This window comes from Triticum urartu, chromosome 1A (assembly GCF_056163025.1).
Source record: "Triticum urartu cultivar PI428250 chromosome 1A, HENAU_Tu73, whole genome shotgun sequence".
In the NCBI taxonomy this organism is placed as follows: domain Eukaryota; kingdom Viridiplantae; phylum Streptophyta; class Magnoliopsida; order Poales; family Poaceae; genus Triticum; species Triticum urartu.
Genome location: NC_141873.1, coordinates 491,244,929 through 491,316,761, shown reverse-complemented (window position 1 = coordinate 491,316,761; position 71,833 = coordinate 491,244,929). Strand labels below are relative to the sequence as shown.

At 49.0% G+C, this 71,833-nt stretch overlaps 2 protein-coding genes across 3 annotated transcripts in view; both read left to right on the top strand.

The window, feature by feature from the left end:
- LOC125521376 (uncharacterized) overlaps positions 1-1,905 on the top strand; it is a 2,453-nt gene extending 548 nt beyond the window's left edge. Inside the window, exons 1-2 of one of the 2 annotated variants that reach the window (XM_087526511.1) lie at positions 1-1,443; positions 1,531-1,905. The exon at positions 1-1,443 is cut by the window's left edge and continues 548 nt beyond it. In XM_087526511.1, coding sequence (XP_087382637.1) covers positions 565-1,401 — 837 coding nt within the window. In that variant the 5' untranslated portion in view covers positions 1-564 and the 3' untranslated portion in view covers positions 1,402-1,443; positions 1,531-1,905. The other variant, XM_087526512.1, reaches the window with a different exon arrangement.
- A 59,759-nt stretch (positions 1,906-61,664) lies between these two features.
- LOC125521413 (putative methyltransferase PMT23) lies at positions 61,665-66,474 on the top strand. Its single transcript, XM_048686474.2, has 8 exons — positions 61,665-62,435; positions 62,816-62,965; positions 63,602-63,872; positions 64,002-64,112; positions 64,519-64,690; positions 64,945-65,196; positions 65,637-65,831; positions 65,918-66,474. Exons 1-8 carry the CDS (start codon positions 61,776-61,778, stop codon positions 66,102-66,104), a joined length of 1,998 nt encoding a protein of 665 aa, XP_048542431.2. The 5' UTR covers positions 61,665-61,775; the 3' UTR covers positions 66,105-66,474.
- The last annotated feature ends 5,359 nt before the right edge of the window (positions 66,475-71,833 follow it).

The window sequence follows — 71,833 nt, the reverse complement described above, 5'->3', positions numbered from 1 at the left end:
TCAACACACAGTTTTAGTTCAGGGACATTACAGACATTTTAGCACACAACTCATCCCATAAATCTCAGACCACAATCTTAGAAAAGAGCTCGACAGCTGATTTTGGGTGATTCTGCAGGGAACTGATTTTGGGGGAAGTTTCTCAAAAGCTGATTTTGGAGACTGCGCGGTGGCTATTTTGCGGCGGAGGAGGGGTATGCGCATTATTTTGTCTCTGCATAGTAGCGATTTGAATTTGATAAGTATAGGCATAAGAGGGGAGATTGGAGGCGGTGGAGATGCAAATCCTCTCGCGCTCGATTACTCGAAGCGTCAGCAGGGTTGCCTCTTCTCTGCCTCGCTGCTGGTTTCCAGCACTTGCGCGAGGAGATGCTCCACGAAATCAACATCTTGATCGTCTTTTCCTTGAGAAGAGTACACTGAATTGGCTGCGCCAGTTCTCCATACATGGCGTGAATGAGACGAAGACTAATAATGCAGCAGAGGACAGTGTCCAGACGTTAAACACTAGTTTAACTGAAGATACATGTTACATGCCGATAATTTCAGGGAGCAGCCACCGTGATGATATACAAGAGAGCGGCTTATTGGGAACATAATTACTTTTTTGATATCGCTGACCGTACAGAGACTCGGTTGGAGCCAGCGCGTGCATACGATATACCGCGTAACATGATGCAGATCTTTTCAATGAAGTTAGCTAAAGCTCCTATCAACAGTGGCTCAATACAGTTATATGGATATATAGCAGCACGTGATGAAGTTGATCTAAGACTCAATTATGTTTTCAATCGTAGCAGGGATGATCCCATCATCGTGCAGCAGGGTTCTCTAATTGAAATGAACGGCCCTAAGAGAGCCATCCTGTTGATATTTGATGTGCTACTTGAGTTTGACATGAGGATCAAGAATGGGGAGAATGAAGAGGATGATTTACAGCTGATTGATGGAATCTCAGAATTTGACGGTTTACGCATGTCGTGGAGACCGCACGAGGTTCGCATTGGTGGAAATTGTGGTGCAGTTGATACGTCTTTTGCACTTGTTCATAGTTCAGTTGAGGCCACAGTACAAGTTATCATATCAAAAGTGCAGACTGGCTTTGATTTATCTCTCAGTTCTACGATTGCTCTTCTGGAGATGAATAAAGAATTCCAGCTCTTCAGTGGAAATATTAGTGAGTCCTGTGGCTTAGAAAGCTTTGTGATTGCTGTCACATGGGATACGCTGATGAATTTGAAGTTCAAGGTTGATCACGAAGGCTGTAACAATAATATTGAACGCAATTGTTCCTTCAAAGCTAAGTTAAATGGACACACCAGCCATCAGCTAAATCTCGAGACTGCCTCAATTTTAGTTAAGGTGACTTGGGCTGTGTTGCCTGCATCGTTGAGCAATTAACAGTATTGTGTAGTCCTGCACTGAATGGATTTGTTTACTTGGGTAAATGTTGTTTGCAGTCATGAATTCTGGCATTAACTACTGTAGACCTGATGTCATTGCTTTCTAAGATCACTTTGAAACCTGCAGTTGTGCCGAAAGCTGGGTCAGTTTTCGTCCTCCAAGCTGGTTGCTGGAAGGTGACACTGATCGGTGACAAACTGTCACCAAAGGAGAAGTTGAAGGAAACCCAGTGTCTGCAGTGTGCGCAATCACCGATCAGTTAGAGTTTCGAGCCTGTTAGACTCTGTTTTCTGACAAATTTTGCCCACAGTTTTTCTTGTTTAGTCTTTGTTTCTGTTGATTAACGTCAGTCTATCCCTTCATTGCTTAGCACCTGGCAGTTCTTGTTGCTCCACATTGTAAGCCTCTCACACCTAGCAAAGACGCAACACTGAGAAATTCCTTGGTTAATTCGAACACGCTTGTTGTGCAAGCTGCATCCTTGTAGGATAGCAACTACCATACCATGATCAATCGCAGCTCCTTATCAGATCTCTTTTTGATCAATCATAGGTGACCAGTTGAGGTTTATGTTACTGGCCGGGTGAAAGTTTGGGTGTCGCGTTGCTAACGTGTTGCCTCGCTTGCTAGCTTAGCCAAGCAGGCATGTATTGCAGCGCCGAGGAAACCATAATCTGTGGGCTGTGGCGGAGCGGCGGCACCGGCGCGGGATGAAGCTGCTTGCCGCGGATCCCTTGCCGTGGGAAGGACTCCGGCGTGGAAGAAGACGCTGCGCTATTAGTTATACAGTAGATAGATGCAGGAGGTTTTGTGCGCTGTTATTAGACGCCCTCATTCGGTGCATGAATCGTCGCCGTCGTGTACCATTCCGTAGCAGTCTGTGACGCCCCTGCTGAACCAAGGGCCAGGCACGCCAATCATCTTCTCTGCGCAAACCAGCCTCAGTTCCACAAGTTGACATGAGGGCATGGTGTACAGAATGACTGAAGAAGGATGACACATCGGCCAGTGTAGGGAAAAAAGGTGATGTGCCGAGGCATCCTGGATGTGTGAATTCTATAGGTCATGCACACATGCCAGTTATCCATCCGTTCCTGGTGCCTCTTATGCCTACGCTTATCAGATTCAAATCGCTACTATGCAGAGACAAAAAGGAATGAACAATACCAATACATAGAAGTAAGATGAGGAACAGGGAGGATCGCTCCTTATAGACACTTGGGTACATGCGGTACAGCTAGTGACTTGAAGTCATCGGATCTTTGTTGGGTCAGTAGCTACGAATTCTTTGGTTATGAGCTTGGGTAAGAGCCCATGAGATCCTTACACAAATGATGAAGTTGTTTTGTGTTTGTCCTTGGCTAGATCAGTCTATTGGGTTGGGTCACAAGAGCTTTAAACAAATAATATTTTTAAAAGTTTTTTCAGGTATTGTTCTTTGGTCTCTACACATGTGGCTAGCCAACATAAAAGGGCTAAGATCATGTAGTCCTACTCAATCTGATCAATATAAAGGTTCTGGAAATAAAGGAAAAGGAAGTGGATCTAATGGACAAGACAAAGTGAGCTCAGTAGAACCAATTTTGCCTAGTTGTTACCATCTTCCGACTCAGACTCACACCCGGACAAATTTCTAGCATGTTAATTAGGTTATGCCTCATCTCGGCCTGATAAAACCAGTCATAGATTTACTTTCCTCCAGAATGTCTTATATGCAAAGATACGTTTGTACCTTAATTCTGCAGATCAAAAGAGTATGTTTGAAATTTTCTCCTTCTATGCATTGTTCAAACTTGAATTCCAACAGCTACCCTATAATCACCTTTCATAGAACCATAGTCCAATCCTAGCTACCACTAGTAGTTACATAGTACATGTGGTATTCTATCATGTATCGACTCAAAACATGGCTAACACCAACTGAACCGATAGGAACGGACACTCTTGAGTTTCAAGATCAAAGCATAGGAGCTACTGCAGGAAACTGAAACGGAAGGAAAACGGAAACAGACCCTAAATCTCGTCTCTAGAGTCGAAAATGGCCTGCACTTTCCGCCACTTCCTCGACTACAATAGTCTCAAATGTGTTTTATTGGGAACTAAATTACCATTTGATAGTTGTCTGATTGCATCAGGACCGGTCCTGAGATTTCAGGAGCCCGGGGCGAGTCTACAACTTTGGGGCCCTTAATACAAACATCATGACAAATCGGTATCGTATACAAGATGTTTCCAATAAATGTCGTTGTCATTAACGAATTAACTATGTTCTTAGGGCCTCTTACATTTTTATCGTCGATGTTGATGCTAAAATTTTCTTCTGCTTCAATTTAGAAGTTTTCTTAGTTGGTTTCTTTTCCTCCACAACAAGTATCCCCAACTCATCATTTTCTCTTCCATTTTTTCAATCTACTCCCTCTGTAAACAAATATAAAATATTCTAACTGTTTTCTTATTAGGAAGTAGCATACATTTTAATGTATTTATTCACTCAATTCAGTTCGTATTTATTTACGAAGGGAGTACTGGATAACATACATTGTAAACGACAGTAATATACAGCACAAATTGTTAGGAAAAAAATTGCATCGAAGGTTGAACGATGCATGCTATGCGTCATGTAAATTACGTAAATTAGCAATATACGTATAGGAAATAGGGATTGATTGTATGGCATACCTTGAATCATACAGATCGGTGTCGCCTCATGGCGAACGCTTGTCGAGTGCTCGGCGGCTCGGCTCGGCAATGGCACCGTGTTGACTGGAATCTGGCGGGACACTCTATGATGTGCGTGTGTGTTCAAGGCCCAAGGACAGGGTAGCGGAGTTCATCGGCGTATTGCCACAGTCAGGGCCATGGAGTTAGATCGTCCAGCGCCTGCCTGACGGCAACTCGCGATCGGGGCCCTGAACTACAGATCGTAGGAAAGAGCCAGAGACGCACGATTCAAAGAAAGAAATCGCTGATTAAGGAAAGAAAGAAACCGCTGATTGCCTGCGTTGGTTAGCTTTTTTTAGGGACACCTGCGTTGGTTAGCTGCATGCGTGGGCTGGGGTACATACGTTTTTAGGTGAGGATGGGCTACCTACGTAGCATACAGAATACCTGGCGCGGGGCCCCTGTATTTGGGGGGCCCAGGGCGGCCGCCCCCTCTGCCCCCCCTCAGGGCCGGCCCTGGATTGCATCAAATAGCTCAACTAAGTTGTTGTATAGATTTCTTTTAGAACGAAACCACGGGACGGGCTCGGCTTTAAAATAATAAAACTATAGAGTTTTACTAAATAGGTTTTGACAGATTAACAAATTTGAGAAGGTGTAAGTGGCATCATTATCCGTGACACTAGAAACACTTTTGGAATTAAGTCAGAGGACAACCACTTCCAAGGTACTTACTATCCCACTTTCATAATGCAATATTTGATTTATAGTTTGCTTGAGAGCATGTCTGTTACAATGTTTTCTCTTGTTCTGGAAGATTGCACTATTAATCTTCTCTTGGCTTTTCTTTTCTATGGCTAATCCGATACTTCCTTTTTCCCATTGATCGTGCTAAAAATTTGACTGTAACTCTTCATCCAACGATTCTATTCGAGTTCTCAAAGAAATACCATGAAATAAGTCAACTAAATAAAATTTGCATAAGGATGGTACTCTGGGAAACAGACGTGGAACACACTCTTGTTCTTTTTCCCTTAGGTTCGCACTTAAAATTTACATGACAAAAGTTTAAGCAGCCATGGCTTTTCAGATTCTTTCTCAAAAACATTGCATTTCACTCACTCAACCGAACTGCTTTCTCCATAGGATGGTTCGTAACGACATATGTTCTGTGTAGTCATTGATCCTATTAATTATGCACACCTGATGGGATTGCTTTGTAAGAAGCTCACATTGAAACCTGCAGTTGTACCGATAGCTGACAATTTTCATCCTCAAAGCTGATCGCTGGAAGGTTACACTTCGAAAAATTCTCACCCAAGGAGAAGTAGAAGGAAAACCAACCTCTACATCGTGCCCAATCACTGACCAGAGAGAGTTTCCAGCCAGTTAGACTGTGTTCTCTCATAAGTTTTATCCAAAGGAACCTCTACAGTTTTCGTGTTTAGTTGTGGTTATTCTTGATTGATGACAATCTATACCCGCTTGGCTTAGCACATAGCAGTTCTTCATGCTTAAGCTTGTAAACTTATAAATCCCAACAAAGGTGGAACACGCTTCTTGTGCAAGTTGTATCCTTGTAGGATAGTAATGTGGAGATGCTTTTTTGTTGTTTTGAGGTGTGCATGATGCACACGATGGTACGGATGGACAAATAGTCAATGTGGAGAGCCATGATGGTTGTGTGAATTGGATAGGTCAAGATACATTTATAGTTACCCACTGTTTCATGGTGCCTCTTATGCCTACACTTGTCAAATTCAGATTCCTAGTGTGTAGAGACCAAATAATGCACCTAATAGGAATGAACAATACCAATAAAGTAACATGCGGGATAGGAAGGATCGCTCCTTATAGAAGACTTGGGTATGTGTCATAGAATAGTGATCTGAAGTAATTGGATATCTGTTTGTCCTTAGTTATGAGCTTAGTCCTTTTGTAGGCAAGAGCCTATGAGATTTTAAAACAATTGATGAGGTTCTTTTTTTTGTGGGATAACAATTGATGAATTTCTTGTGCTTGTTTCTATCGGGTAGGTCAGATGTATTGTGAACTATAAAACAAATGATGAATTTACTGAGCTTGTTTGTCCTCGGCTAGATCAGTCCACCGGAGAGTTGTATTGTTCTTTGGTATCTACACATGTGGCTAGCCAACATAAAAAGGCCAAGATTACGTACTTGACAGGACAACATGAGCCAAGTAGAACCAATTTTGCCTAGTTGTAATCACAGGATTCTATACTTTTTATTTTATTTTTGCAACAGAGATTTTCTTGCAGAATTTTCTTGCAACAGAAGTATTGTTGCAAAAAAAATTAAAGATCAATTGCGGAATCTTCTGCAACAGGGGTCATTTTTCCGGAAAAAAATTCGCAACAAAGTTCATGTTGCAGAACTCTATTTTTGCAAACAGATATCGTAGCATGAAGGAGATAGTGCCGGCGGCCATGGCCGGCCAAGGTCGAGCTTCCGTTGGCGTCGGATGGCAGTCGCTCGTGTGGTGGTGCCACGATAGATCACGGCTACTGCCCGAGGTGCGTCTCTGGCCGTCGTGGTGGTGCTGCTCGCAGCTTCGGGTGATTCCGTCGCTCACTGTTGATGCAGAGCATCCCACGTTCATCCTCATGTACACTCTGACTACTCTCCAAGCCTCAAGAGGAAATATGACGAGACCTCGAACATACGCCATTGGACATAAGGTGAACTCGCTCCTCTCCGAACTTTCACTTTCTACATGTGAGACATGGCTACTACCTCCAACGTGTGTGTTATGCATGATCAGGTACTTAGAGGAAAGCCACGGAGCCACCACATCCAACGTACGAGCTAGCGATGACGCCAAGTACAAGGACCAAGAGAAGAAGCTGCCCGAAGTCTTCAGCCACCGGACGATCGGGCAACGCCGGACGTCCGACGCCTGGGCACTCATCCAGCAAGAAGGGCCAGCCAACGGAAGCTACAACGGCCGGACGACCGACAAGTACCGGACGTCCGACACACTCCAGCGACCGGACGTCCGACCGTCTCCGGAAATCCAGCGCCACCTCAATCGAGCCAAAACGCCGGACGTCCGACAAGTACCGGACGACCGGACCCTCGCGAGCCACCAGACGTGCGGTCCCTATCGGACGACCGGCGCCTGTCTGTGCACAAAGATCGGGCCCGAGGCCCATGTATCCCCCACTTACCCCTTCGTGTCCCCAGACTATATATACTCCTCCACCTCCTAGTTAGGGTTAGCAAAGTAGTAGCTCATTAGAGATAGAGCTTTGCTCATCCATCACGGATCTACTCCATAAGAGAGACCGCGGCCCCTCTTCGGAGATGATCCATCTTGGATTCAAGACCCCTCACGGGAAGATCCCTCGTGGATTCAAGACCTCCTTACGAAGAAGAACCGGTTACCCTATGTATTGTCCTTTGTTGGATTTGGATCGTGTATCTCTTTGTGTTTCAAGGATCTAGCACATGTGTGACTAAATCTTGTTGGTTTGAGTGATTCTCTCGTGTTTCCCCCGTGATTCCTCTCGTGATCTTCGTGTTCTTCGCAAGATCCGCTCCTTTCGTGAAAGATCGGCCACTTAGGGTTCCACCCTACATCATCTTGGTATCATGAGCCACGTTGATCACGATTTTGGAGTCTCCCCTCTTCGTTTCCTAGCCTAATGTTGTTGTGTTCTTCCCCAATTTTGAAAATCCCCACCAAAAATAGCCCTAATTTTTGATGATTTATTGGTTTGATGAAGTTTTGTTGGATTTGATCCATGGATTTGCTTTTTTTCAAGTGGATCTAGCATCTCCCCGAGTTTCCACATCTTTCATCCACGAAATCTCCTCAATTTTGACCCCAAAATCCTCAAATTTCACCCAAAATCACGTCCTGAAACTCGAATTTCGCGTTGACCTCGACCCACCGGACGACCGGCGTTTTACGGACGTCCGGAGCCCCAGGGACGACCGGACGTTCGCAACTTACCGGACGACCGGAACCCCCTAACCCGAGCCAAATTTACGGATTTCCGAGTCTGCCGGGACTATACCTGGCCATTCCTCGGGCCGGGCCAACCAAAGCCTGATACAAAAAACGCAGGCCCGAGCCCGGCCCGGCCCGGCCGTCGGGCCTAAAAATCGGGCCCAAGCCCGGCCCATCACACTAAAAGCCTGTCGGGCCTCAGGCCACGGGCCAGGCCTCTTCCTTAAATGGCGAAATCGACTGGCCCGGGCCCGGCCCGGCCCGGGCTTCGGGCTCAAAACCTAGGCCCGAGCCCGGCCCATGGACAAGGTTGGGCCGGGCCGGGTCGGGCTTTTTCGGGCCGGGTCGGGTCGGGCCGACCGGGCCGGGCTGCCCATGGCCAGGACTAGCCTGGACGTCCGGCCCCCGGACATCCGTCCTTTTACGGACGTCCGTAACCTGTAAAAACTGACTTCGTTGAAATTTTGTTTCGGCCATGACTAATTCATCCGAACTCCGATTTTGACGTTCTTTAGCTTGTTTTGAAGCTCTTGACATCCCCCTTCCCACAAAAATACCACCAACATCTTTTGACTTCATCAAATTTTGTGAACTTTGGCATCTTTGCCTAGGGCTTCCACCATCATCCGCTACACCACCACCGACTTCCGCAACCTAACCAATTTTGTTCCCCATTGCATATGTGGTTGCTTGAGTAGTGATTCGAGTCTCCTAAGGTGTTTCGGCTACTTAGGGACAGTTGCTTCTTCATCAACCACCACCACCACTTCCGCATAGGCTTGCCCATCATGCACTTCCGCCACCCGAACTTAACCCAATTTTGTTTGAGTTGTGAGTTTTGTCTCCTAAAGTGTCTCAACTACTTAGGGACAGTGACCTTCAACTCTGACTCACATAACCCAATAACCCTCCACTTCCGCATTGCCTACTCGCATAACCCATCATTACATTTCCGCAATCCATTTGAGCTTCCGCAACCACCACCACATTCCCGCTACCACCATTTGACATTTGACATTTGACATTTGACATTTGAGATTTTGAGTTCACGGTTTTTCCGTTTCCTAAGGTGTTTTGGCTACTTAGGGACGAGTCTCCATCATCTTGGTATCTCCATCAAGATCACCGCCGCTCATCATCGACAGTATCATCTTGGTATCGTGGTATCCCTCCATTGTATATTCCCTTGCCATTGCATTGATAACCCTTGGCCCATTTTGCGTCACTTGCCTATCGAGACTAGCCTTTGAGTATTGCCGGCAACGTTACTTGTGCACATTAGTGATCTTCACCTTCCATTGCATACATACCATATCATATTGGTATCATATCATCCCTTGTGCCACAAGTTTTTTCCCGCTTATATACAATTGCTATCTTGGTTTGTGCATTGTGCAAAAGTGGCCATACAAAAAAAGAATAAGCTTTTAAGAAAAAGAGAAAGAGCAAAGAAGCTTGTAAGCAATAGCCATAGCATCATACCACATTGCATATAAGATTGTCATATCCGATCATCTTGGATCATACCACTGGAACATACATACATAACATACTTGGGATAGAAAGTTGATACATTTTGCATCTTATAGGTTGTGCACAAGTGTCGTATCCGCCTATTGAGAAATCGTGCTAGCGTCTCTCTTGAGTTGTGCAACACGAGCGTTTTCCGTGGATTTCACATTTTGAGCTCATTCCTTGGTTGCACGACCCCATTTATCTATCGTATGTGTGTTTCCGTGTGCCATTCATTGCTATTGGTCTACTTGTTTCACTTGCAAATTTGTGAATCTCTTTCAACATTATTGACTCCTGCTAACATTTTGCATCAAATTTTTGTGCCACTATCCTCACCGAGCTCCACCATAAGCCTTATTTGTGTAGGTGTGAGAAACCAACAAGAATTGGTACCAATTGTGCTATTTCCTTGTTACATCATTGAGTGATCATTGATCCATATTCAACATCGATCAAGGTACATTTGATATAGTTCTTCTCCTTTCTCCACTCATATTTTCTCAAGTATTGTGATGGATAGGCAAGGCATTTCATCTCCGGTCTTCGACAACAACGACAGCGTGACCAACTACATCACCAAAGCGTCAATCTTCGATCTACAACGACAAATGCAAGGCGCACAATCAAGATTGCGAGAGCGCATCGAGAACCTCTTCATCGACATTCGTCACTCCGAAGCAAGTAAAAGGGCTACATCGACAACAAGCTTTCCGCACAAAAGGAGGAGCAATATGCAAGGATGGAGGAGATTCGGACCTTGTTGATCAACCGTTCTTCCCTTCATCATCCTCAAGGCGGCAACGTTCAAGTCACAAGTCTTCAGAGCGCAAAAATGATGCAAGCGCAAGTCGTCCACGTCCACATCTCCATGGCGACCACCATCACGTTCGTGATTCACATTGTCATGAAGGGCAAGTCACCTCCAAGCATCATGTGCACGACAACGGCGAACGCCATCGAGCTCAAGCACGACAACGACACCATCATCATGATGATGCTCCACGAGCGCAAATTCACAAGTCCCAACAAGCCCTACTTCACGCCAAGTCCAAACATCATGAGCACAAGAGAAGACCGCGAGACAAGCACCACCAAGATGGAGCTATGACTACCACCACCACTTCGGCATCTTCGCCAAGTGCTATCAAGGCATCTTCGCCTTTGGACGTACGTCATCTTCACCTACTTTCCATGAGTTCGCCTACATCGACATCTTCACCAACGAGGCGACCACCTACGAGCGAGGGTGACACTTCCATCTTTGAAAGCCCCCCAAGGAAGATGGCCAAGCATGGGACATTCCCTTTGGTCATGGAGACGAGCTACGAGGTGCCACATCATATGGGCCTCCTACAACAAGACAACGACAAGAAGGTCGAGCAAGGGCCATCCCCTTCGACCACGGCGACGAGCATGAACCTCTTCAACTTCATGAAGACGGCGCCCATATTGGACTCATACTCCGAGTCAAGCTACGCGACCGCACATGAGGCCCTATCTTTGGTCTTGGAGGAGAGTGATGATGTGCTATCTTCGGCCTTCATCCACAGCTACGACCACGACATGATTGAGCCTAGAGACATTTGCACCTACATCTCTCCGACCACCATATATGACATTGAGTGCATTTCCTATGAGAGGATGAGTGTGACCACCACTAGCCCCATACATGAGAGCATGCCACACATCCTATATGAGGTTGAGAGCCATTTGAGTGACTCCACCAACCATATGAGTGAGAGCATCATACCGGGAGTGAGTGAGCCACAACACTTAGGTGAGGTAGTTGACACAGCATGTGAGGCCACTATGATTTCTAACAACCTAACCTCTACTCCGAGTGTGTTTTCTTCTTTGGTGCTAGGTCTCCTACATGACGACATACCTATCCTCGACGAGTCCATACCTCCAATGGAGACGACGATGCCCATGGTGGAAGAAGATGCACCCCCACATGGTTCCATCAAGATGAAGATGACCACGACTTGGTCTTCGACACCTCACCTACAACACATGAGCGATGCTCCAAAGGTAACATGGGTGATGGTGCTTCTCTTGTCCCACTAGTGGACTATTTTACGAATGATTGCCTGCATGATGTTGACACACCTATTCCCTTGCTTCATGCTAGTGCGACTTCCTCATGTCATGACTTACCTATTTATGATGAATATGATGACGAGCATGTCGAGTTGCCTAGTTGTGATGTTATGCTCTCCATAGGATATCATGTGAAAATTCTTTTGGTCACACCATGTTTTACAATCCATTAACCTTGTCATATGCTATGAGTGAGATATCCCATATTGCATCATTTCAATCTCAACATAGTAGCTATGCATGCCCCATTAAAATAAATCCCATTTGCACTTATGGCATAGATGAAGAGATGATGGTCATTGGCTTTTGTTTTTCATGTGATGATATTGCCATGATTCCTTTACATGATTTGCGCAATTCATCTACTATGCCATGCCATGATCACATAGAACCAAATATGCTTTGTTTTGGATGTTGTCAATATTCTCCATGTGATGTTTCCATTAATTCTCGTGAGGAGACCCCCATAGTTTCCTCATACATATTAGGAGATTCTGATGCATTCCATACTTTGCATGATTCTCATAATTGCTTACACCATATGCATTCCACACATAACAATGCTCTAGATATTTCTCATGATGCATTACATCCTTTGAGTCTCCATTATGCCATACATAACAACAAACCTATCATGATGGATGACATGTTTCTATATCACACATCTCATTTATTTGAGCATTGGCTATTTTGTGCTAACCAACACTTGCACGTGCGCATCATGATGGATGATGTGTACATATACCACGCACACACAATTTTCCCTTTGTCTTTGTTTTCTATAGATACTCCCGTATACTCGTCAACCTCTCAATCCCAAGAGTTGACGAAAAGAGCTCTTGAGAGCAACGACGATTTGGGATCCCGTGGATTATCATTCCCACCATTCCCTTCGCGCAAGGACTACGCGCATCTCTTATACTTGGCTCTCACACAACTATGGGCACTTGTTACATTATGCCCATTGTATCTTGTTCACTTTGCATGTTATGCCTCTTTACATGATTTTGCTATGCAATTGTGACCCTTGCTTGCATTTACCCATGATTCACCATTATGCTACTCCTATGTGTATTTGCATGCTTGGTGGAGATCCTTGTTGCTATTGCCATGTTTATCATGTGCCTCATGCTATTGATGCTTGTTGTGTTGGGAGAGTCATGATGTCCCATTGCTATTTACATATGGCCTCTCGCCAATACATTGATGATATTTTGCTCATACATTGCCTTCATGCTTGTGATATGTCCTGTGCATTATTCATGACCACCATTTGCACACATGACATGCTTGACATGATTCCCTCTAGTATGTTGCATCTTCGCACTACTAGCTCACACCACTTGATTACTATGATTGCTTGCTTTGTTGCATCACCCATGTTCCTTCCTTACTCGCTTTCTTGGGTTGATGACATATATATTCATGCTTCTGACATGATACATCTTGTTCATTGTCGGTTGCCTCCAATTGTTGCATATATGATTATTGATCTTGGGGACTTGGACACTTTACTTGTGATGCATGCTTGCTTGATTGCGCATATTATATTTGGTTGTTCTCGCGTCATATGCCTCCATACTATGAAATGCTCCCTTGTCCTTTCTTATGATGAGCATGATGCATACACTTGTTGGGTATTTTACCATACGAATGATAGGTTTTGCATTTCCTCTAACCTCATTTGTTTTTCCGAGTATTTGTCATGTTCTTTCATTTTGAAGGATCCACAAGGCGGTGCCGTCATGAGACAATTTGGTTATGTGAAGGCATACACGATGTGCGACACCAACATTTTCGACATTCTCATAAAGGTGAACTCCTTCCCTTTGAGCCATCATCAATTACGCATATTGGATGGGTCACTCTTTCATTGTTGTTTCCTTCTTGTTGTCTACAGGATACATCTCGTGAACGGAGGAGCGACATGGGAGATTGGCTCTATGGACCTTCAAGTTGAGGAGCGCTCGGACTTATTGGATGCACCTTCGAACCTCCACTCATGCCACGACATTGAGCATTGGTACACCAACACCTCCATATTTGTTGATTGTGCTCACACATGTCATGCTCGATGGACATATCATACACATGACAAATTTGCATCTTATGCATGGATCGACTCACATTATGATTGCCTTGTTGCATCTTGTATTCCCATGCCATCCATGATATATGAGCTTGTGCATTTCCTTAGCAAATTTGTTGTGATCTTCCTTGATGGCATATTTATACATCATCATCAAATTGTCCACCATCAATTGCATGATAGCATAATAATATTGAGCATCCATTGCCATATTCATGCTATTGATAAACCGTCTCACTACGACATCATTTTGCACCGTGGTTGCATTGATCATATTCACAATACATTTGTGTGCACAATGAATGCTTTTGCTCCCATGAATGTGTCGGATGTGGGGTTCCGGCAAACCCTTAAGGTTCGAACACTGGGTGCGCGCGAAGTCTTCCCCTTGTACCGATCTACGCCCTAGCTCGCTAAGATCTCGCGGACGAACTCGACGAGCTCGCAACACAGAAAGACACATGATTTATACTGGTTCGGAAAACCGTTGTGGTGTAACACCCTACTCCAATGTGGTGGTGGTGGATTGCCTCTTGGGCTGATGATGAACCATACAAGGGGAAGAACAACCTCCTGAGGTTGAGGTGTTCTTGTGCGTGGCTAACTTGTGTGGATGAGAGAGCGATCTAAGATGCCGACCTCTCGCCCCTGATGGTGGCTAGTCCTACTTAGAGGCCCTGGTCCTCTTCCAAAATATTGAGCGGGAAGGGAGCCAACAACGGCGGGCTAATTTGAAGGGGGACAGCTAGTACAAGCCATCCTGACAAAAGGTGGTCTGCGCCTGCGAAAGGCTCTGGTGGTGATGCCATCTTGGGCTCCACGATGACCTCCGTCTTGCCGTCCTTCTGGTCTTGGTCTTGGTGCACCAAAATGGCAACCTTTTCCTGATGCCTCGGTACTCCTCGCCAGCGCTAGTTTCCTTAGCACCAAAGAGGAAACAAGGACGCTACGCATGCTGGCGCCCGCCTGGCGCCCGCCTGGTGTCGATCGTCATGGCTCACGTCACGAGAGCCTCGTGAGGTTCGCCTCGCCTTGATACCTCCGCTCCTCGTGAGCCTGCCTGACTAGGCCGCTCCAGAGGAGGTCTCATGTCATCCTCCTCGCTAGGCTTGGCCCCTCGCAAGGGTCTTGGATGCCTTGTTGATGAAGATGGGCCGTACGGCCTGCTGGCTCAGCCACGCCGCAGCCCGCAGGCAGGAAAGTCTGGAGACCCCCATTCCCAGGACGCCGACAGTAGCCCCCAGGCCCAAGGTGTGCTCGGGCTTGGCTTCACGGCGAAGCCAAGGGCCAAGCACGGAGCACTGCGGGCCCCCAAAGCCTGCGGCCTTGGTTGACACATGGCGGTTGACTGGTCGTGGGTGTCTCTGCTTCCCCACGCTGCCTCGGCGACTGCATGACTTGATGAGTCCCTGCGTCATGCAAGGGAAACCATCATTACCTGCGGTCGTGGGAGGTGTCGGTTGGCCTTCTCTTGCTATAAATGGGATGGGGGGCGGAGCCCCCATCTCCCATCTCTTCCTCGCTTGTTGCTTCTTCTTCCTCGCTCCACTGTTAGCACGAATGGCGCCTATCAGAAGGTTCTCTGCCGAAGAAAAGGGGAAAGCCTCCCGGGAAGTCCCGGAGCAACTCTCGCCGAAGAAGAGGTCGATCCACCGCCGTGAAGAAGCGGCAATGCAGGTGGTGGCGAGGCCTTGGTGCGAGCGGCCTCCTTTAGGGTATCCACTACCCCTGTATGCCCAAGCCGTCGGCTCAGGAGGGCGGGGCGACGAGCAGCGCCGCCGGCGCCGCGCTCGGGGTCGCCGCGCTGTGGCGACGCGCGCCATTGCCCCCGGAACCCACGCCGCGGACTCCTCGCGTGAGCTGGTGCTGTGGGCGCCGATGCCGCCAAGCTCTTGGATCTGCTTCCCGTGGTTCTTCTCTGACGTGATGCCGCCGAGGGGGCCTCTCAAGCTCTAGTTGCAGCACGTCGATTGCGGCGCTCCTGCGACCAAAGCGGAGATCGAAGCGGTCCCCTCCGGAAAGATCTTCATGACCCGCGGCTGGGGCGAGATCGCGCGGGTCTGCCGCACGTGGGGCGCCCTCGCGATCCATCTTGAGTACGACGGCGTCTCCACGCTCTTCTTCAAGGTCTTCGACGCTGAGGGCCGCTGCCTGGAGTGCTTCTCCGGAGAGGAGCGTGAGGCTGATGCGGGCTCCGCTCGCGACCAGTCCAGCAGCAGCAGCCCTTGGGAGTCCAGCAGCTCTCCTGAGCTCTACGAGACTCCGGAGACGAGCGACAACAGCTACGTGCCCCCGAGCTCTCGCCGCACTTGGAGCAGTGCTGCCGCGTCCGGCCGCCGCTGATCTGGATGGGGTTGGCGCCGGCCTCCCATGGCCCACTGTTGATGATGGCGTCTGCCACGGGGGGTGTAGATAGGATCCTCCTCAGTTTTAGCTTTTGTTTCCTCGAAGAATCATGAAGCGCCCCATGGGGGCATGTAAGGGTCTGTAATGTCTTTTGTGCTTTTCTTCCCTGTTATGAAGATTTGATGAACGCGCATCCCGTCAAGGCTCGGTCCCCCTTTCTTTCCTCGCAATAGCTTGTTGCTCTACGCTGACAGGTCCCGGTCCCCAGGAAGGCTACAGCCGTCGCTGGTATGCCAGGTCGTGTGCCGTGGTCAAGGCCAGGAGGTGTGCGGCCCGAGGTCCAGTAAGAGCCCCTGAGGCGCGATGCTCAGGAGGTCCCCCTTAGCGCTCAAGCGGCCATGGTTAGGGAAGAAAGGGAGTTGACGTGGCCCATGTGGCTGAAGACCAATACGAGGCCGCCGCCGCAGCTGTGCAGGGTCAGGTGGAGGCCTTGTTGGAGAAGTTCCGCGGCTTTGTCTCCGCTCCTCTGTCCGGCGATGTCGCCGATCCTGTTGCTGGTGGTGAAGGCGAAGACAACGCTGCTCGTGAGGTAGCGTCTTCCGCAGGTGATGGCGGCGTCCAAGGGTGACCTGCGGCTACTCTCCAGTTTCGTTCCTGCAACATGCATTAGGCCTCGGGGAGGCGTTTAGACTTTTCATTTGGTATCATGAGGACGATGTGTGAGGACAATATGTTTGTAATATTTGCTTCAAGATTTTGCGATTTCCTTCCTATTTGCTTTGCGTTCTACGTCGGCAGAGCCCGACCCCACGCATACCTCAACCGCCATTGGGCCGACCGGAAATCAGGACGGACCAAGGAGTGAGGGGCTACGTGACCAGTTAGGCTCCTGAGTCGCGATGCTCAGGAGTCCCCCTTGACACGCAAACAACTTATAGGAAGAGTTCACGAGGATAGTCTGATGCTTTACGTCGGCAGGGCCCGGCCCCGCGCATACCTCAACCGCCATTGGGCCGACCGGAGACCAGGACGGACCAAGGAGTGAGGGGCTACGTGACCAGTTAGGCTCCTGAGTCGTGATGCTCAGGAGTCCTCCTTGACGCGCAAACAATTTCCATACCTGCCCTCGCTGAGGCCTCGGGAGGGGCGCGCGACGCCCAGGTCCGGGAGACCTGGTTGGGTGGCGTGCGGTTGGGTGTGGCCCGAGCGCAACCCCCGTGCCCAGCCCCCTCGCGCGGCTCTCCCGAGGAGAGGCGTTGCGGTGAGGCCGGACGCTGAGCTGTGGGCTCCCTGAGGTTGGTACGACCGTGGGGCTGCCCTTAGTTGTTTATCACCAGCGCGGAGCATAGTGCTTCCACTTGTGCACGAGCATAGCCGCTCCTCGGCAGTGTCGACGGCCAACGCAGAGCATGGTGCTTCCACTTGTGCGTGGGATGGGGGGCCCTCTGGGAGGAGCCCCCGGGGCGTGTACATCCCCGCCCTGACACGTGGCTTGCACGGCAGGGCTGCGAGGTGTATCTGGGCACTCGTGAACCAGCACGGGACTCACGAGGCCCTACCTCAAGGCGGGTTGCGCCTGGTCTTGAGTCTTGGTGACTGTGTGTTCCTGCAAGGCGGTCAGGTGCAAGCACTCTACGTCCTCAGGCCCCGGCCCTCGAGCGAGCTCAGCCGCCGCTGGTATGCCAGGTCGCGATGCCGTGGTCAAGGCCAAGGGGTGAGGGCTGGAGAGACAGTAAGAGCTCCTGAGTCGCGATTGAAAGAACATGCGGTGCCCCCATGTTTGGTTTTGGTAATTGATGACAATCTCTATGGACTAATGGTTGCCTTGAGTTATATTTGAAAGTTTTGTCCATAGGCTTTTCTTGGAGTACATGTGTTGGTTTCAAGGAGAGTTTGTGTCGACCAAGGTGCTATTCAAGGAATTACCTAAAGATTGGTCTTGTGAGAGGTTGATCAAGACTAAGTTAAAGAGTGAATCAAGATGATCAACCCACAAAGCGTAGAAGATGTACCGAGAGGGATCAAGTGATCCCATGGTATGGTAAGCATTGTCAATTACGCTTTGTGTACTAACCCATGGTCTTCGTGAGGGTTCTTTGTGGGGTTAGGTTGCGGTGTGCACAGGGCCGGCCCTGAGGGGGGGCAGAGGGGGCGGCCGCCCCGAGCCCCCCAAATACAGGGGCCCCGCGCCAGGTATTCTGTATGCTATGTAGGTAGCCCATCCTCACCTAAAAACGTATGTACCCCAGCCACGCATGCAGCTAACCAACGCAGGTGTCCCTAAAAAAGCTAACCAACGCAGGCAATCAGCGGTTTCTTTCTTTCCTTAATCAGCGATTTCTTTCTTTGAATCGTGCGTCTCTGGCTCTTTCCTACGATCTGTAGTTCAGGGCCCCGATCGCGAGTTGCCGTCAGGCAGGCGCTGGACGATCTAACTCCATGGCCCTGACTGCGGCAATACGCCGATGAACTCTGCTACCCTGTCCTTGGGCCTTGAACACACACGCACATCATAGAGTGTCCCGCCAGATTCCAGTCAACACGGTGCCATTGCCGAGCCGAGCCGCCGAGCACTCGACAAGCGTTCGCCATGAGGCGACACCGATCTGTATGATTCAAGGTATGCCATACAATCAATCCCTATTTCCTATACGTATATTGCTAATTTACGTAATTTACATGATGCATAGCATGCATCGTTCAACCTTCGATGCAATTTTTTTCCTAACAATTTGTGCTATATATTACTGTCGTTTACAATGTATGTTATCCAGTACTCCCTTCGTAAATAAATACGAACTGAAATGAGTGAATAAATACATTAAAATGTATGCTACTTCCTAATAAGAAAACAGTTAGAATATTTTATATTTGTTTACAGAGGGAGTAGATTGAAAAAATGGAAGAGAAAATGATGAGTTGGGGATACTTGTTGTGGAGGAAAAGAAACCAACTAAGAAAACTTCTAAATTGAAGCGGAAGAAAATTTCGGCATCAACATCGACAATAAAAATGTAAGAGGCCCTAAGAACATAGTTAATTCGTTAATGACAACGACATTTATTGGAAACATCTTGTATACGATACTGATTTGTCATGATGTTTGTATTAAGGGCCCCAAAGTTGTAGACTCGCCCCGGGCCCCTGAAATCTCAGGACCGGCCCTGGGTGTGCAAGTTCAAGTGGAGCACCATGAAGAGATCAAATGCTTGAAGCTTGTTGTCTTTTGTGGTGACAATGGACCTGTGAAGATGTGCGGAAGAGTAGCTCGCCCATAGTAGAGTATGGGGGAGCAATCAACTAGTCTTCATCGATTCAACACAATCAAGAAAGGTTGCGGTGCAAGTTCAAGTGGAGCATCACGAAGAGATTAAATGCTTGAAGCTTGCCGTCCATTGTGGTGACAATGGACTTGTGAAGATGTGCGGAAGAAAGGCTCACCCATAGTGGAGTATGGGGGAGCAATCAACTAGTCTTCATCGAGCCAACACAATCAAGAAAGGTGGTCCAACTTGAGGGAGTCAAGATCATCATCATCTAGCTCAAGTGGACCATGTGCAAGGCAAAGGTTTGCCCTTGATAGGTTTTCTATTTTACCGGTCTCATGATGGTAATTGGGAGACCAGGTTATAGGATCGATTGCCGTACTATCAAGGGGGGCTCTCGATGAGTAGCTTGATCGTATCGTTCACTGAGAGCTCAAACCGTTGCATCCTTGCATCATCTTTCTTGGTTCTTATTTGGTTCTCTTTGAGAGTCTTAGAGCTTATGGTCATCTTGATGACAAGCTCGAGTTCATCGAAAACGGAGTTCACATGCTTCTTCTATGATGTTTTCGATGTTGGAGGTTTTGCCGGTTCTTCTCGGTTGGAGGTTTCACTCCTCTTTTTGTTAGGCATACCTCCCCTGCCTCTTCTTACTATAACCAGTCGCTGTTTTGATGCTACTTGTCGTCTTGTTTCCAACAAGCTTGAGTTTGCTCAATTCGGAGCTCATATGCAGAAGTTATGGCAGTTCTGGTTTTCTTGAGTGTGGTTTTTGTCAGGGTCCCAGCGGTAGTACCGTGGTACCCAGCGGTAGTACCGCTGAGGAGTCACAAGAGGCAGTACCACTCCGCAGCGGTAGTACCGGCGGTGACTCCGCAGCAGTACTACCGTTGGCTTACCAGGTCCCTACCGCGTCGATTCAAGGGGTCTTTTTCTGTGTCGGATTGCGCGGTACCTCGCTGCGGCGGTAGTGCGGCAGTACTGCTCCTTAGCGGCAGTACCGCCCTTCCTCCGCGGTAGTACCGCCCGGTTCCCTCTTTCCCTTTCCCCTTCGTTCTGCGCGGCAGTACCGCCAAAGGGAGCGGTAGTACCGCTTAACCCAGCGGTAGTATCGCTGTCTCCTGCGGTACTACCGCCCCAAGGTTCATGTTTTGTTGCTCCTTTTCCCTGTTTCTTCCACCTGAGCGGTAGTACCGCTCGTGAAGCGGTAGTACCGCTCGTGTGTGGGCTGAGCACATAACGGTTGGATTTTCCCCCCTCCTATAAAAGGGGGTCTTCTTCCCAATGAACCTTATCTTTTGAGCTCGTGTTCTTCCCCCATTGTTTACCTTCTTCGAGCTTGCTAACTCTCAATCCCTCCATGGATTCTTGCTAGTTTTTGAGGGAAAAGAGAGAGGAGATCTAGATCCACATTTCCACCAATCACTTTCTCCTCTATGTGAGGGGAACCCCTTGGATCTAGATCTTGGAGTTCTTGGTGTTCTCCTTCTTGTTCTTCCTCTCATTTTCCTCCCTAGCATTAGTTGCTTCGGTGGGATTTGAGAGAGAAGGACTTGGGCACTCCGTGTGCCCTTGCCATTGCATTTGGTGCATCGGTTTGAGTTCTCCACGGTGATACATGGAAGTGAAGGTTGAGAAGCTTTTTACTCTTGGGTGTTTGGGCACCCTAGAGCTTGTTCCTCTTGGGTGCCTTGGCGCCCTAGACGGTTGGTGTTGTTCGGAGCTCAATCATTGTGGTGAAAAGCTCCGGGAAAGCATCGGGGTCTCCAATTAGGTTGTGGAGATTGCCCCGAGCAATTTGACGGGTACCGGTGACCGCCCCCAAGGGTTGCCAAAGTGTACGGGTTCGGTGACCGCCCCCAAGGGTTGCCAAAGTGTACGGGTTCGGTGACCGCCCCCAAGGGTTGCCATTTGTACGGGTTCGGTGACCGCCCTCAAGGGTCCCTTAGTGGAATCACGGCATCTTGCATTGTGCGAGGGCGTGAGGAGATTACGGTGGCCCTAGTGGCTTCTTGGGGAGCATTGTGCCTCCACACCACTCCAAACGGAGATTAGCATCCGCAAGGGTGTGAACTTCGGGATACATCGTCGTCTCCGCATGCCTCGGTTATCTCTTTCCCGAGCCCCTTTACTTATGCACTTTACTTTGTGATAGCCATATTGTTTCTTGTCATATATCTTGCTATCACATAGTTGCTTATCTTGCTTAGCATAAGTTGTTGGTGCACATAGGTGAGCCTAGTCGTTTTAGGTTTTGTGCTTGGCAAATTAACCGCTAGGTTTATTCCGCATTTGTTCAAGCCTAAACCGTAATTATTTTAAAACGCCTATTCACCCCCCCCCCTCTAGGCGACATCGATGATCTTTCAGCGATGCTCAGGAGCCCGCCTTTTAACGCGCAAGCGAATTGCACGGGGTGAATGTATCCGCGGCGGATGGCAATCGAGCAGGCGATAACCGTAGGCAGGTTAAGCAGGGAAGGCAAATCAGCTTGGGTAAATGCAGGAAGATACATGCCACTGGGTCCGGCCCGAGCGGCTTGGGGATGATGCAGCCCGAGGGGCGCCCCCAGCAAGGTAAGCTAAAGACATAAGCAAATGGGATACATGCCGTAGGGACGGACCCACACTGCCTGGGAATGATGCAGCCCAAGGGGCGCTCCCAGCTTAACGAGCTTGGAAGATGTCACCTGGTTCTGTAGACGAAGCAGAGTTGGTGCAGCTGAAGGCGTGCGTCGAAGAAGCGACTCCTCATGAGTCACCGGAGCCCTGAGTCTCGGGAGGCTCTGGGGCTCAGGAGGCTCCCTGAAGATCGTCTCCATTCCCTCCAGGATGACGCGGTACCTGGCCTCTTGAGCCGCCAGGTCGCGCCGCATGGCGTGCTGATAGGCCAACGCCACGCTCGGCAAGCCGAGGGGCATGCGAACGTAGCTGTGTGGTGGGCCTCCGCAACGGCCCACACATGAAGGCCAGAAGAGCTCATGAGACACGGCCCTGTTGAGCCCTGGAATGTCGATGCAGACACGCAGCTCGGCACCCTCGCCTGGGTGGTGAGCCGCGCCCTGTGAGCGGCTATCGCCGTGCATGGCTCTTGCGTCTTGCAGTTCCTGTGTGGTCTTGGCGATGAACTCCTGAGTGGCGGGCACCCCTTGCCCGATGTTCTCCTGAGGAAAACATGCCGCGTAGCACGCCTCCAAGTGGTGCCCAAGCGCTTCCCTCGTGAGGTGGGCAAGGTCTGAGGCCCTCCAGAAGAGAGCCCTCAAGCCCTGCCCGAGGAGGGCTCCGGGCACGCCTTCCTATGCGATGGAGGGAGGCTCCCCTGGGACGGACGCTGATCCTGACGAGGCTCCTCCCGCGATGCCATCCTCCTGAGGCTCTGCACGGCGCGGCTTCTTCTTCTTGGGGATGGCCTCCGGAGGACCCTCACTTCTGTTGTCGGGGTCGTCGATTGCTGCAACTTGGAAGGCGCGCTCGAGGGAGCACACCACATCCCTTTCTTCACACGGGACCATGATGACCCCACCACTTCCAGGCATCTTGAGGACGTTGTAGCCGTGGTGGGTGACCGCCATGAACTTCGCCAGTGCCGGATACCCAAGGATGGCGTTGTACAATAGGCGGATGTGCGCGACGTCGAAGTCGATGAGCTTAGTGCGGTAGTTTTCGCGTGTGCCGAAGGTGACACGCAGGCGGACCTGCCCTATCGGTGTGGTGGAGCCGCCGGTCACTCTCGAGAAAGGTTTGGTAGGCTGGAGCTGCTCATATGACACTTGGAGGATATCGAAAGTGTCAACGGACCGGACATTGAGTCCTGCACCGCCGTTGATGAGAGTCTTGGTAACCTGCACATTGCTGATGACTGGGGAACACAACATCGAAAGGATGCCGGCGGTGGCCGCGCACTTGAGCTGATCTGCCGAGTTGAAAGTGATGGCGTATTGGGACCACTTGAGCGGGCGCGCGACCTCAAGCTTGGGGAGCACCGCGTTCACCTCGCGAGCGAATCGTTTGAAGATGCGCTGAGAGGCTGGGGCCTGGGCGCCGCCCAAGATGCAGGCGATTGCACGCGGCTCCTGGAAGCCCCCAGCCCCCTCGTCTTGATGATGGTCGTCGTTCCTTCTTGGTGGCGGCAGTGGGGGAAGACCGGTGTTTCCTTGGGGGCGATCCTCACGAGGCTGGTCCCTCCAGGGCCCCTCACGAGGATGGTCCTGCCAGCGGTCCTCACGAGCCCTATCGCGCTATTCCTCGCGCGGGCCGCGGTCGTCCCAGCGTCCGCCTCCTCGTCCTCCTCCACGGTCGTAGCCCCGGTCGCCGCGCTCGGGGCGTCGACCGTAGCATCCCTCGCGTAGGGCTCAGAGCTCTTGGCAGTCGCTGGTGTTGTGGGTGTTTAGGTTGTGGAAGGCGCAGAACGGTCGGTTGTTCCTGGATGACTCGGGCTGATCTCTGCCCCATTTGGTGTCGGGCTCCGCAGCTAGCACTACCGCTTCCTTGCGCTTCACGTCCTTGGCCTTGGCTTTCTTCTCCTTTGTGCCTGCGGCTGGCAGCTCAAAGAGGGAAAGGCGCCCCTCCTCAGCTCTTGCGCACTTGGTTGCCAGGTTGAACAGCTCCTGAGACATGCAGAGCTCCTCGTGGATGGCGAGCTCTTCCTTCATCTTGACATCACGGACGTCATCAAAGAACGCGGAGATGATGGCCTCATCCGTGACCTTGGGGATCTTGAGGCGGGTGTTGTTGAAGCGCTGGATGTACTTCTGGAGGGTCTCCCCTGGTTGTTGCTTGATGCGGCGCAGATCGGTCGCGGCCGGGGGGCGGTCGCGAGTGCCCTGGAAGTTGGCGACGAAGCGGTCGCGCATCTCATCATAGGAGGAGATCGAGCCATGCTGTAGGTTCAGGAGCCAGGTGCGGGCCCTGTTGGGGATATAACTATTTGAGTAAACCGGCTGTGAGGGGCCGGGCTATGTAAAGAAGACTCATCATGAAAGAAGCCCAAGACCCAGCATAAGGATGACGGTTCATAGGGCTTAAGGCCTGTAGTGACAAACCGCCATGATGGCATGACTTGTAACATAAGGTAAAGGTAACTAGTCACCGAGCCGGACACTGTTTATGAGCCGGCCGGGACTCTGTAGGCCGCAGGGCGTCAACCCGTGTATATAAGGGGATGACCCACCGGCGGCTTAAGGACACGAAACAACCAATCGAGAACCGGGCATAGCGTATCTCGCTCCCTGGCCATCGAAACCTCAAGCAATACCAAACCTAACTAGACGTAGGCCTTCCTTCACCGTAAGGGGCTGAACTAGTATAAACCTCGCGTGTCCTTTGTCCCGATTAACCCCTTTAAGCTTCCTAGTTGCGATGGCTCCACGATCAAGTCCTTGCAAGAGGACATCTACCGTGACAATTCCACGACAGTTGGCGCCCACCGTGGGGCCAGCGCACGGTGGATTTAAGTTCTTGAAGGGCAGCTTCGAAGGGCTCAAGAGATATGCAGTTGGCCGGATGACCAAGAGTCGCCGCGGCAAGATCTACGTCGACGACGAAGGCTGGGGCCCCGATGCCGGCTCAATTGAGTACGGATACCGGATCCCCTTAGGCGGAATTCACGTCTTCATCGGCCGGATCGGTGAGTCGGGCCCTAAGTCGGACAGCTGCACCGACGTCGTCGAGACGGCTCGGCGTGCGAAACCCGCCCGAGCTCAACCCGTCGTGAAGCGTGCCTTTGTGGGTTGCATCCACGAAGGTGAACTTCCTGAAGGATCTGAAGGTGATGGTGAGCCGGCCGTCCTCTCTGACGGCGATTCGTCCGCCGGCTCAATAGATTCGCTGTATCAGGTTCAAGATGGTGTGCTGGGGGGCTGTTCCGACGGCAGCACTATTCCGGACCCCTCAGAGTCGCCAAACTAGGCAGAAGTCTTCATGGCTGGTACTCAACCCGGCCAAAATTCTACGGCTTCAGCAGCGATAACGTCCGGGTTAGGAGCAGCCGGGGCAGGAGGCCCCGTGCGCTCACCGGCTCAGGTGCTGATGGATCTCATGGATAAGCTTACGGCTTTGTTAACTATTACAGTCATCCCTGCGAACCAATCTGAGCATGAGGCAGAGGTGGCACAGGTTCGTGATGAGATCGCCCGGGCCAAGGAAACCTTAGCAGCTGAAGACACTAGATTAGCAACAGAGCGGGCGGCTTTGGACGTACGGGCGCAGCAACTCCAGGCAGAGGCCTTGCAGCTCACACTGAGTTTAAACGCGTCTAATGAGGTAATGAGGAGGAGACATCAGAAAACTCAGTCCCGTTTACCTCAGAATTATGATCCTCGGAATCTCTTTGCTACACCCGGGGCCAGCCCAAGTAACCCGCCAAGTGCGAATCAGCTCATTACATCCGGAGCGGGAGGTCCAGTCCAGCCTCAGGGGATGGCACCTCCTCACAGCAATATGGCACCACCCAGTTATGTACCAATACCACAGGGTCACTTCTCCAACCCCATGGAGAATTTAATCGCAGCACCAGCACGTTTGGCGGCTCTCCCAGTAGATGGGGATAATCCGACAACGGTGGAAACCCGGAAGATCAGAGAACTTGTCCAAACAGCCCTGGCCCAGCAAGAAACCTACTCCTACAGCCGGGATAGGATTCACTCGACTCCTCCATCCTGGTTAGCTCCGCCTCGTCAAAACCGAAGCCCGAGTTACAGTAGACACATGGAGTCAGAGGCCTTGTCAAGTAACGCTCAGCGCCGGAACCAGCCCGGCGGGTATAACCCGGTTCAGGATCGGATACATCAGGAGGACGAGTGGGTGGCTCAGCTAGCGGCCCAGCTAGCGGCTCAACAGAACTCACCGGCTTACCCGACGGCTTCCGTTGAGGCGGGAGTGGCTACTAGAACCGGAGGAGTTCCTTGTCTGGTATCGGCTCTACGCAATGTACGTCTGCCCAAGGATTTCAAGGGACCTCGGAAGGTCCCGAATTATACGGCCGATTTACAGCCTGGGGCGTGGATTGAAAGTTACGAGATGTCTATGGAGCTGCTGGAGGTGAGTGATGAAGCGATGGCTAAATATTTCACCATGATGTTGGACGGAACGGCCCGTTCTTGGTTAAAGGGTTTGCCACCCAATTCCATTAGCTCATGGGAAGAGTTAAAGGCCCGTTTCATCCAGAACTTCAAGGATACTTGCAAGCAGTCCATGTCAATTGTGGATCTGACAAATTGTAAACAGGAAGAAGGTGAATCTACGACTCATTGGGTGCGTCGGGTCAAGGATATAATACATTCGTCTGACAAGATGGATGCCGGCTCAGCAGTTCTCATGCTGGAGAAGAATTGCCGCTTTGAGCCTCTGAGAAAGAAGCTGGGGCGCCTTAAGCGTGATTGCAACGATATGGGGACGCTGATGGAGGCTTTAGTCAAGTATGCCGATTCTGATAGTACCAAGGATCCCGCGTCTGATGAGGAGAAGACAGGGAAGGGAAAGAAGAACGGTAATGGAAAGGGTCAGCAGCATAACCCGGCGAGTCAAGGAGGAAATAAGCGTAAGGTGGATGGTAACCCGGAATTTGTGGCCAATGCACAGGGTAATAACCAGAAGCGCAAAGGGAAGCCACCCCGTTTTGGTGGGTCAGGTCCGTCTCTTGAGCAACTGCTCAATGAGCCCTGCCCGAAACACGGCACCCGGGAACGACCAGCGACTCATTTGTGGAAGGATTGCGCAATCATGAAAGCTTTTAAGAATTCTAATACATTTGATGGCAATCAAGGCCCAGGCGGCGGCTCAGGAGCCGACGGCTTTCATGGCCCGGGCGGTGGTTCAGGATCCGGTTTTCAGGGAAACCAGGGTGGTTATAATCAACAGCAGTCTGGTCAGGGAGGTCAGCAGCAGCAGCAGCAGGCGGGTTATCAGAGCCATCCAAAACAGTTAAACAATGGGCAGTATCACGTGTTCACCACAAGTTTGTGTAAACGTGATCAGAAAGTTCATAAGAGGGCTGTGAATTCTGTTGAACCGGCAGTCCCGCGTTACTTGAGGTGGTCGGTACAGCCTATTATCTGGAGCAGGGAGGATCACCCTCCCCGGGTTGATAATCCGGGTCAACTGACCCTAGTGGTGGCACCGCAGGTTGGTGGTTATAAATTTACTAAGGTGCTCATGGATGGAGGTAGCAGCATCAACATCCTTTATTACGAGACCTTTCGGCGCATGGGCTTAACTGACAAGAATTTAAAGACTTCCAACACCGTCTTCCATGGAGTGGTGCCCGATAAGTCGGCGTATCCTGTGGGTAAGATTGAGCTAGAGGTGGCCTTCGGAGACGAGCATGATTCTAGGGCAGAAAAATTAACTTTTGAAGTGGTCAAAATCAAGAGTCCATATCACGCTTTGTTCGGGCGGCCAGCCTATGCCAAGTTCATGGCACGGCCGTGCTATGTTTATCTACAGCTCAAGATGCCGGGTTACAAGGGTACCATCACTGTGCATGGAAGCCGAAAGGTGGCCCTGGAGTGTGAAGAAGGCGATGCGGCTTACGCCGAGTCTGTCTGTGTAGTAGAGGAGCTCAAATTTTATCAAGATAACGTTGACCCGGCAGATATGACTTCTCTCAAGAAGCCGACTACGGAGCATGACCCGGCCGTGAAGTTTAAATCGGCTGCAGAGACTAAACTCATTGATTTTACTCTGGGCGATTCATCTAAGCAATTTAGCATCAGTGCCAACTTGGATCCTAAATAGGAAAGCGCGCTCATCGAGTTCATCCGTGAGAACCGGGACATCTTTGCATGGAAACCTTCTGACATGCTGGGTGTACTGAGAGGACTCGCTGAGCACACTCTTAATATTGATCCAAAGTATAAGCCGGTCAGGCAGTTTCTGCGGCGATTCAATGAAGAGCGATGAAAAGCTATAGGAGAAGAGGTTGCCCGGCTCTTGGCGGCTGGGTTTATTGTCGTTGTTTTTCACCCGGAGTGGTTGGCTAACCCGGTGCTCATACTCAAGAAAAATGGCACCTGGCGGATGTGTGTGGATTACACGGATTTAAATAAGGCTTGTCCGGCTGATCCTTTTGCTCTCCCCCGTATTGATCAAATCATTGATGCTACAGCAGGTTGTGCGCGTTTGAGCTTTTTGGACGCTTATTCTGGTTATCATCAGATCAAGATGGCAGTTAAGGACCAGGAGAAGACGGCTTTCATCACCCCGTTTGGAGCCTTCTGCTATGTGTCTATGCCTTTTGGGCTCAAGAGTGCCCAGGCAACTTATCAACGGTGTGTACAGAATTGTCTCCACAATCAGATTGGGCGCAATGTTCATGCTTATGTGGATGACATAGTGGTGAAATCCAGAGAGGCGGAAACCTTGATATCTGATATCAGAGAGACCTTTGACAATCTCCGGGTCTACAAAATGATGCTTAACCCGGAGAAGTGTGTATTTGGTGTGCCCGCAGGCAAGCTTTTGGGATTCTTGGTCTCGAACAGGGGCATCGAGGCTAATCCGGAGAAGATTAAGGCAATCACTTCTTTGGCTAAACCGGCATGTGTTAATGATGTTTAGCGATTGGCGGGTCGTGTTGCCGCTTAAGCCGGTTTATAAGCTGGTTAGGTGAGAAGGCCCTACCGCTGTACCAATTGATGAAGAAGGCAGACACCTTTGTCTGGAGTGATGCTGCTAATACTGCTTTTGAGGATTTGAAGAGGCAGTTATCTGAGCCACCAGTTCTTGCGGCTCCCATTGAAAAGGAACCTTTGCTGTTATATGTGGCTGCTAACTCACGAGCCGTTAGTGTGGCAATTGTGGTAGAACGCAAGGAGGCTGGTAAGGAACATCCGGTTCAAACGGCCGATTTATTATGTCAGTGAAGTACTCATCGAGTCAAAACAAAGATATCCTCATTGGCAGAAGCTTGTTTACGGGGTGTTCATGGCAAGCCGGAAGCTGAAGCACTACTTCCAAGGTCACCCTATCACTGTGGTAAGTTTTGCCCCCTTGGGAGACATCATTCAGAACAGAGAGGCTACGGGATGGGACGCTAAATGGGCCATCGAGCTCAGGCCTCATGGTCTAAAGTACGTGCCGTGTACTGCCATTAAGTCTCAAGCTTTGGTGGATTTCATCAACGACTGGACAGAGCTACAGGCACCTGAGGAGAAGCCCAATAACACTTATTGGATTATTCACTTTGATGGGTCCAGACAGTTGGAAGGCTCGGGGGCTGGAGTTGTATTAACTTCCCCTCGAGGTGACAAATTTTGTTATGTGCTCCGGCTTATGTTTCCTTGCACTAACAATGCAGCTGAGTATGAGGCCCTGCTCCATGGTCTCCGGATGGCCAAAGAGATGAACTTGAGCCGGGTAAGATGCTTGGGAGACTCAGACCTTGTGGCTCAACAGGTGTCAGGCAAGTGGGACTCTAAAGATCCCCTCATGATGGCTTACCGTCGTGAAGTCGATGCTGTGGCTGGACATTTCAAGGGTTATGTAGTGGAACACATTGATCGAGGGAAGAATGAGGTGGCTGAAGCCTTAAGCCGGCTGGGGTCTCAGCGTAAGCCGGTGCTGCCTAACACCTTTCTTGATATTTTGCATAATCCTTCGGTTAAGTGACCTACAGAGGAAGATCTGGCAATACCAGACCCGGAGGCACAGCTGGTGGCGGCTCTCTGTGTTATCCCGGATTGGACAGTGCCTTATTTGGCTTACATGACCCGGGGAGAATTGCCTGAAGATGAGACCTTGGCACGACAAATCGTCCGGCGGTCCAAGTCCATGACAATTGTCAATGGCGAGTTACATCATTACAGCGTCACTGGAGCGATTCAATGTTGCGTGTCACCTACAGAGGTTCAGGAGATCCTTCGTGAGATTCATGAAGGTGACTGTGGTCATCACGCCGGCTCAAGATCTCTTGTGGCCAAAGCTTTCCGTCATGGGTTTTATTGGTTGACGGCTCATGCTGATGCGGAAGACCTTGTCAGTAAATGTGACGGATGTCAGAAATTCTCACGACGAGCCCATGTGCCGGCTCAAGAGTTAAGGATGATTCCAATTATCTGGCCATTTCCAGTCTAGGGGCTTGATATGGTTGGGCCTTTCAAAAGGTCTAAGGATAAAAAGACTCACCTCTTGGTGGCGGTTGACAAATTCACAAAGTGGGTGGAGGCGGAGCCAGTCAGTAAGTGTGATGCAGCCACAGCAGTCCAGTTTATGAAAAAGGTGATTTTTCGCTTTGGTTTTCCACACAGCATCATAACTGATAATGGTACTAACCTTTCCCAAGGAGCTATGGAAGAGTTCTGTCAACGAGAGTATATCCGGCTTGACGTTTCAGCTGTAGCTCACCCTCAATCAAATGGTCAAGCAGAACGAGCTAATCAAGAAATCTTGAAAGGTATCAAGCCCCGGCTTTTGGTCCCCTTACAGCGAACACCGGGTTGTTGGGTGGAGGAGTTACCTTCTGTACTTTGGAGCATCAATACTACACCTAACAGATCTACGGGTTACACGCCTTTCTTTATGGTGTATGGAGCAGAGGCGGTCCTGCGAAGTGACATCCGTCATGATTCACCCCGTGTGGCGGCTTATGTTGAGGAAGACAATGAAAAAGCTCGGCAAGATGCACTTGACCTGTTGGATGAAGAGCGAGACTTGGCAATAGCCCGCTCGGTGATTTACCAGCAAGACCTGCGCCGTTACCACAGCCGCCGGGTTAAGTCCAGGACCTTTCAGGAAGGCGACTTAGTTCTCCGACTCATCCAGGATCAATCTGACATGCATAAGCTATCCCCTCCTTGGGAAGGACCTTTTGTGGTCAGCAAGAATCTCAACAACGGGTCATACTACCTTATCGACGTTCAGGAACACAAAGACTCACGTAAGTCGGAGGAGGAGACCCATCGGCCGTGGAATATCGCTCATCTTCGGCCTTATTATACTTGAGCCTTCGGCTCTAATGTGTATATACTTATACTATGTATATTACATAAATCAATAAAGCAGGACCTCTGTCCTTTTTTGCCACTCCTAAAAAGGTTTATGTGTTTTCTTTGTTAGGTGGTGGAGATAACCAAGGAGAAGCGGATCATATCTGAATCCGGCTTTCCTTTGGTCCGGTTTATGATCATATCTGAATCTAGCCGTGATCACTTGGGGGCTTCTTGTTCAAACATAGGTCGTATTTGAACCAAAGAGAACATAGCTGTCGATACCCACTTGATCGGCATACTGCCAAACCCACTTGGGGGCTTCTTGATCATATTTGAATCATAGCTTAACCCCTTTTGGGTCTGACGTGGATCGTATTCGAATCAGCGTCATTAAACAACTCTTATGGTCACTTGGGGGCTTCCTGTTCAAACATAGGTCGTATTCGAACCAAAGAGAACATAGCTGTCGATACCCACTTGATCGGCATCGCCACAGCCACTGGGGGCTAACAGATCGTATCCGAATCTTAGCTCAACCCCTTTGGAACGGTTCACTGATCGTATTCGAATCAGAGACCCTTGAATTTTGTTCATCATATTTTACAAGTGTCAACATTGCATATCTTGTGACCTTCTTGAAAATACAATACATTACAACCTTCCAGGGTTAATATTGGTTACATCAGGTTGTTAAGTACCAGGTGAACTTGTATGTGCCAATTTTCAGGAGTTAAACTTACCCTCGGGGGTTGGTTTATATAAGCCGGAAAGGCAGCTGTAATCATCACAGGGCAATGCAAGGTATTTTTGCAAAAGACATAACAGATTCATACAAGCTACAAAGAGAATAGTGGCAGCGGCTTATGCAACTATCAAGGGCCATAAGCATGCACAAAGGCATAGCAAAACTCAAGGTATCTCTTACTTTGTTACAAGACTCCCCGAGTCTGAATGATGCGGCATTGTTTTCTACAATGACATAAGCAGGTGGTGCTTGACAAGTTATTCTTGGGGTTGACTTGAAGCCTCCGGGTTATCCTTCTCCGTCTCTCTGCCGGCTGTGTTGTCCTGGAAGGATGATGAGGCCCAGTCAATGCCACTCAAGGCTTCAAACTCAGCTTCATCATCTATTAAACCGGTTGGGTCGACTTCAGGAGCAAAGGTGTGCTTACGGGTTGGAGGGATCAAGCTGACATCGTCATAATGCGGCGTGGGGATTCTCCGATTCTCCTTGTCATAACCCGGCTCACACTTGGTGAGGTCAGTATCGTTCCCAATAAGCGTAGCCACCGGACGTATATCCTTCACGTAGGCGGTGAAGTCCTTATCATTAAACGCGGTGCCGTCTTCCTTTAAACTTGGATACCCAAGAGCAATATCAGCGGGGTCTAGTTCTGGAAGCCACGCCTTGGCCCGGCTCAATGCGGCTATAGCCCCGGCTCTTGCAGATACTCGTCTTAACTCTTGGATTCGCTGAGGTAGCACAGCAAGCCGCTTCAGCACATCTTGCAGGAGATAGGGAACATCATTTGATAAAGCCACAACGGCCAGAGCACGTTGTGACCCGGTGTAGAGTTGTTCCACCAGAGTATAAACCGCCTTCATCTTGATCACCATGTTCTGCTTGAGATTTGTGCTCCTGGGGCCTGCGTTATTAAGCATAAGGTGAGTCAGAGGAGACAATTGAAATGGTCATTCTAGGAGTTTTGCAGTGTTTAAGGTTTGAGTAAGTCACTCACCAAAGATTGCTGAGACAATTCGAGATATCTGGCGCTTTAAGTCGGACAGTTCGGCCGTTGCTTCCGCAAGCGATGCCTCTGCTGTCTCGGCCCGGGTCACCAGTGCGGCCTTTTCATCAGCCCAAATTTTCTTCTCCGATTCAAAATTCTGCTTCAGCTTCTCTTGTTCAGAGACGCTGAATTCAACTTTGGAGTTGGCTTTTTCAATTTCACTTTCTTGGGATGACAGGCGATTCTTCAAGTCAGTAATCTCCGATTCAAATTTACTTATGGTGGCCTGCATTGCACCGGATAGCAGTCAAAATTACGGTAAGTAATATTAAGTCCCAAGCGCTTTGCAAGCAAAGATACTTGACACTTGGGGGCTAATGTATACCGAAGTTTTCTAAATTATTAAGCCGGTCCTGGATATTAAGTCCCAAATACCTTGCAAGCAAAGATTTTTGGCACTTGGGGGCTAATGTATATTGCAAGTTAAAGGTATTGTGTTACATCCGGTTCAAATATTTTTCTTTAAGCCGGGTAGGCAGCTCTAACAATTTTTCTAAGTCTACAGCATATTTATTCATAAGCAATAGACTTGGGGGCTGGTACAGTAAGTATGATTGAAAGTAAGCTAGCATAAGTCATACCTCAGATTTTTGCTGTATCTGCTTCACCATGTCAATTTCCAGGTCACGGCTGCTTTGTACTTGATTGATATAGCCGGAGGCGATCTCTCCAATACTCAAATGAGTATAGTCAGTGACGTCCAGCTTGGCCTTTCGGCGTTCTACCAATTCCTCTTTAGAACACTTGGCAAGTACAGATGGCTATACCGGCTCAACAAACTGAGTCTTGAGAATCTCAACTTCCTGATCATTTGCCTTGGCGGGGCTAGGAGCCTCCGGGTTACCAGAATTGTTGAAGGTTTGCTCAGCAGGCGGGTCAGAGGAAGACATAGGAACATCATGAGATGGTTGAGGCGGCGGCTCGTGAGCAGAGGCGTCAGGAGCAGCTGTGCCCAGCTCTGGTTCAGTCACAACCGGCTCTTGGGGAAGCTTATTCTTTTTTGCCCTTTTGCTGGGCTTTACTTGCACACTATGGAAAAGGTAGACATGTTAAATACAAAAAATATGAGTAAAATAAGGCATAAGGTACAACAAGTTTATATTACCCGGGAGCAGTTTTGAAGGCTGGCATGTTGGACTGCATAGACTCACCGGAGGAAGGTGAAATATCCTGATAGTTGGAGTCAGAATAATTGAGAGGTTAACAAATGAAACCCGCCAAAGGAAAAAGAAGGTGTAAATCGGAGATAACCTCAGCCTGGCGTTTCCTGGTCACATCAGGTAAGCCGGAGGAGAGTTCCGTGTCTCTGCTGGTCCGGGTCTGCCTCCGGCTCTCATAAATCTGTCGCTTCAAAAGAAAGTCAGGATCTTGGTAAGCCAAAGGATGTGAAAATCTTACTTTCCGGTTTACTCTTCGAATTTTCTGACGCGGTTGAAGCTCGGAGTCGGAGGAGATTACAATTACCTCTTCTTCGACGGGTTGGCTGTTGCCCGTGTCTTCCTGAAAGAAGGTTAGCATCAGTAAGGTAGAAATAAAGGAGAAAGGAAAATTCAAAGGTTACCTCTTCCTCGTTATCATTAGTATCATCAAGCTGAAAAAGTTCAGAGGTGCTTGGCTTCCTTTTCCTTGAGGTGGTGGGCTTGGTGGTTCTCTTTTTGGCTCTCTTGGCCGCCCCGGCTTTCTTGGCTGCTTCATGATCATATGGCGTGTTTCAGAAGTTATCATTTGCCTGTAAAAGGTTATAACTGGTTATGCGTAAGAATACAGCCTAACATGATAAAACATAACCCGACGGCTGGAAACTTACTGCAGGGGCCGGGTTCTTCTGGCAAAAAGGAGTAAGCCGAAGGCATTACTATTCACTGTGCCCTCCTTCAACAAGGATTGAGTTGTAGCTTCCACTACGTCATCTGGTAAGTTGTCAGAGCTATGACGCTGAGGGTCATCTTTCTCGCCTGAATAATTACACATTAAGCCGAGGCGGCGGCTTAACAGAATTATCCTCCAAGCAACCCAGACTCGGACCAGGTCAATGTCGTCTAAGCCATTCCCTAAAAGAGCTTTAATCTTCTTGATTTTGGGGGTGAGTGGCAGGCGATCAATAGCTGTCAACTTATCCGGCAGCGGGTGAGTAGACTCAAGGCGCAATGCGCGGAAGCCGGGCAGTGGATTTTCGCCAGCCGGAGAGGTATCTTGGCAGTAGAACCATGTCTGGTTCCAGTCCTTGGGATGACTCGGCAACTCAGCATAAGGGAACAGACAGTCTCTCCGCCTTTGAATTGGTATGCCACCAAGCTCCAGACTGGGCCCGTTGGCCCGTTCATTCTGCCGGTTCAAATAGAACAATTCCCTGAACAGAAGTAGGCTGGGTTCTTCTCCACGGTAGACCTCACAGAAAACTTGAAAGTTGCAGATATTTGACACGGAGTTGGGCCCGATGTCTTGGGGTCTTAAGTCAAAGAAGTGCAAAACGTCTCTAAAGAATTTTGAACCGGGAGGAGAAAATCCCCGGCTCATGTGATCGGTAAAAATGATCACCTCCCCTTCCTTGGGTTGAGGTTTCTCTTCAGACGGGTTAGGAGCACGATAAGACATGACGTCCTTCTTGGGCAGATGGCCAGATTTTACAAACTCTGACAGTTTGCTCTCTGTAACAATGGATGGGACCCAGTTGCAGGTAATCGGAGGTTTAACAGCTTTGGGTGCCATTGGGTAAAATGAAGCCTACAACAAGATAAAGGAAATTTTCCGGTTTATTATAACCCGGAGAATAAGCATTATTGGGTTGTCTGAGATGGCGGCTTAAGTAGGGGCCTAATGACATACAGGTAATTATGTGATAATGTTTAAACAGCTGTAGGTATTAAAGATAATTAAAATTGTCTTAAGTCGCCAAAAGCAGGCAGTGCTGACAGCCAGTATTATCTTAAACCGGTCACATGAACTACTATGGCTGAAACAGAGTCAACAGACGCAGTTTTTGGTTAAGTGTGGAACAAACAGGTTTCACAAGTTGCAATCATTTTTTTGGATCAAACGATGCCCTGGAAAGGAAAAAATTCTAGACCTAAAGCAGCACAGGAAGTTCATATACTCGAGGAGGGCTTCCAAAAATAAGGAAATGAGATCTGTTTTCATACAGAATAAGCACAAAACATCCTCCGCGGCAGTTCTATGTTATTTTTACGATCTGAGCAAGGGGTTAGAGGTGAGAGCTAACGGAGGTTTGCATCGGGCGGCGGTGAACGTCGACGAACTAAAAAACAGTGCCAATGCAGATCTGAGAAAGGGGATAAAAAGAACTCACAGATGCGGATGAGCTGCGGAGGGTCGCCGTCGTTTTCTGGTCCGAATCAGGGTGATGCAGCGGCCTGAGTCGATGAAGGCGAGGGGTTCGACGGCGGCGGCGGCAGAGCTTGAGCAGCGAAGAAAGGAGGTGCGAGGAGGAAGACGACTGAAGAAGGAGAATGGGAAAGGACCTAGGTCGCGCCTATTTATAAGGAAGGGCCGATTAAGACGGCGTGAGAAACGAGGAGATTGAACATTATTATCCAGCGGCCCAAACGCCTCGGTTTTCGGGATGGTCAGTAAAGGCAGGGATCCGTTGAGGATATGGCGGAATAAAATACGAAGTCAGTGCAAGATGATGTCACGGCGGGTTATCATGAATCCAGAAGATGACGTCACTGCGGGCTATGACCTTTGCGCTGGCAGAAGACAGGAAGATGTATGTTTAAGGTATTTTTAAGATTGACATGAACCGATCCAAATCAATCTGGGGCCTAATGTTGGGGATATAACTATTTGAGTAAATCGGCTATGAGGGGCCGGGCTATGTAAAGAAGACTCGTCATGAAAGAAGCCCAAGACCCAGCATAAGGATGACGGTTCATAGGGCTTAAGGCCCGTAGTGACGAACCACCATGATGGCTTGACTTGTAACATAAGGTAAAGGTAACTAGTCACCGAGCCGGACACTGTTTATGAGCCGGCCGGGACTCTGTAGGCCGCAGGGCGTCAACCCGTGTATATAAGGGGACGACCCGCCGGCGGCTTAAGGACACGAAACAACCAATCGAGAACCGGGCATAGCGTATCTCGCTCCCTGGCCATCGAAACCTCAAGCAATACCAAACCTAACTAGACGTAGGCCTTCCTTCACCGTAAGGGGCTGAACTAGTATAAACCTCGCGTGTCCTTTGTCCCGATTAACCCCTTTAAGCTTCCTAGTTGCGATGGCTCCACGATCAAGTCCTTGCAAGAGGACATCTGCCGTGACAATTCCACGACAGGCCCCATCCTTGAGAGCCATGGGAAGCCAGTTCGCCATGACTTTCTCGTCGCCGTTGGCTGCTTCGATGCTCACCTCGTAGAGCTCCAGGAACTCTGCAGGGTCGGCGGTGCCGTCGTAGCGAGGAGGCAGATTCGGCTTGAACTTGCCTGGCCACGCGACACTGCGGAGCTCGGGGGTGAAGGCGCAGCAGCCGGCCGTAGTTATTGGGCCCCACCTCGGAGGTGGGTCTTGGTCTTATCGAGGTCCGCGCAGCGCCGCCGCAAGCGGTGCACAGTCTTGAGGAGGCGGCGCGGGAAGCGCGGGTGCAGCTTCTCGCGGTCGTGGGATTTCTTGGCAGCTTCTTTCTTCGCGCGCGGGCACCAGTCGCGGCAGATCGCATTGCAGGGCCGCACGCCTTGGTGCCAAGGCGCCGTCTTTGGGCTGGGGTGGTGGAGGCGTGCCTCGGGCCTCGTCGCCCGTGGCTGGCTGAGGGTGAGGCCAAGAGAGGGACGGCGCCGGGGAGTCCCCTACGGCGCGGACGAGCTCGGCGACGCGGTCGAGCCACTCCTCGTAGAGGTCGTTGACTGGGCGTAGCGTAGGAGCTCGTTTGCGGCGAGGAGTGCAGCCCTCGCCTCCATGGGAGCGCGGTGTGCGTGAGATGAAGAATCGGCTGGGGCCAGCGATAGAGTGGCGGTGCGGCCGTCCTGCCGCACCGAAGGATGCAGCGAAGACGCTTGCTGCTCGTTCCCCACCGGGATGGTGGCAGCGTTGGTGGCGGGGGACGGAGAACGACATGGTGGCCCACCGATGGGAGCTGTCTGAGCAATGCGGGCGGTGAGAGCAGCCCGACGCTCAGCTCGAGTGCGGCGTGCGTCCGCCATGGAGACGATGGAGCGGTGGAGCGACGAACTGACGGAAAGAAAGCCTCGGCGCACCCCTACCTGGCGCGCCAAATGTCGGATGTGGGGTTCCGGCAAACCCTTAAGGTTCCAACACTGGGGTGCGCATGAAGTCTTTCCCTCCTACCGATCTACGCCCTAGCTTGCTAAGATCTCGCAGACGAACTCGACGAACTTGCAACACAGAAAGACACATGATTTATACTGGTTCGGGCCACCGTTGTGGTGTAACACCCTACTCTAGTGTGGTGGTGGTGGATTGCCTCTTGGGCTGATGATGAACCATACAAGGGGAAGAACAAACTCCTGAGGTTGAGGTGTTCTTGTGCGTGGCTAACTTGTATGGATGAGAGAGCGATCTAAGATGCCGACCTCTCGCCCCGATGGTGGCTAATCCTACTTATAGAGGCCCTGGTCCTCTTCCCAAATATTGAGCGGGAAGGGAGCCAACAACGGCGGGCTAATTTGAAGCGGGACAGCTAGTAAAAGCCATCCTGACAAAAGGTGGTCTGCGCCTGTGAAAGGCTCTGGTGGTGACACCGTCTTGGGCTCCATGATGACCTCCATCTTGCGGTCCTTCTGGTCTTGGTCTTGGTGCACCAAAATGGCAACCTTTGCCTGATGCCTTGGTACTCCTCACCTGCGCTAGTTTCCTTACCACCAAAGAGGAAACAAGGACGCTGCGCGCGCTGGCGCCCACCTGGTGTCGATCGTCATGGCTCACATCATGAGAGCCTCGTGAGGTTCGCCTTGCCTTGATATTTCCGCTCCTCGTGAGCCTGCCTGACTAGGCCGCTCCAGAGGAGGTCTCGTGTCATCCTCCTCGCAAGGCTTGGCCCCTCACGAGGGTCTTGGATGCCTTGTTGATGAAGATGGGTCGTACGACCTACTGGCTCAGCCACGCCGCGGGCCGCAGGCAGACAAGTCTGGGGACCCTCGTTCCCAAGACGCCGACAGAATGCATTACATATCATTTTACATCTTTTGGATAAGCGTCATGTTTCTTTCCACGCACAATCTTGCCGAACGGACTCATACTCACTTCCAGGACACTTTGTGTGCGCTAACCATTGTATTTTCGAGTGTTGCTTGTGTTTGCTCTTTTTGCATGTCTATCACACTGGAGACACCTTCGAGTACTTGGATTGCGCAATGCTTTCAACTCCGCCCAACAAGTCCGTCCACGACAACCGTTTCCATGGTGATGAGGATCACGATCCGAGGTTGGATCTTTCCCAAGGGGGAGGGGGGAGATGATGCGGAGCATCCCACGTTCATCCTCATGTACACTCCGACTACTCTCCAAGCCCCAAGAGGACATATGACGAGACCTCGAACATACACCATTGGACACAAGGTGAACTCGTTCCTCTCCGTACTTTCACTTTCTACATGTGAGACATGGCTACTACCTCCAACGTGTGTGCTATGCATGATCAGGTACTTAGAGGAAAGCCACGGAGCCACCACATCCAACGGACGAGCTAGCGAGGACGCCAAGTACAAGGACCAGGAGAAGAAGCTGCCCAAAGTCTTCAGCCACCGGACAACCGGGCAACGCCGGACATCCGACGCCTGGGCACTCATCTAGCAAGAAGGGCCAGGCAACGGAAGCTACATCGGCCGGACGACCGACAAGTACCAGACGACCAACACACTCCAGCGACCGGACGTCCGACTGTCTCCAGAAATCCGGCGCCACCTCAACCGAGCCAAAACGCCGGACGCCCGACAAGTACCGGACGACCGGACCCTCGCGAGCCACCGAACGTCCGGTACTTGTCGGACGACCGGCGCCTGTCTGTGCACAAAGATCGGGCTCGAGGCCCATGTATCCCCCACTTACCCCTTCGTGTCCCTAGACTATATATACTCCTCCACCTCCTCCTAGTTAGGGTTAGCAAAGCAGTAGCTCATTAGAGATAGAGCTTTGCTCATCCATTACGGATCTACTCCACGAGAGAGACCGCGGCGCCTCTTCGGAGAAGATCCATCTTGGATTCAAGACCCCTCACGGGAAGATCCCTCATGGATTCAAGACCTCCTTACGGAGAAGAGCCGGTTACCCTATGTATCGTCCTTTGTTGGATTTGGATCGTGTATCTCTTTGTGTTTCGAGGATCTAGCACATGTGTGACTAAATCTTGTTGGTTTGAGTGATTCTCTCGTGTTTCCTCCGTGATTCCCCTCGTGTTCTTCGCGGGATCCTCTCCTTTCGTGAAAGATCGGCCACTTAGGGTTCCACCCTACATCAACTATCATTTATCACGACCGGTGATTGGAATTGGGAAGTCCTTCGGTGCTTGCAAACAACAATGGTGGTTTGCATAGATGGCCGATGGCCTAGGCGGTTGCAAGAAAAGGGGAGGAAAATAAGTGGAGGAAGAGGTTGCTGAAGAGATAAGATGGAAAGGGAGATGTGGGTGGACCATAGGGGACACGTGTTGTTCAGGGAATGTGGAAGATGCATTGGAGTGTTCAGCCGGTTGAACGAGAGCTTTTCCCCCTTATAATTACATGGTTAATCTTTTTCCGGCTTTTATTTTCTAGTATTGATCTGATATTTCCTTTTCCCATTGATCATGCTACATAATTTAATCATATCTCTTCATCAATGATTCTCACCAAGTTCTCAGAGAAACACAATGGAATAAGTCAACTATGTAAAATTTGCACATGAATGGTGCTCTGCGGGACTGTGATGGAACACAAACTTATTTTTCCCGTTAGGTCCATACTAGAAATTTTCATGACAGGAGTTTCAAGTAGCTAGGGCTTTTCAATTTCTTTCTGAAAAACATTTTATTTTACTCACTCAATCGAACTTCTTTCTCCATTGGCTGGTTCATACCAACATATGTTTAGTGTAATCATGGATCACCATTAATTATACAGACCTAATGGGATTTTGCTTTCTAAGAAGTTCACTTTGAAACATGCACTTGTGCCGAAAGTTGTGTCAGTTTTCGTCCACCGAGCTGACTGCTGGAAGGTCACACCGATCGACGACAAACTCTCACCAAAGAAGAAGTCAAAGGACAATCATCATCTATACATGTGCAATCACTGATTTGATAGTCTCAAGCCTGTTGTTAGACTACTTTCTGGCGAATTTTGCCTAGAGGAACCCCTAGAGTTTTTCTTGTTTAGTCGTTGTTATGTTGATTAACGTCAATCTATCCCTTTGTGGCTTAGCACTTGACAGTTCCTCTTGCTCCACCTTGTAACCCCGTCACTCCTGGCAAAGACGCGACACCGAGGAATTTCTTACTATTCAGTAATTCAAACACGCTTCTTGTGCAGGTTGCATGCTTTTCCTATAGCAACCAGCATGATCAATCATAGTCACGAGTGACCCATTGAGGTTTATGTGACTGATCGGGTGGAAGTTTCGGTGCCCTGTCCTATTTGGGTTTCGAAAGTCCCCAAATTTTCTAACCATTGCTTTGCTAATGTATTGCCTCACTCCAGCCAAGTAGGCATGTCGTATCGCAGCGCTGAGGAAACTATAACTTGCTGGAGTGGCGGCGCAGGAGTTCACGACGGATACCGTGCAGTGGGAGATAGACGCAGGATGTTTTGGGTGTTGTCATCAGATGGAGGTTTGGAAAGCTGGCGTCGAGCGAGTGATTTGTGCTAGCCTGATGCATTGGTAAATTGTCACTGTTGTGTACCAGCATTCTGTCGCACTCTGTGCCGCCCCTCCCCTACTGAACTAGCGTCCAACCACATCAATCCTCTTCTGTACAGAACAACCTCCTTCTACCCCAGTTACATCCTAGCCCAGCATCACAAACTTCTATCACCTGTTCCACAAGATGACATGAAGGCGTGGTGTACACACTGATTGTACTAAGATGGCACACCGTCTAGTGGAGGGAAAATAACTGATGTGGAAAGGCATGTTGGTTGTGTGAATTTTGTAGGTCCTAGCAAAGTGCAGTTATCCATCTGTTCCTGGTGCCTCTTATGCCTACACTAACCAAACTCAAATCGCTACTATGTAGAAACAAAACACTGCACTAAATAGGAATCAACAATACCAATAGATAGGAGTAAGATGAGGAATGCAAAGGATTGCTCCTTATAGAATACTTGGGTATGTGTGGTAGAGGTAGTGACTTAAAGTCATTGGATGCATGTTGGATCAGTAGCTAAGAATTCTTTGTTTATGAGCTTGGTCCTTTGGTAGGTAAGAGCCAATGAGATCGTTACACAAATGATTGTGCTTGTTTCTGCTAGGGGTGGTTCAGAGGTAGTGAGAACTTCAAACAGATGATGAATTTCCTAAGCTTGTTTGTCCTTGGCTATTAGGTTACCAGAGCTTTAAACAAACAATAGATTTCAAGTTTTTTAAGTATTGTTCTTTGATCTCTACACATGTTGCTAGCCAATATAAAAGGGCTAAGATCACGTCCTCGACAAGACAAAGTGAGCTAAGTAGAACCAACCACGTGACGTATGTGGTAAACAATCCAAACAATACAAAAAAGCCAAGTAGAACCAATTTGCCTAGTTGTAACCACCTTTCGACTCAGACTCAGACAAATTTTCTAGCATGTTAATTAGGTTGCGCCTTGTCTTGGCCTAATAATTCAATCATACATTTACCTTCCTCCATGAAATCCATTCGAAAAAACTTGATGGGGTGATTTTCAAAGTGGGTTTTGAAAAGGCATATGACAAGGTGATGCGGGGATAACCCGGTGTAGGCCGATCTTTCACGATTGGAGTGAATTCCCTCGAAGAACACGAAGAACACGGGGAAGAACAGGGAGAAATCACAAGGGGAAACACTCAAGAACAAGTCCAATCACACATCCACTAGACAATCAAACACACAAGATCCACAAGGTACATGAACAACAAAGGGAAAGATACAAGGTAAAGTTCATCTCCATGAGAAGGTCTTGATGGTAGAGTTCATCCCAAATCCAAAGGAGACGGGGGACTTCAATCCTAGAAGGATCTTCTCCATGAGGAGGTCTTGAATCCCTCGGGATCTTCTCCTAGATGGAGGTCTTGGCCTCCAATAGAGTAGTCTCTCTCTCTCTCAAGAGTAGAGGTAGGTAGGAGCAAAGCTCACATACAAATGAGCTATCACTTTGCTAACCCTAGCTAGGAGGAGGTAGGGGGTATTTATAGTCTAAGTGGCGAAAGGTTAAGTGGGAAGGGATACAAGGCCAAAGGCCCGCGACTGCGCACAGGCAGTTACCGACGACCGGTGGGGGTCGGACGTCCGGTGGCTCGGGATGGTCCGGACGTCCGGCTGCATCAAAAGTCCGCTGATTCTTCTCGGGTGTAGCGGCACCGGATTTCCGGAGGTTGTCGGACGTCCGGGCGCTGGGACTTTTCGGACGTCCGGTGGGCATAGGTCGTCCGGCCGATGTAGCACGCATCAGCTGTAGTTCTTCTGGCCGTCTGGGATGCGTCAGGTAGGTGTGTCGGACTCCGGTGGACGCCGGTCGTCCGGGCATTGTAGAGTGTCGGACGTCCGGTGGCACGTCGGTTGTCCGGCCGCTGTAGACTCCGCAGCTCCGTCTTCTTTTGTCTTCACTTCCACGCTTCCCTCGCGGGTGGTGTAGTTGTACACTTGCGCTGGCACTCCTCCTCATTGTCCGTAGCGTTCCGACAATACCTATGCATGCACACGAGTGGAGTGTCAAGTAGTATACCATCCTCGAAGGGGTCAAGTGAACACGTGTAAAGGAGATGATTCACCTTTATGTATGTGAAGTAGATGTCGCACGTGTCACTTGCCAAATGGACTCTTTACATGGTGATGTCCATAGGATTCTCTGCATCAAAAGGTGAAAGTGCAACTATCCCTGGGTGGTTTTGGTAATTCCTAACAACATATAGTTCATTGAGCTAATGCTATTTCAAGATAAACATTTCAGGAAAGCTCAATGATTGGCATGGCATGGATGATAAAAGTGGACCCCTCAAAATGCTAGGGACAAAGACTTGGCTCAAGCTCAAAGCTCAGGACTCTACATATTTTTCATTTTAAGTGATCCAAGATCACATTGAGTCCATAGGAAAAGCCAATACTATTAAGAGGGGATGAGGTGTTGCCTAATGGCTTGCTTGCTCAAAGTGCTTAGTGATATGCTCCAAAACCCTCAACTACTTTCTCACATCCACATATGTCCCAAACCAAAAGTTAAACTCGGCCCCACCGAAATTTTCTATCCGGCGCCACCGAGTTCAGTTGTCATAGCCACTGCCAGAAACCCTAGTCTTTTCGGTCTCACCGATAGGGATCTCGGTCTCACCGAGATGGGATTGTAATCTCTCTGTTTCCCTTCGTAACATTTCGGTCAAACCGAGATGAGCGATCGGTCCCATCGAGATTGCAATGTAAACTCTCTGTTTCCCTTTCGTAACACTTCGGTCCAACCGAGATGAGTGAATCAGTCCCACCGAGTTTTCCTGACCAACTCTCTGTTAGTCCATTATCAAAATCGGTCTCACCGAGTTTGTGTAATCGGTCTCATCGAGATTACATTATGCCCTAACCCTAATCAAATCGGTCCCAACGAGTTGACATGTCGGTCCCACCGAGAATCCTAATGTTCACATTTTGAACCAAATCGATCTGACTGAGTTCTCTGAATCGGTCCCACCGAGTTTGGTGATTTGTGTGTAACGGTTAGATTTTGTGTGGAGGCTATTTATACCCCTCCACCCACTCTTCATTCATGGAGAGAGCCATCAGAACATGCCTACACTTCCAATACATATTTTCTGAGAGAGAACCACCTACACTTGTATTGAGGTCAAGATATTCCATTCCAACCACATAAATCTTGATCTCTAGCCTTCCCCAAGTTGCTTTCCACTCAAATATTCTTTCTACCAAATCCAATCCTATGAGAGAGAGAGTTGAGTGTTGGGGAGACTATCATTTGAAGCACAAGAGCAAGGAGTTCATCATCAACACGCCATTTGTTACTTCTTGGAGAGTGGTGTCTCCTAGATTGGCTAGATGCCACTTGGGAGCCTCCGACAAGATTGTGGAGTTGAACCAAGGAGTTTGTAAGGGCAAGGAGATCGCCTACTTCGTGAAGATCTACCCTAGTGAGGCAAGTCCTTCGTGGGCGACGACCATGGTGGGATAGACAAGGTTGCTTCTTCGTGGACCCTTCGTGGGTGGAGCCCTCCGTGGACTCGCGCAACCGTTACCCTTCATGGGTTGAAGTCTCCATCAACGTGGATGTACGATAGGACCACCTATTGGAACCACGGATAAAAAATCACCATGTCTCCAAATTGCGTTTGCTCCCTCAAACTCATCCCTTTACCTTCATATGCAATTGTTTTACATTCCTCTGCTATACTCTTAGAATTGCATGTGTAGGTTGATTGCTTGACTTGTGCTTTGTTGCTAAAATCTGCCAAGAACTAAAATTGGGAAAAGGCTAGATTTTTATTTGGTCAAGTAGTCTAATTACCCCCCTCTAGACATACTTTCGATCCTACAAGTGGTATCAGAGCTTTGGTCTCCATTTGCTTTGATTTCCATAGATTTTGGTGGTCATAGCCTTGGTTTCACAACCTAGGAGCGTATGGCGTCTAGCGAGGCAAATTACCACCATAGAGGTCCTTACTTTGATGGTACAAATTTTGCTGGTTGGAAGCATAAGATGAAAATGCATATTCTTGGACATAACCCCGCTGTTCGGGCTATTGTGTGTATTGGCTTGCAAGGTGAATTCTTTGATGGGAGAGAACCAAACCGTGAAACTACCGAGGAAGAGTTGAAGATGCTACAATACAATGCTCAAGCTTGTGATATTCTCTTCAATGGATTGTGCCCCGAAGAATTCAACAAAATCAGCCATCTTGAGAATGCAAAGGAAATTTGGGATACTTTGATTGATATGCACGAAGGTACCGACTTCGCCAAGGAATCCAAATTGTATGTGCTTCAAAGTCAACTTGACAAGTTCAAAATGAAGGATGGTGAAGGTGTCGCTGAAATGTATTCTAGGCTTGCTCTCATCACAAATGAGATTGCCGGCTTAGGAAGTGAAGAGATGACCGACAAATTCATCATCAAGAAGATCCGAAGAGCCTTGGATGGAAAATATGATACCGTGTGCACATTGATCCAAATGATGCCCAATTACAAAGATCTCAAGCCAACGGAAGTCATTGGAAGAATTGTTGCTCATGAGATGTCACTCAAGGATAAGGAAGAGCTTCACGACAAGTCAAGTGGTGCTTATAAAGCCTCATGTGATGCTCCCACATCATCAAGTGAGAAACAAACCTTCAATGAAGAATTGAGCCTAATGGTGAAGAACTTCAACAAATTCTACAAGAGTAGAAGCAAAGAAAAAAGTTCCAAGTCAAGGTCCTACAATGACAAAAGATCTTCTAGTCGTGAGCGTAATTGCTACAATTGTGGAAGACCCGAAAACTACTCCAATGAGTGTACGACTCCCTATAAAAGAAGAGAAGATTCACCCAAAAGAAGAAGTAGAAGAGAAGAATCACCACCAAGAGAAACGAGGAGTAGAGATGATCGTTATGAATGAAAACCCTCTCGGAGAAGCAAGGATTCGGAAAGGAAAGAAAATTCATTAAGGAGCTACACAAAAAGAAGACATTAAGCTCATTTTGGTGAATGGGTATCCGGCTCCGACTCCGACAATCACTCCGAAAGAAGTTATCACTCCGACTCCGAATATACTCAAGATGAAGGTGTTGCCGGTCTAGCACTTGTGTCAACCAACTCCTACGACATATTTGACTCACCAAATGAAGGAATTGGAAGGTCCTTCATGGCCAAAGGTCCAAAGGTAACACATCCCGAGTATGTTGATTTCAATAGTGATGAAGATGATTTGCTAGGTGATGATGATTTACTTGTTGACAACTCTAGTGATGAAAACTATGATGAAACATCAATTAATCATGCTAATCAAGATAAAACAAATGATGATGATAAGAAGGAGATTGAGCGTCTAACTAAAGAACTAAACACTCTTAAGTTAGCTCATGAAACTACCTTGGAAAATCATCGAGAACTTTTAAAGACTCATGATAAGATACACTTTGAAAAGCTCAACCTTGAGCAAGAGCATGCGTTTTTAAAGGCAATCAATGATGATCTTCGCAAGAAAAGTTCTTCTTACATTGCCAAGCATTTACTATTGTCTACTTACATGCCACAAGTTTAATCTAGCAACAAGAGCAAGAAAGATTCTTCATCTAGTAGTAACAACAATCATGCTAAATCCAATATTGTTGCTTCTAGTAGTTATCTTGATTCCACTAATGGTTCTCTTAGCCAAGTTACACTTGAGCAAGAAAATAGCTTATTGAAGGGAATTATAGAGAAAGGTGTTTACAAGAGCCTTGCCGGGAGTAAGCAATTTGAGGAAATTGTACGCAAGCAAGGAAGACACCGGAAGAATCAAGGTGTTGGTTTTGAACGAAAGTTCAATTCCAATGGAGTTGAGTGGGAAGAAGATCAATACCCCAAGACGAAGTTTGTTCCTCAACAAGAGAAGTATGATCCTACTTCTTTCAAATGGACACAAGCTCAAGATGATCTTCCACCACAAGACCACAAGCAAAAAGGCAAGGACAAGCTTCAAGAGGAGATTGATGCATTTGAAGAAGCACCCAAGGCCTTGGTCAAGTGGGTTCCCAAGACCACATCAAGTTCTACTTCATCAAGTACAACTACAACTCCAAGGGTTCCCATCAAGATGGTGTGGATCCAGAAGAAGAAGAACTAGAGAGTTCTTGAGGGTGACTCCGCCAACATACTTCACTCTTATCATTTTTGGCAAGGACAAGTGCAAACAACTTCCATATCTTGCACTAGTTCAAGGAGTCACAAACCCTCTTGTTGGTAAGACAAGGAAGACAAGGGACAAGGTAACCTAATGCTTTCATCGACATCATCTTGTGTATGCATCACTCTATGCCTATGGATATCCTTGTTTGTTCCTTGTGGGACTAACCCATGTAGGTATTGAAAGTGCAACTCACTCCAAAGGATTGCTCCAAATGATCTACATCAACATTGAGCATCTACATCTTAAACACCTACATGAAGTCATCATCAACAAAACCCAAGGTTAGTTCATCCCTCTTAGGGGGGATATCACATCTAGGGGGAGCTTTACTCTAACCAATTGAGCTAAAGCAACTCTAATGGTGTGAACACAACAATGCTTTATGTAAAAGTGGTAACCCCACTTGTGCTTAAACGATGAGTATGACCTATGATCAAATGTTCTCATTTGACTCCTAAGTCAATATACTCATATATAGATGACCTAGCCATCGCCAAATTGCTTGATAGATGCTAGAGTATTTGTGCATTCTTTGTCACATATTTCATTTGCCATTTTATTATGTGAGCATGTTGGTTGCATATTTTACTCATTCGAAGACATCCATTTGTTGCTTTGATTGTTTGGCTCTTTCTCTTTTGCCAAATGGATGGACAAGAATGCCTAAGAACTCTCTCTAGCTATCTATGCTTTCCTTGTCTCAAACTCTATTCATGCTACATCACAAAGTTTGATTAAGTCAGATTTGAACCACTCTGTGTGAGGAGCACTCGGAGTTCCCGATTCGTCATAGACTTAAACTTCCAAAACCTCTTTGTGTATCTCGGGCTGACCGAATCATCCTTTTCGGTCCTACTGAGTCACTAAGTTGATCTAGGGTTTTCAATCTCGGTGCAACCGATTAGAACCTTTCGGTCACACCGAGTTGCAGTAACTGCTTGCAGTTTTGCATCTCGGTGCCACTGAGTCGTTTCACTCGATCACACCGACAGGGTCAGGTTATATATACCGATGGGCCAAAATTTGGAAATTTTTCTGAACCTCCTTGCCCGCGCATAACCTACTCTGCCTCCTCGGGTCTCTGAATCGTCCTCTCGTCGCCAGCGACCTCCCGCCGCTGGTCTCCGCCGCCGTCAATGGAAATCTTCACCGTTGTTGCCGCCGTAGCAAGTTCGTCGCCGAACTAGGGTACGAACTTGATCATTGTGCTAATCCTTAACTCCGATTCTTAGCACATTGCTTTGCCATGATCTTTTCCACGATTGAAATCATCCTGTCCAGTGAAAACATCCCGTAGATTAGTTTTGATTTGAAAATTTAGGGCTAGGTCTCCGCCGAATTCATCTCGGACCGACCAAATTGTAGAAATCGGTCTCACCGATTTTGGCTTAGGCCAGAGCACACACGTTTTTGGTCTGACCGAAAATTGCAAATTGGTGTGACCGAGTTCAATTCTCTGTGAAACCCTAGCAGTCTCGGTGCCACCGAACTGTGACTCGGTCTGACCGAGTTCACTAGTTTAGGTTCCAAAAACTGCTTCGGTATCACCAAGTTTACAAATCGGTAGATCCGAAATACTTTTTGTGAAGAACTAAAACTAAGTTTTAAGTCATCCTTTTTGCAAAACTCCTGTACTTTGTGATGCTCATCTACTCTACCTCATCTATAATCTATTCAAAGGGTCTGCTGATAGTTTGCCTGCATGATGTCTGACCAAAGTGATAGCCAAAACAAGTCTGAGGAGCAGGTTCAACTGAGTGAGGGCACTAGTCCCTCCAGTTCATCTGATGATGGCAGCAGGAGCACACCAAGTAGCTTGCCAAAGGCAGCCACTAGAACAAGAAAGAAGAAGACCTCAGATTTAGAGGATGAGGATTATGTGGCTGTTGAGGAAGAAGTCAGCTCCAAGAAAAAGGTGCTGAAAAAGGAGTATGGCTCAGCTGCTACAGTCAAGCCAGGGATGCATAAGAAGGCACCAGTAAAGAGAGTCCCCATGTCTAAGGCTAGAGCATCCACTGCTGAAACCTCCAAGCCATTTGAAGAGGCAGTTGGAGAAGGCAAGAAAAGGAAGGAAAGGGTCAAGAAGACCACTGCCAGAGTGCTTGGCAGATCATCAATTATGAGAGATGATGATGAAGAGGAAGAGGATGCTGCACCAGCACCCAAAGCTCAAAAGCTCATGGGAGATGCAATCAGATCAGGGGCTGCTCCATCTAAGCCCAAAGCTGCTCCCAAGGAAGCTACTCCAGCTCAGAAGCCCAAGAAAAGCACTAGAAACATTTCTGCTGAGGAAAAGAACAAGGCCCCAGTGCCTGAAGCTGCTGAAGAAGATGAAACTCAAGTGCTAAGGAAGCTGAAACCCAAGATCCCTGACCATAATGATGCACATCTAGTTGCAGAAAACATGAAAATCAGGAAGGATGCAGGATTGAGACTATGGAGAGAGTCTGATCCATATGCTATCAGGAGAAGAACTGCTGTGGACTACATGTTTCACACTAAGGAACAGCAGGACTTATATGAGACAGTGTTGCTTGACAAGAAGCCCATTGTGTATGATATGAGATGGGTAGATTGGGAGTACATCTAGAAGAATGAAGATCACTATCCTGGAGTGTATGACAATTTTAAGGCATGTGGAGTTGATGAATTCGTTGCACAAAAGATCACCAAGTGGAATGATGAGCTGATCATGCAGTTCTACTCCACTGCCCATTTCTATCCAGATGGGAAGATCGTTTGGATGTCTGAGGGTACCATGTACCAGTCGTCTGTTGATGAATGGGCTCAGTTGATCAATGCCCCAAAAGAAAGTGAGGATGACTTGGATGTATATGCTGAGAAGAAGAAAGACCACAACACAATGGCCAACATGTATAAAGAGATCCCAGATGCTGCTTTGGATACACACAAGTTTGGATTTGTCCATTACTTGTTGTCTGGTCTGCCAACAATCAACTGGATATTAAGGCACACACTGCTACCAAAGTCAGGTGATCACAAGATGATTAGAGGACATGCTATAAACTTGCTACACATATTTGATGTCCCACAGAAGTTCAAGGTCATGAGTTTGATTGTTGAGACAATCAAGAGGACTGCTGCTGATCAGAAGAGAAGTTGTGGGTATGCCCCACAAATTCAAGAGCTCATTAACTCAAAGATGGGCACAGGCACATATCTTTTGGACAAGGAGCACCTGCCCATCTATCCTGAATAATACAGTAGTGATGGATGAAAATGAACCATCTTCAGCTCAAGCACATGAAAAGAGAGAGAAGGCTAAGGCAGAGAAGGCCGCAAAGATGCCAGCAGCAGAGGAGGCATCTCGGGTATTCTTCAAGAGCAAGCAAGACCAGCTTGGATATCTGATCCAATCCACCCTGAGGATTGAGAAAGGCTTGGCCACCCTGACCAAGAACCAGGAGAGTATGGCAAGGATCATTGAGCGGAAATTCTATGACCTTGATGTCAAAGTGACAAAGATCCAAACTGCAGTTGAGCAACTTCAGGAGGAAGGAGAGGAGAAGAAGGGAAAGTCTACCACAGATGCTTTTGCCAGAGTGCCCAGAGGACAGAGATCTGCTGTAGTGCCAGTGACAGACACTAGAGCTACATCATCAGCACCAACAGCTACAGCTCCAGTTTCACCTCCAGGAGCTACTCCACCAGCTCCAGCTACTTCATCGGAAGCCTTCGTCCTTTGAGTTCTCTCTACACCACCTCCCGAAGATCAAGCCTGAGACTCGTTTAGCACTATGAATTTTTTAACTTTTTGGTAACTTGTTGCCAAAGGGGGAGAAAAATGTATAGATCACAGGCTTCGAGAGAGAGTGTTGTTCTTTTTATCGCTCTTGCTATTTTGGTTGAACTTGTTTATTGAGTGCTTGTGTGAGATACTTTATGTCCTTGTGAGATACTTGTTGATCATGTGGTTGATCATATGCTACATTAATGTTTGGTTGAATGTTGCTATCCTTTACATTCCTTATATGATCATTCACTTGCTTGGTGATGAGTGCATGCTTTTAATTTCTATCATTTTGAGCGCTCCACCAAGATGTATGTGGCATGGAAGACTAACCCATGGTCCTAATCGATTGTGCATTTGCATTCAAAAGCAAATTTTAAATAATGCACAAATTTAGGGGGAGCTCTTGCTTATCACATACTTCTCAAAGCGACGATGTCTTTTCAATCTTATTTATCATTTGTCGAATCTTTGATCTATATGTTGTCATCAATTACCCAAAAGGGGGAGATTAAAAGTGCAACTATACTTGGGTGGTTTTGGTAATTCCTAACAACATATAGTTTATTGAGCTAATGCTATTTTAAGATAAACATTTCAGGAAAGCTCAATGATTGGCATGGCAGGGATGAGAAAAGTGGACCCCTCAAAATCCTAAGGACAAAGAATTGGTCAAGCTCAAAGCTCAGGACTCTACATATTTTCATTTTAAATGGTCCAAGATCACATTGAGTCCATAGGAAAAGCCAATACTATTAAGAGGGGATGAGGTGTTTCCTAATGGCTTGCTTGTTCAAAGTGCTTAGTGATATGCTCCAAAACCCTCAACTACTTTCTCACATCCACATATGTCCCAAACCAAAAGTCAAACTCGGCCCCACCAAAATTTTCTATCCGGTGCCACCGAGTTCAGTTGTCATAGCGACTGCCAGAAACCCTAGTCTTTTCGGTCTCACCGATAGGGATCTCGGTCTCACCGAGATGGGACTGTAATCTCTCTGTTTCCCTTCGTAACATTTCGGTCAAACCGAGATGAGCGATTGGTCCCACCGAGATTGCAATGTAAACTCTCTGTTTCCCTTTCGTAACACTTCGGTCCAACCGAGATGAGCGAATCGGTCCCACCGAGTTTGCCTGACCAACTCTCTATTAGTCCATTACCAAAATCGGTCTCACCGAGTTTGTGTAATTAGTCTCACCGAGATTACGTTATGCCCTAACCCTAATCAAATCGGTCCCAGCGAGTTGACATGTCGGTCCCACCGAGAATCCTAATGTTCACATTTTGAACCAAATCAGTCTGACCGAGTTCTCTGAATCGGTCCCACCGAGTTTGGTGATTTGTGTGTAACGGTTAGATTTTGTGTGGAGGCTATTTATACCCTTCCACCCACTCTTCATTCGTGGAGAGAGCCATCAGAACATGCCTACACTTCCAATACATATTTTCTGAAGAGAACCACCTACACTTGTATTGAGGTCAAGATATTCCATTCCAACCACATAAATCTTAATCTCTAGCCTTCCCCAAGTTGCTTTCCACTCAAATATTCTTTCTACCAAATCCAATCCTATGAGAGAGAGAGAGAGTTGAGTGTTGGGGAGACTATCATTTGAAGCACAAGAGCAAGGAGTTCATCATCAACACACCATTTGTTACTTCTTGGAGAGTGGTGTCTCCTAGATTGACTAGGTGTCACTTGGGAGCCTCCGACAAGATTGTGGAGTTGAACCAAGGAGTTTGTAAGGGCAAGGAGATCGCCTACTTCGTGAAGATCTACCCTAGTGAGGCAAGTCCTTCGTGGGCGACGACCATGGTGGGATAGACAAGGTTGCTTCTTCGTGGACCCTTCGTGGGTGGAGCCCTTCGTGGACTCGCGCAACCATTACCCTTCGTGGGTTGAAGTCTCCATCAACGTGGATGTACGATAGGACCACCTATCATAACCATGGATAAAAAATCACCGTGTCTCCAAATTGTGTTTGCTCCCTCAAACTCATCCCTTTACCTTCATATGCAATTGTTTTACATTCCTCTGCTATACTCTTAGAATTGCATGTGTAGGTTGATTGCTTGACTTGTGCTTTGTTGCTAAAATCTACCAAGAACTAAAATTGGGAAAAGGCTAGATTTTTATTTGGTCAAGTAGTCTAATCACCCCCTCTAGACATACTTTCGATCCTACAAAAGGTCAGATGACCATTTCTACAGCAAGCCATGCGCATGAAGGGTTTTAATGGGGCATAGGAATCAGGTGGATTCGTTTGTCCAGAAAGTTAGTGTCGGGGTAAAGGTGAATGATGACATTGGTTATTATTTTCAAACGCATAAGGGCCTACAACAAGGAGACCCGGTGTCTCCGATTATGTTCAACATTGTGGCAGACATGTTGATAGTTCTCATAGGTCGGGCCAAGGAGAAAGGCCTGGTAGATGGTCTTGTTCCCCATTTGGTGGATGGGGGCGTCTCTATTCTAGAATATGTGGATGACACTATTATCTTCATGGAGCATGACCTTGCAAAGGCGAGGAATATGAAGCTCATGTTGTGCCTGTTTGAACAATTATCTGGTCTAAAGATCAATTTCCACAAGAGTGAATTGTTTTGCTTTGGTAGGGCCAAAGAAGACCAAGACAGTTATAGTCAATTGTTCGGTTGTGAACTGAGGTCATTACCGTTCAGTTATCTAGGAATTCCAATTCATCATAGGAAATTAACTAATAAGGAGTGGAAATGTATCGAGGATCGATTCGAGAAGAAACTAAGCTGCTGGAAGGGTAAGCTTATGTCTTATGGGACGGCTAGTGTTGATAAATTCAGTACTCATGAGTATGCCGATGTTCCTGCCATCTTTCTTTGAGGTACCTAAAGGGGTATGAAGGAGACTTGACTTCTATCGATCTCGTTTTTTCTGGCAGTCCGACGAGGTTAAAATAAAGTATCGCTTGGCAAGATGGGATATTATTTGTCTACCAAAAGACTAGGGGGGTCTTGGGATGGAGAACCTCGAGATTATAAATAAATGTCTTTTGAGCAAGTGGCTATTTAGGCTATCACAGGAATCAGAGGATATGTGGGCACAACTCCTTAGAAATAAATACTTGCACTCTAAAACTCTTGTGCAGGTTACCGTAAGACCTAATGATTCGCCATTTTGGAAGGGACTCATGAGAGTGAAAGAGACCTTCTTCCATAGGGTGAATTCATTATTGGGGACGGAACAACAACAAGGTTTTGGGAGGATACTTGGTTAGGCAACCCACCATTAGCTCTCCAGTATCCTTGCCTGTACCATATTGCTCAACGTAAGGAGGATTACATGGCATCAGTCATGTAGATGGTACCTTTGAATATCCAGTTCAGGAGGTCTCTAGTAGGGGAACGATGGAACTCTTGGTTGCACTTAGTACGAAGGTTGATGGACGTTCAACTCTCTGATCACGGAGACACCTTGAACTTGAAGCTAACGGGTAATGGAGTGTTTTTGGTCAAATCGATGTACTTAGAGCTTATTAATTCTGGCCCAATCCCGAGATCGATACACATTTGGAAAGTTAAGGTTTCCTTGCGAATCAAAATTTTTATGTGGTTTGTGCACAAGCAAGTGATCCTTATCAAAGATAACTTACTAAAGCGACGATGGGTAGGTAGCTCACAATGTTGCTTTTGTGTTCATGACGAAACAATTCAACACTTCTTTATTGATTGCCCTCTCGTGAAGTTATTTTGAAGGTCCATACATATAGCTTTTAATATTGTCCCTCCAGTTAGCATTGATGCGTTGTTTGGGACGTGGCTAAACGGAGTGATTCCTGAGATTGTGTCAAGTATTCAGATTGGAATATGCACACTTCTTTGGGCTATATGGAACTGCAGGAACGATATGATTTTTAACAGACTATCTATGATTAACTTCTTGCAGGTTATCTTCAGAGCTATGGCATGGATCCATATGTGGTTGCTACTCACTCCTACGGCTCCAGGGAGCATTTGGCTACTGGGTGCAACCGATGGGAGAAGGTCGCATAGACTATCTTCAACCGATTTGGATGGCGGTCGCATAATAGGATAGGTCCTTACACTACTAGGTAAAACCCTAGTAGTAGCGTGGGTAATTGCCTAGCAGTAGCGCGGGGGCCTGCGCTACTGCTAGGGCGCTACAGCTAACTTTTAGCAGTAGCGCGGGTGGTACCCGCGCTACTGCTACTTCTAGTAGTAGTAGCGCGGTTGCCACCTGCGCTACTACTACTTAGTTGTAGCGTGTGTCAATGCCCCGCGCTACTACTAACTAATTGAGAATTAAAAAAATAAATTCCATCCATGGCGGCTGCTTTTGCTGGGCATCGTCCTCTCCATCCATTGCTGCTACTGATCCTGGAGGGGATGAAGTTGTCCGTGGTGTTGGTGCTTCCCCACCCAACTTGTGCCCGCACCTCTCGTCTACTGCTGCTACAAGAGAAGAGAAAATTATTAGAAAGAGGAATAGAGAGATAGAGAGAAGTAGGAGGAGGAACTCACCGGTGGCCGCCGGAGTTGGAGCCGACGCCCGAAAGCCTAGATGAAGCTCGGTGACCTGCTGCTGCTTGTCGTGGGACTCTTGACCCGGCAAGGAGGTGCAAGTGGCTGCGTCCATGGCGGATCTGGTCGCCGCCATGGATGACGCTTTGCTGGTTTTCATCTCCTTCCACCAGCGGAGAAGAAGGAGCATGGAGGGGGAGGGGAGGGGTCTGCAGTGCCGCCGAGGATGGAGGATGGAGGGGGAGGGGGAGAGGAGGTCGCCGGATTTGTGAGTGCCACCGAGGTGCGAGGCCGGCAGTGGCGGTGGGTGAGGAAGGGAATGGCGAGTGGGATGAGAAGGGGAATCAGAAGAGTGTGGGTTTGGATTTGGGACTCGGCATGCTATGTGTACGTATGTCTTGGTGGGTCGATAGTAGTAGCGCGCGTTTATACCCCTCGCTACTACTATGGCATGTCCCGGGTGGGCACGGTAGAGACCACTTAGTAGTAGCGAGGGTTATAAACCCTCGCTACTACTATCGACTTAGTAGTAGCGTGGGTTTATACCCCTCGCTACTACTATGGCATGTTCCGGAGGCGCACGGCAGAGACCACTTAGTAGTAGCGAGGGTTAAAAACCCGCGCTACTACTATCAACTTAGTAGTAGCGAGGGGTAAAAACCCGTGCTACTAGTAAGTAGCAGTAGCGAGGGTTATAAACCCTCGCTACTAGTAAGCGTCTGACTATAAGCTTTTCCCTAGTAGTGTTAATGTCCTTTCGTCCAGCCGGTTGTGGCTTTGAGTTGCTTTATCTTTTTGTGCTCCTTTTGTGAGTTGTACTTTGCAGACCAGACCATTTGTTTTGCTGAACTTGTTTTAGTAAAGTGGCCGCATGCATCTTTCCGATGCAGAGGCCGGGGATATTTTCCTTTAAAAAATGATGTCTTTTTACATGTAAAATATGTTTGCACCATGATTTCACATAGCAAAAGAGTATGTTTGAATTTTTTTCTTCTATGCATTGTTCAAACTTGAACTCCAACTGCTACCCTGCGATCACCTTTCACAGAATCCCAGTCCAGTCCAACTAGCAGTTACATAGTACATGCAACATTCTCTCATGTATTGACTCAAAACGTGCCCAATTGAACTCATCGATACTCCGGCCTTTTTACACGCTCGAAAGGGACACTCTTGAGTCTCAAGATGAAGCAAAGCATCAGCTCTAGCAAAATTGAAACAAAAGGATAACGAGGGGGGGGGGGGGGGGGGGTGCCAAACATCGATGTGCTTTAGTCAAATATATATATAAAAGAATATACTTATATCTACAACATCAAATATGTACAATATAAAATGTATTATATGGTCAATTCGATGAAACTAATTTGGTGGCATAGATGTCAAAGTATAATTTTTTATAGACTTTGTCAAACTTCAAAGAATAACTTAAAAAGGAGGGAGTGCATACGAATGCCTGTTGGATAGTGGACACATACCAAATTGCAAGGTGACATGTCTCTATCTAGCAAGTTGGGCTAAAAGCAACGAATTTCGGAACATCTTCTGTGCTTACCACCTTGAGCTGCCATGTGGTTTATGTTAGACAGATGAACTGGTAAATCGCTCGCTACTGTACCATTTTGGAGCAATATCCATGTCACCCCTACTGAACCACCGAGCGACCATGCCAACCCACCTCTATATCAAAAAGGCTTTCGCCCCACTTTATATTATAAAGCAAATGCCCAAGCCAAACATCCAACAAGGTTCAAACACACACACACAAGGTCCAGACAGACAAGTAGTCAAAGGGTTAATGCTGAGGGCACAACTCAACAAGCCCTAAAGAAATCCACCTCTAGTGGGAGTCTAGTTATCCATAGGTTCCCGGTGCCTCTTATGCCTACAATTTGATAACTCAAATCCCTAGTGTGCAGTACCAAATAATGCATGAATTAGGAATGAACCGTTCCAACAAAGAGAAGTAAGATGAGGAATAGGAAGCATAACTATTTAAGAAAGAAGACTTGGGTACGTCCGGTACGGTGGTAGAGGTACCGACATGAAGTCACCGGATCACTGTTAGGTCAATATAAGTCCTTCGTTACGAGCTTGGTCCTTTGACATCGAAGAGCATATAAGATCTTTAAACAAATGACAAATTTTTTGTGCTTCTTTCTACTCAGGCATGCATAGTGAGAGGCAATGCAAACTTCAAGGAAATGAAAAATTCCTGAGCTTGTTTTGTCCTCAGCTAGATTAGTCCATCAAGCCATAAGTGCTTTATAAACAAAGAATATTTTTCTAAGTTTTTTTAGATATTGATCCTCGGTCTCTACACAAGGGGCTAGCCAATATAAAAAGGCTACACATACCTAGAAATTCAATTGGGCTCCCAGGAGCACATGCTTCCGGGCCCAAAAATATTTTTTAAAATGTCAAAATATCAAGACAAATTTTGTATGTGATCTTAGTCACATGCAAACGCTACTTGCAAATTTTGAGGTAAAAAGATTAAACATTTTGGCCTGTGCAAAAGAACAAAAAACAAATTGAAGACCAAAACACCCCAAATTTATTTATTTCACAGACGAAACACTGATGCTCCGGTTCGCTTGAAATTTGTCAAGCATGCTTGCGACACTAACACGAATATCTACAAGAAATTACAGATTTTTATTTTTTACATTTTTTTTTAAAAAATTTACTGTTCATCCGGGAGCATATGCTCCGAGGAGCCAAAACGCCCCTTCCATTCACGGAAGGGGGGGGGGGGGGACAAACCGAGCCAAGTACTCCCTCCGTTCCAAATTATTCGTCACAGAAATGGATGTATTTACAACTAAAATATATCTAGATACATCCATACATGTGACAAGTAATTCGGAACGGAGGGAGTAGAACCAATTTACTGTTTACCATTTTCCCACTCGAATTGACATACTTTTAGAATGCTAATTAGTTTGTGCTTCCATTTGTTCTTATACGTGAAAACTTGTCATAGCTATAATTTCGCAGATCGGGGAGTATGCTCGGAATTTTCTCGTTTGGTACATTGTTTAAATTTGAAGTACAAACGCCACCCTACGGCCATTTTTCATAGGATCACAGTCGAATCCCAGCTGCCAATAGACACTACTACTATTTACTCCCACTGCTCACAAATATAAAATGTTCTAACCTTTTTGTGATTCAGATGTACATAGACGTGTTTTAGTCTTTTTGTTCACTCATTTCTGTTTGAATGTAGTTTATATTAAAACATCCAAAACATATGATCTTATACTGTACTTATCTATGAACCGAGGGAGTACATAGTACCTACAGTATTATGTGGTGCACTCGGCCCCCAGGAGGACACTTGCGAGTTTCATACTCCCTCTTTTCTAAAATATAGTGCGCCCGCGTTTTTTGAGGTTCAACTTTGACGATAAATTTAGCCAATAAGACCGACTGCGGCGGGAGCTCAATGATTAAATTTACATCTAGATTTTTTTGAAGATGCCACATCTAAGCTGGCACAAATATATAATGCAGCAACAAGAAGCAAAAAAAAAGACAAAAAATAGACCACAAACAGAGCGGACATCAACTTAGATGTGACATAATTATATTACATCTAAATGTGTCCTGAACATGCCCTTAAATTGATGGTCAAAATTGAAACACGAGAATAGAGAAACCACTAAATTTCGAACGAAGGGAGTAATAGCATCTCCACTTGTTCGGCCCCCAGCGCATAGGCCGGCGCTCTTTCGGGCGCTCGCCCGACGATTTTTAGGCCCTGGGGACGATCTAGGTCCCAGTCACGCCTTCAGGTGCCACCCCCAAGGCGTCGTAAATTCAAACTTTTCCATTTCCGCTACCCAAAAAACGCCACAAGTCGGCGATCACCTTGCCACAGTTCGGCGTGCAAAAGAAAGGACGTGTAGGCAATGCATCAAACGGCGGTGTCGGCCTCCGGCGTCGGAGGAGTCGGCGTGCGCGGGCTGGTCGACGTCAGCGCGGCTTCTGTGCTGGGCGTCGTCGAGGCATCATCGCTCAGGCTTGGCGGCGGCGTTGGCCTCAGCGTGGGAGTTGGCTCCGTCGTCGACGGCATCAGGTTCAGGATGAGGTCACGCTCCACCAGGTACCACGCCTTGAGCTGCTCATCGTCACTCCGGAGCATGTCCGCGCCCCCCATCAGAAAATCCAGGTCGGTGTTCCTTTTCTTCGCGGCGACGTTGGTCCGGAGCAGGTCGAGCTTGACGGCGTTGCTCGTCATCAACGCCGACCACCGCGCCTCGGTTTTCTCCTCCCGCTGGGCGGCCCAGGTTTGGGCGTCGGCGAGGCAATGCTCGATGGACTCTTGCACACGCGCGGTAGCCGACTCGGTGTGTTTCACCGACTTGACCCTTTTGTTGCCGTTCGGGCGCCCGTCGGCCGCGCCCGACGTCGGCGTGTCCGGCTTGTACGTCGCCGTCGGCGTAGCCCGGCGACGGCATGCAGCCCCAGGGTTGTGGCGACGACGAGAAGCCGGCCAGAGACCCGACGCTTTGCTAGCTCCAGGACGCGTACGGGCCGTGGCCGCTGGGTGGATTCATCATCCCCGCACGAGCCGGCCTCGGCTTGTTCGGCCGCGCAATCCGCCCGCCTCGCCACCGCCGCAGCCGCGAGTGCCGCCCTGTCCCGGGGCTTCTTGGCGTTGACCCCGTTTCGCCGGTCGGTGGTGACAGGCTCCCAGCGCTGAACTTCCGCCTTCCAGTCGGCGTTAGACATGCCCAGGGGCTTGGACGGCGGCCCCCCTCTGCTTCCTCTACTTCGGCTGGGTGGCGGCGGCGGCATCCGTAATGGCGCGAGGGGGCACGTATTTCTTCGGCGACATGGCGGCCGGCTGGAGGGGAGGAGGAGGAGAATGGCGGGAGGAATGGAGAATGGGAGAGAAGCCGAGGGAGGAAAGCGGGGGGGGGGGGGGGGGGGGGGACAGCGGGAAAAGGGCCTCCTCTTGTCGACAGAGCGGACCCACGCCCCTTTTCGCTTCGGCCGGCGCCCTCGGCGACCCCCGACGGTTGGGTTCGGCTCGGATTCGTCGGCTGTTATTTCGGCTCAACCGACGCTAAACGAGATCCTGGGACGTGACCGGGTCGATTTTCAGACGCCGACACTAAAAAACAACTTGGGAGGCCTGTTGAAGGCACGGCTCGAGATGCTCTAGGAGAAAAGCAGTTGCAGAAAATTGAAACGAAAGGGAAAAAGAAATTCAAACAGATCTAAAATCTCGATTCCACCACCGGAAAACGACCTGCGCCTTCCGCCACCGTGACCACGGCGGCCAACGCTGCCGTGGCCGCGACGCTCCGCTTCACTCCTTCCCCCACCCACCCACCCCACCCCACCCTAAACCAGCCCCACCTCGCCGCCGACCCCTTCCGCTCCCCAACCAGGCCACGCCGCGGCGGCGGCAGCAGCCAGCGATCGGCGATCCATGGCCGTCCCCTCCGCCGACCGCAAGCGGCGCCCCTTCCTCCTCTCGCTCTCCCTCTTCCTCCTCCTCTCCGCGCTGCTCGTCCTCCTCGTCCTCTTCCTCGACTCCTCCGCGCAGTCCCTCCCCTTCCTCCCCTCCCGCCCCTCCCGCCTCTCGGCCCCCTCCTCCCATCCCCACCAGCAGCACAGCCCAACCCCAGTTCCCACCCCCGGAGGCTCGTCCGACCCGCAACCAAACGGCCCAGCCGCTGCCGCTGCAGAAGCAGAAGAGAAGGCCGACGCATCGCGGCCAAACGCCCCCACCCCCGTCGCAGGGGGCAGCGGAACCAGCACCCCGTCACGGACAGCCGACGACAGCAGCGACGCGGCGGCAGTCGACGCGGATGCCACAGCCGTAGATGCGGCGGGAGTGGATGGCGGCGAGGCTGAGGACGACGGCGCGGTGGCGGAGGTGAGGTGGGAGACGTGCAAGGTCAGGAGGGGGGTGTCGGCCACGGACTACATCCCGTGCCTCGACAACATCAGGGCAATCAAGGCACTGCGCTCCAGGCGGCACATGGAGCACCGGGAGCGCCACTGCCCCGCGCCGCCGCCCAGGTGCCTGGTGCGAATGCCTGCGGGTTACCGGCTCCCCGTGCCGTGGCCGCGCAGCCGTGACATGGTGAGGACATTCGCGCTTGCCTTTGTCGGTAAGACACGGAAGCGCCTCTAGTTGTTCATGTTCTCTGCTCTTGTCCTCTGTGTTATCCATTCTGTCTTTATTTATGTAATTGGGTGTTCAACTGCCAACGTATTATTTACTTTCGGTATTAGAACATAACCAATAAACACCGCAAATTGGGACTATCCTCCTTTTATGGAAGCTACTGTGCTTAGGATGTCTAATTTGGTATCAAGAAGCAGTGTAACTAATCTTGGATTGGATGTCTGATAGCATTAGTAACCTTACACAATATAGGCCCTTGACCCTCAACCATTATGAGGTTTTAAGTACAGTTTAGCATACCACTGATGATTGTTAATCTCCTTTCTGAATTCCAGATTTGGTACAACAATGTTCCTCACCCAAAACTGGTGGAATATAAGAAGGATCAGAACTGGGTTACAAAGTCTGGTGATTATCTTGTTTTCCCTGGAGGTGGAACTCAATTTAAAGATGGTGTTGCAAGATACATACAGTTTGTAGAACAGGTAAATATTACTCTGCCACCTTGATCTACATTTGAACATATTAACTTTGGAAGAAAATTCCAAGTACTTCTATTGCCAAGTGAGTTCTGTGTCCTTGTGAATGGAGATGCTTCTTGTGTGTATGTTTGCCAATGTTCAGTATTGCCTTTGGTAACATTGGGACTTTAGGAGTGAATATAATCGTTGTCCAATCGCATCCAACAATAATAACACCAGTAGCAAAATAACACTATCGTACTTGTTTCAATTGAGATCCTAAACTATATTAATTTGTTGTAATAGCCACCTTCATCTTAACATCTTCCTGCTTTTTTCTCACGGTGAAGTCAATAGCTTTTCATTTATTATCAAGTTCTGGATACAATCAGCCTTTGGTTAGTTTCATGTTGATTATTTTACCCTGTTTCAACAAGTAGAACAGGTAATTATATGCTCTTAGAGGTAGAGCAAATCTGTACTGTTATTGTTTGATTTGCACGTACTACTGTGCTTACATTGCTTAAATAATTAGCCCAGAATCCAAATGTAGAAATGGAAATGGTTTCCCAAGAATGCTGCCATTGGTCTTCATCACAGCTCCTTGTTTTTTTTTCCTCTGAGGTCATATCATGATTTCCTGTTATAAATTTGTTGTAGATAATGCCTACCATTCAATGGGGAACACATACGAGAACTGTCCTGGATGTTGGATGTGGTGTTGCCAGCTTTGGTGGATACCTGCTTGACAGGAATGTCATTACTATGTCATTGGCCCCTAAAGATGAGCATGAAGCTCAGATACAGTTTGCATTAGAGCGTGGAATTCCAGCATTTCTAGGAGTAATCGGAACTCAAAAGCTCCCTTTCCCTGATAATGCATTTGATGTGGTCCATTGCGCAAGGTGCAGGGTCCATTGGTATGCAAATGGCAAGTGTTCTATGCCTTCACGGCATTTTTAAGCTACCGTAGTATCTATATCTCAACCTTTTCAGATAAGTATTCCATTTCCCCCCTGCTAATCTGTTTTTAAATATCTATTACTATTGGGATGTGCAGGTGGAAAACCACTACTGGAGCTTAACAGAGTGCTAAGGCCTGGAGGATTTTTCGTTTGGTCTGCAACACCTGTCTATCGTAAAGAACAAAGAGATCAAGATGACTGGAATGGTTCGTAACCATATCATATAAAATTCTTATCCTAGTAGTAGTATTATCTTAGAGATTGCCACAAATGTTAGAGGAAGTGAACAGATATGTGTAAGGATTGCTGACAAAACACGCTATCATACTGATTGATGCAAAGTTGGAGACTATATAGAAGTGCAGTAGCTACTTTTAGCGTAGGTCAATCCTGTAGAAAAGGATATCCACATTCTCCGACATGAAAACATGCGTCGGAGGTAGAACAAGATGGTGTCGCTACTAAGCAAATGATATCATATTTCAGTATTTTACTCAAGTTGCTAAAGATGTCCATAGCAGTGCATCGTTAATATTATGTATAGTTTGCAAGTAACTAGTGTCATTTTTGTGGGCAATTTTGTGCTAACTGGGAATCCATTACATTTGGCAGCAATGGTTACTCTGACCAAATCAATGTGCTGGAGGACAGTTGTAAAATCTGAAGATATTAATGGAATTGGTGTTGTTATATATCAAAAACCGACCTCAAATTCTTGCTACCTTGAGAGGAAAACCGATGAACCCCACCTGTGTTCCAAGAAAGATGGATCACGTTTTCCTTGGTACGTCATAGCTTGCTTCATTTTCCTCGTTGTTGTTTCACCAAACTTCAGACTGCTAGTGGTTTTCTAGCATGTTGTGGCCTCTCTGTGTTTATAACTTACTGGCTCATGGGCAGACATCAGTCGTGTGATCGATACCATTTACAGCCTATCCTTATTAAAGATAATGTAGATATCATAGTTTATTTATAACTAGTACTGCAGTTTCGAATTGGTTTCATCTATACCCACTTGTTTTATCTTTGCTTTTGCAGGTATGCTCCTCTTGATAGTTGCATTTTGCCATCTGCTGTTTCCAGTTCAGATGAAACAAGCAATTCTCCCCTTCTGTGGCCTGAAAGACTTATCAGATACGCTAGTCTGCCTGATGATTCTGCTACTATCGAGAAGTTTGATGCTGATACTAAGTATTGGAAACAAGTCATTTCAGAAGTATATTATAATGACTTTCCAGTTAATTGGTCAAGTGTCCGTAATGTAATGGACATGAATGCTGGTTATGGAGGGTAAGAGAACACCAATTTCTGCTGATTAATTTTATGAAATTCATTTTTCTTATGCCATCAGTATTGATCCTAGTAGCTTTTGGTGCTTGTACTTCTGCTATTCTGGTGATGTTGCTTCCTTGAGTTGGGCCTGAGTTTTGGCCATACAAATATGTACATTCATTAGTACAAGATTGCTTGAACTCACTGATCATCTCTCGGCAATGGAGTAAATGTTTCTCCTTAGTGGTTACTAATTATTTAGGACTGCCAAGTCAGATGTCTATTTTCTTATTGGGATTATGCAAATCGGAAACTTCCCTTAGTGACACTAAAGATCATATTTCTGTAATCAGATGTAGATCTCCATAGTTTTTTTTTTGGAACTATGTATAGTTGCTATCAATCGAACTATGACTGTTATGATGGGGATATTAATCAGACTACTTTTGTTGAACCAGGTTTGCAGCAGCACTTGTTGATAAAGCATTATGGGTTATGAATGTTGTACCTATTGGCCAGTCAGATACTTTGCCAGTAATTTTTAGCCGAGGTTTGATTGGGGTATATCATGATTGGTGCGAATCTTTCAACACATACCCAAGAACCTATGATGTTCTTCACATGAGTGATCTCCTTGGAAGTCTTACAAAGAGGTAAACAAGCAGTCACGCCTCATGAATTAATAGGACATGTGCTCCTTTTTGTCAGACTGTAGCCTGATATCAGTGTCTCCCTTTAGGTGTGACATCCTTGAAGTAGCAGCCGAAGTTGACCGGATATTGAGGCCTGGCAGATGGTTGGTGCTGAAAGACACCATGGACATGATGAAAAAGATGCGGCCAATTCTTCGCTCTCTGCACTACGAGACCGTAATTGTGAAGCGACAATTCCTTGTCGCCACAAAGAGTTTCTGGCGTCCCCGGTGATAAAGCTGACATGGACCAAACTTCTAAGGGAGTCAACCAAAGCACTAAGATTCTGTTGATTCTTTGAGTTCTGATCTGATCAAATTGTTTATACAACAGAGATGTGATTTGTTTGGGTCCAGGTAGCCCTGAAGTTTTCGGTGGTATATAGATACACACTTGTGCAGTCTCCGTGCCGATTCTTTTTCCTGCCAAAAGCAAAGCAATACAATAGGGATGGTATAGCTGTATAATCTAGTGCTAACAGATGCATACACAGACGATACAGGATCATCTTTTGTATACTTGTTCAACAAAATTATTTGTGTACATTGAACAATAAAGATTTTGAAGCTTGTTCAACCAAAAATATGGGCCCCTTCCTTTCTTCTATCTGTCTCCATAGTTCTGCAAGAGCAATATATGGGTCCCTTACTTTCTTCTATCTGTCTCCATAGTTCTGCAAGAGCAATATATGCCAGGTATATATTTGACGATGTCCAGTACCTGCGGACTACCAGAATGTAGATCCCCTCGCACGGTGCACAGATATACAGTCTTTTTTTTTTTGCAGGTGGTGCACAGATGTATTACTCCTTAACCATGTGAGGCAGATACCTACTGACGATTGAATTGAACACAAGACGAGCTTGTGAAGGATATACATTCTCTGGTTCACATTGTATATTGAAATGCGACTGAATTTATTTTCAAATGCTTACAGAACTTCGGCCTCCCAATATATTGCTCTTCCTTGGAAGTTTTTGAGACATGCACCATAGCCTCTTCTTTTTAGTGAGAGAGAATAGGCGCTGCTCAGCTTTTTATAGAAAGCTTAAAACTGTCTTGCAGTTATGTCGAGGGTTGGTTGCGACATATGCCAAAGGATGGCTTATCATGGTGGGGGCGAGTAGAACGTCACCGGTGTCTGGAAACGGGATGAGGCGTAGACATGCACGCCGGCGAATCTTACCCAGCTTCAGGGCTCTTCGGGGAGAGATAATACCCCTACTGCTGCTCTACGGGGTCTCCGCATGATCACTATGGCAAAGAGTTTACACGATTGCTCCTTGAGCTGTTTTCTGGAGGTAGGAGAGGGCAAGGCTAGCTCTCTCCCTCTTATATGATCTGGTCTGGGGCTAATGGATTCCAACCCTTTGCATGGGTGTCCTGGGGGTTTATATAGGCCTACCCCCCAGGGGTACAATGGTAATCTGACTGGACGTGGGCCCAGCCGTCAGTGTCTCCGGCCTTCGTATTCTCTGCCGACTGCTGGGGCCCGTCGACTGGTGGGCCCCGCCAACTGGTTAGGTACGGAGCCGACAGGCCGCGTCCGCCGCGGGCGGGTCTTGCCGGCTGCTGATTACTGTAGCCGTGCTTCTGATGACGCGGGCTTGGTCATGGAGTCGTGGCAACAGCCCCGCCGCCTGGCGGGCGATCACTATTGCCACTCTCCGTCACATCTGATTAATGGCGCGCGGGCCCGGGAAAGGATCTGGCCGACTCCCAACGGGTCCGACTGGGGGTGCACTTGCCGTCTCCTGGGGTCCCACTAGCTGGTGGGACCCGCCGCCCCAGGGTCGTACAGACAAGCCGTCGTGGGCACAGGATTCGGTCCTTTGGTGCTGATGTCAGGGCCGGGACGGCAACAGTGCCACGCCGCACGGAGATCTTCCCGGGTACGGCGTGCTGTAGCCATGCCTGCCCCTGGTAAGGGGTAGGAGTGGGCTTGACTGTAGCCACTTCCCGTCCCGTCCCTCTTGATGAGGGCATGGGGTTTGTTGGAGTCGCGGGCCGACTCCCCAAAGCCGACTTCCCTGGAAGTCGCCAGTCAGGAGTCGGCTTATCCTGAAGTCGTCAACGGGACTCGGCCGCGAGTGGGTAGTCGGCTGTCTTGCCGCCGACTTCTTAGAAGGCGGCTCTTCGTCCTGGGGTCTTGAGGGGCGCAGCCTGCCCCGATGTCTTGAAAGGTTCTGGGGCTCGGGTTAGCCTACCCGTGGCCCATTACTCCGACAGTAGTCCCCGAAGCTGATGAGGCGCCGTGGACGATCGACCGAGAAACCTCAGCAGTTTCTCTCTCCGGGTGCTCGACACATGGTTCTTGCTTGATTTCCGTCGGGCCGACTTGAAGGAGTCGGGCTCGCCCAACTCTGACTTGCACAGTATTTCGAACGTCTTGGCGGGATCCAAGTAGCGTGCCGGCTAAGCTTCCAGGCCGCCGCCCGTTCCGGGCCCGTCATGTGGCAATGCGCGGCCGGGCTAGTCTGCCAGCCTACGGGTGTGACGGGACAGGCCCGTAGGAGGGGGCCCACCACTACCGCGCCTCGGCCCTCGAGCGGATCCGCTGTGGCCCGCGCTGACGGTTGGGATTCTGGTGAAGTTACTGCACGCAGTAACTTTGTCGTGGAAACGTGGGGGTCGTGGGGTCGTGGCCGCAGTAAATCCCACGCCCGCCCCCTCGGCTTCGCAACCCATGAGGCTATAAGTAGGGGGAGGAGGGGGGCGCGGCAGAGCACGCGCGCCCCTCCTTCCCACTACTCCTTGCTCTTCTCCTTCTTCTTCTTCCTTGCTCCGCCGCGCGCCCAAGCTTTGCCGAACGCCGTGGCGATCAGCTCGTGATGAGTTCATCTTCTGCCGCCGCGCCTCCCTCGGTGCATTCCGGCACCTGGGACGGCTCAAAAGTGCACGATGACCACATCGAGTTCCTCCGCAAGACTCGTCATCTCCCCGACGAAGATCACGTGCGGGTGCTTCTTGCGCCGAAGGGGGAGATTTCCCCTGCGCCGGAGGAGGGCGAGCGGGTCATCTTCCGGTCGCACTACCTGCGCGGATTGGGGCTGCCGGCGAGCAGCTTCTTCCACTCTTTTCTGGAGTTCTACGGCCTCCAGCCGCACCACCTCACGCCCAACACGGTGGTGCTGCTGTCCGCCTTTGTAGCCTTGTGCAAAGGCTTCCTCGGAGTCCTCCCCACCCTCGAGCTCTGGGGGAAGTTCTTCTTCTCCAAGCTCGGCACCCAGGCTGCAGGCGTGCCGGCACAATGCGGCGCTTTCATCGCCGTGCGGAGATTGGGGGCCGACAACCCCTTCCCCACCATCAAGCTGATAAAGTCGGTGAAGATGTGGCAGCGTTCGTACTTCTACGTCAAGAGTGTCTTTGCGAGGGGCGATTGGGTCAACCTGCCGGCTTTCGAAGCCAGCCCGCCGGCTGGGAAACTGCCCAACTGGTCGTACCGGGCCAAGTCGCTGACGCCTGTAGGAGCCGGTGCCGTCACCCGACTCCGAGTGCTGACGCAGTCGGAGGGCCTGACTGGTCCGGATCTGCTGGCCGCCTTCGTGGCGCGCTGATTTCTCCCGCTCCAAGGCCGCCCCCACATGATATGCCAAATGAGCGGGCGCCGTGATCCGAGTCGAATGTGCACCAAGGACATGCCTCACGAGGAGGTGGCCTACATGGTGAACTACCTCTCGGACAGCAAGCTGCTGGAGGACTGGTGGTTCGGCAAGGAGTCGTACTCCCGCGCTAACCCCCCACCTATAGTGAGTTGCCCTTTCTTTCTTTCTTCGAGTTGTCTTCTTTTTTGCCGAGTCTGTTTTGTGCGACCTGACCAGTCGGCCTTGGTCAGAATCCCCTCCTCCATCCACCAGCCGGCACCTCAAGGCCGGCCCGTGAGTTCCTTGCCGACCGGGCGGAGAGCGACATCGACGACCCCGATCTGGGGGCGGCGGCTTTGGAAGACGACGCCGAGGGAGGAGGCGGCCCGTGGCTCGGGGCCAGTCTAGAGGACTGGCCTGACGATGATGAGGAGGCCGCCCCCCGCCCCCGGCCAGGAGCCAGCCATCCTGGTGCGGGCTCTTCTGCCGCGCCGGGTGCTCCGGGCGGCGGGAAGAAGCGCCGGGCCGTGCCGACATTGTTCGGCAGTCGGCCGAAGAAGCCCAAGAGTTCGGCTGCGGCGACCCGGCGGGACGAGGCGGCTGCGAAGGCCATCCGCTTCCGCAAGGAAGTGAAGAAGCCGCCGCTGGTCTCCGCGTGAGTATTCCGTCTTGACGCTTTATTCTTTCTCTGTAGCTTTGTCTGAGTCTTTTACTTGCTTCCCTTGCTTCAGGGCTCCCCTCACTCTTGAGAGGGTCGCCGCCGCCTCCGTCATGGGGTCAGCGGAGACGTCCGCCTCCACTCGGCGGATTGACCCCACCGTCGACCTTCGGGAGGCGATGGAGCGGAATATGCAGGAGAAGCGCAACGAGGAAGAGGCCGCCCGCCTGGAGAAGGTGGAGGCCGATAAGGCCGAGGCCTCGCCAAGAAGAAGCTGGCCGAGGCCGAAGCCGCCGCCGCTGCGAAACGGCAGGCTGAGGAGGCCGCGCACCACCAATCGGCGGTGTTCGTCACCCCGCTGAACTCTATGCCGCCGCCTCCGGAGTTCACGGGGCAGACTGGGGAAGCCGGCGGCGAGAACCCCGTCCTGGAGAGGGAAGGCGGCGACTCCTCCACACCGGACGTGATCGTTCCGCCGCCACCTCCGCCGCCGTCTGGGAGCGCGCCGCCGCCGTCTGGGAGCGCGCAAGGCGAACAGCCGGCAGTCCTGCCAGTGCCGCCGACCGAAGATGAGGCCGTGGCGAGGCTACTCCTTCAAGTCGGCTCGCCAACGCGCCGCCGTCTTGAGAAGGCGACTTCGGCGCCACGCCCCCTGGAGACCGGCGCCGCCAGCTCGGCGATCCCAGACACCGAAGCGTCGAGCGCCGCGCCCATTGGGTGGGTGCGAGGAGGCAGCACGGGGCCGCTGAACCAGGCGCTTCTGGACGTCCAGACGAAGTTGCGAGCTGAGGGCAACGCAATCCAGAATTGCACCAAGGCGTACCTGGCGTCGCGCTCAGCCGTCCAGGTATGTTTTCTCTTTGGTCCTCTTTTTTTCTTTCTTGTTTTTGTTCTTCTCTGTGGGGGCGCGCCAGCGCACCCACTGGGTGTAGTCCCCGAGTTTCGGGTCGGCTGCTGAGCAGGCGGCCGGAACTCCAATTGGTGAGTTCTGGGTACTAACTTTTGTCTGAAATACTTGTTGCAGGACTACCACAACCTTCGTGTCACCGCCTTCAACCGCAACGTTGAAGAGCTAGGCAAGCGGACTGCCGACTTGTCGGAGAGCCGGAGTAAGTTCTTATTCTTCTTCGCGGGGGCGCGCTGGCGCACCCGCAGGCTGTAGTCCTCGAGATTCGGGCCGACTGCTGAGTAGTCGGGCCGGATCTCCCCGACGACCTTCTTTTCTGATGACTTAACGCCTTCTTTCTTCCTTCTCTTCAGAAGCCAACACTGTTCTTCAACAGCAGCTGAGCGAGGCCAACTCCGTGTTGCGTGCCAAGGGGGAGGAGTGCAGCAAGCTCGCCATAGAGCGCGATCTGCTGGCCACTCAGTTGGCAGAGCAGAGGGAGCTGCTTGCGAAGACGCAGAAGGAGGCAGAAGAGGCGGAAACCGCCCTCCTGGCCGAGTTCACGAGCGAGCACTCCTCCTGGACTGATAGAGAGACAATGCTGGCCTCCGGCTTCCATGAGATTGAAGACATCGTTGATGGTGAGTTTCTTTACTTTCTTTCTTCGAGCTGCCGATTATAAATCGTGCCGACTCCCGGTTTTTGACTTGTTTCTTCGTTTCTTCCATCTTGGCAGACTTCTTCCCTGGGCACTCGCAGGCCGCCATCCAAGCCATCGAGGCTGACCGCGAAGGTCGGAGGGCGGAAGGTGCAGAGATCACCGTCGACGCCCCCC

Excerpts from the sequence above, each read along its gene's own strand:
- LOC125521413 (XM_048686474.2), top strand. The coding sequence starts at position 61,776 with ATGGCCGTCCCCTCCGCCGACCGCAAGCGGCGCCCCTTCCTCCTCTCG. Across the intron at positions 62,436-62,815 it reads GGCCGCGCAGCCGTGACATG|ATTTGGTACAACAATGTTCC; the intron begins GTGAGGACATTC and ends TCTGAATTCCAG. Across the intron at positions 63,873-64,001 it reads GGTCCATTGGTATGCAAATG|GTGGAAAACCACTACTGGAG; the intron begins GCAAGTGTTCTA and ends TGGGATGTGCAG.